Source organism: Falco punctatus, assembly GCF_963210335.1.
Source record: "Falco punctatus genome assembly, chromosome: Z".
NCBI classification, from domain to species: Eukaryota; Metazoa; Chordata; class Aves; order Falconiformes; family Falconidae; genus Falco; species Falco punctatus.
This window is the reverse complement of record NC_137586.1, coordinates 69,572,817-69,644,905: the sequence shown is the minus strand read 5'-3', so window position 1 is coordinate 69,644,905 and position 72,089 is coordinate 69,572,817. Positions and strand designations below refer to the sequence as shown.

The 72,089-nt window shown below is 40.2% G+C and overlaps 1 long non-coding RNA gene across 1 annotated transcript; it reads left to right on the top strand.

Annotated features, from left to right (window-relative positions):
- Positions 1-30,484: 30,484 nt before the first annotated feature.
- On the top strand, positions 30,485-66,442 carry LOC308056990. Its single transcript, XR_013925062.1, has 2 exons — positions 30,485-30,553; positions 30,597-66,442. It is a non-coding gene; the product is annotated as an uncharacterized lncRNA (long non-coding RNA).
- The last annotated feature ends 5,647 nt before the right edge of the window (positions 66,443-72,089 follow it).

Here is a 72,089-nt window from a genome sequence, read left to right as displayed (position 1 = left end):
GTGCACCCTCAGTCAGTTTGCAGATGACACCAGGCTGGGGGGAGTGTTGACCTGCCTGAGGGCAGGAGGCTCTGCAGAGGGACCTGGGCAGGCTGGAGCGATGGGCCCAGGCCAGTGGTGTGAGGGTCAGCAGGGCTCAGTGCCGGGTCCTGCCCTTGGGTCACACCAGCCCCACGCAGCGCTACAGGCTGGGGCAGAGCGGCTGGAAAGGGCCTGGTGGGAAAGGGCCTGGGGGTGCTGGGTGACGGCCGGCTGGGCAGGAGCCAGCAGTGTGCCCAGGGGGCCCAGGCGGCCAGCAGCACCCTGGCTGGTGTCCCCAGCAGGGTGGCCAGCAGGACCAGGGCAGTGACCGTCCCCCTGCACTGGGCACTGCTGAGGCCGCCCCTCGAACCCTGTGTTCAGGTCTGGGCCCCTCTCTGCAAGAGGGACGTAGAGGGGCTGCAGCGTGTCCAGAGACGGGCAGCGGGGCTGGGGAAGGGGCTGGGGCACAGGTCTTGTGGGGAGCCGCTGAGGGGGCTGGGGGTGTTCAGTCTGGAGGCTCAGGGGGGACCTTGCTGCTCTCTACAGCTGCCTGACAGGAGGCTGTGGGCAGGTGGAGGTCAGTCTCTTCTCCCAGATAACCAGTGACAGGACAAGAGCAAACTGCCTCAAGTTGCACCAGGGGAGGTTTAGATTGGATGTTATGAAAACTTTCTTCACTGAACGTGTGGTGAAGCATCTGAACAGGCTGCCCAGGGAGGTGCTGAAATCACCATCCTGGAAGTATTTAAAAAATGGTGCTTAGGGGTGTGGTTTAGTGATGGACTTGGCAGTCCTGGGTTAGTGGTTATACCTGATGACCTCAAAGGCCTTTTCCAACCTAAATGATTCTATGATTGTATGATTCTACTTGAATTGTCACTCACTTTATATTGAAAAAAAAATAATAAAAGGAAAAAAAGGAAATATTCCCTAAGTAACTCTGCAGCATGACAGAGTTATGTCCATAAAAGCTGTCTGTCCAACGAAGGGCATGACAATTTATGTCCAGGTAATACTTACATAAGTTCATTGACAAGATGGAGTAATAACAGAGGGGGTGACTTAACATGACAGCAATGCACGTTTAACAAATTTCAGACAGTGCTTCTATACTCAAAGCTGGTCACTTCAGTGTACTAGTACTTCCATAGTTTCATCACCACACTCTGTACTGTAAATCAATGTTTTGTGCTACAAATCAATGAAAGTTTAAACAAAGAAAATCTGATAGTGAGATGGCAACAGGGAATGTCTCAGGCTTTAGGAATACTGTTCAGAAATATAAAACATATTTTCATTCTTTTCATTCTCTCTCATACTTTTATAAACGTGAAACTGAGGCTGTAACTTAAAAATCCTTCTTACATTTTCTTTCCTTTTTTTTTTCTTCTGGTTTTCAGAGATTTTGGACATTTGAAGAAGGCAGGATCATAAAGATGGAATATGTAATGTTGATGAAACTATATGGAAGAAGTAAGAGTTCTCTTGAATAACAGTTATTTCTGAACAGTAATGTATTTGTTGGATTGGTTTTAGGAGAAAGAAGTGAGATAGCAATTAGAAAGCATCATATTAGCAGCACAAAGAATGATTGTTTCAGGATTCCACCCACCTACCACTCTCAAGCACAATGAGAATGTCAGTCATGTCAAAGTTTTGCTGTGATAGCCTACTGAACTAGCCCACATAGTTCAATTCCTAGTGGAAGTCGTGATCACCTGCTTCTTCATTGAAACCAAACATCAAACAGAACTGCAAAAATCTCATTTTACCATACATCTTGGAACACAAAACCAAGAACAAACCAAAGCATCTCTCTAAAAGTTTATCCTCTGATTTTCCTCCTTGATTCTGTATTTTATCCTTCGGACAACAGTTAGGAAAGGTATTTCTGAAGCCACCTATAGATAACATAGAGAGAATACAACTATCAATCAGCAACAACTTTTGAACTACTCTTTCATGTTTCTGTAGCTCTCCCTCTTCATTAACTTAAAAGTACAGCCATCTTCAAGTGTTGCGTTCTTTCCATGTAATCTTCCATCCTTGCCTTCTCTATCTTCACTGTTGTCCTAAGAATGCTCATATGGCTAAAATGACTGTCAGGGTCATAAATCTGTTTGTTAAGAGTTCAAGGCTGGCTGCTGACTGGTGGAACAGTTTACAAACTACATTAGACTGAGTAAACTGTCTTCTTCAAAGATAATAAATAAGTCTAGGTCATCTGGCAATTTTTAAATTGGCGACATGTGGATTTAATGTGGTGATAGCAATATGTTTCAAAGCACGAATGAGAATAAAAGAACTCCAATACCATCTAGTGTCAGCTGGGTACAATGTCCTTCACTGAGCATGGAGTCATAATGGTGGAAGAAAGGGCAACAACCATAATGTGGAGTCCTGTAAAGACAATGCTGGTGGTGAAAAAAATATGAAGGAGGAAGATGCAAAACATGCATTAAAAATAGCTTTCTAAGTTGAATCAAGCTAAGAGAAATTACTATTGTGAAATGCAGCTTATAGAGATGGCTATTGGGGACCTTTCTGATTAAATATAACTTTTTCTTAACCCTTTGACAACGAGATAATGCCAAAGGGCAAAATCTTCTTGAAGGCTATAGATTAGGTATAAATAAGTCACAGTTTTGGATCAGTTTTTGACTTCCAGTAATGTCTATCTGTGCAATCTTGGACAAACCAATCCATCTAAAAAATGGGCATACTTAAAAAAATTTAATTTTGCTCTCTTTCTTGTTTTTCTGCTGTGAGAGTGAAATCTTGGTAGAAAAATGGATTTACCCTTATTCTTTGAGATTACATGATATTCTGTATAAACAGTCAGGGGTTTAAGAACTTCTGGAGTAAAACAAAATACCTACCTCTTTCTGAAGATATTTGTCTGATACTAGTTACAATAATTTGCCATCTCATCAAGAGGTATATGAGGTTCTTGCCAACCAAACACTTCATATCCAAAACCCTCTTCTATTTTCATGCCTTATGTTGTTCTATATTTACTATTGGCCCTTCTAAACAAATACATTGTGTATTTTTCTATTGCATATCTAATTGGATACTGTAAACATTTCAGACCTGTAAAGAAACACAGCCAGAGAAAGATGTCACGTTCCCCACAGCCTGACTGGACTCAGACAAGATCATCTGTGCTGACTGGTGCTGTTTTGTCAATCAGCCTTCATTTTGGCAGTATCACCACCCTGTCTTTTTCCAGCTTTCTCTTTCTTCTTCTAATTCAGGACCTTAACTCTTGAACTGGGGTCACATCCTTGCTATCCAGATCACTAACTCTCCCCATGTGTTTAAAACTTCCTTTTGACATTTTTCCATGTTCTCTTAACTAGGAAATGACAGTTGATAAGCTGTTCTTTTAAACCACACATTCCTACTGTAAAGGAAACAAACAACATACATAGAAACCAATCCACAACATCTCCTGAAAGTCCAGGAGACAGAAGGTTTCTATGTAGCACCACAAATTTCTAATCCAACATATTTTTCTTTTTCTCAGTAACTGCTAAAGCTTTTTCCTCTGTTCTCTGTTCTTCAACTCCCAAAACATAAATGGCCATGTTGTAGTACTAGCCGGGCTTCCAGACCCTGTGAGAAAGGCTGTCATATGACAGAAACAATTTCAAAGTAAAGAGGAGAAGACAGGCAAGAAAGCAAATGTGATTTCATTGCAGTACTCAAATGCACACAAATCTATGGGGGCGGGGGGGGGGGGTGGGGTGGGTGGGAAACAACCTAAAAAAGAACAATCTGTTTTCCCCATTCATTTCACACAGCATAAAAAGAAACAAATTTAATACCAAAGCAGAAATGTTAGGCATTTGGAAAACTTCCCTGCTCTCAGGATAGGAAGCTCCAAAGTGTGTTCCTTGAGGATATCACAGACTTGCCCATGCTGGATATTTTTCAAAGAAGCACAGACAAAGAATCCTAGTCAAAAAATAACACAGATACAGTCTTTCTTTCAGGCATGTCTCTAGCTATTGTAAAAAAGAGAGATGCTTCTGGAGTTCCCCTATAGCTCGAGTATTCCTTGATTGTATTACTAAATATATAAAGCTGTTTCTACATTAAAGCATATCAGGGTGATGAAAGCAGAATAATTATTAATCTGATAGTACATCAACAACCTGGCAGCCACATAGGGAAGATTAACATCTAGATGATTCAAGCTCCATTAGAAACTAATCAAAATCAAGCCATTTCAAAGTTATTTTAAGGTATATTATCAAGGTTAATGACCTGCATAAAATATTCATATTTTAATATATTAACAGTTCTTTGGATGACATTTTTAAGCAATACATTGTGGCTGTTATTGTATTCCGGACATATAAATTTGTAACTGTAATAACCATTACTGTAACAGAGGAAATGCTCATTCTCTGTTCTTATAATACTGGATACTTATAATATTCAACAATTTATTTTAAACTGCTAATTTAGGGTAACAAAAAATATTATAACCAGCATAGGCTTCTCATTACATCAACAAATACAATCTCTTATTGACAGTAAGATACCTTCATATTCTTTGTAGCAAAGCAAAAACAAAAATTAACATAAAGCTAGCTTAAGTCACTCACATAGCGAACATGAAACAACACCTTCCCTTAGATCTGACAGAACACTTTCTTGTTAGTGGCTGAAAAACTGGATGAGTTTTACCATCGCATTTGCAGGGCAATTAGAGGAAAAGCAAATTCAGGTTGCAGAACTGTTGGACCTCTAAACCCAGTGCCCCTTTGTCACAGTCTTTTGGTCTCCATCCCTGGTGGCTCCAGCTGCAGCAGCATCCCATGAGAAGGCAGGTCCTTTTGGGTGTCTGCCTTTTACCCTCTGAGTTCACAGCCCCCCCTGTGTCAAGTCAGACCAAAATCACTGGCAGCATTGTCTAACACCACCGTCTGTGTATGACTGGAGTTGAAGATGGAGCAGGCAGGCATTAATTTCTGCTGCCCTCCAGATGGCTGATGGGGGTTACTATGTGCTTAAATGCCACTGTGAAAATTGACAGTGTGTTTCTCCCAGAGGCCTCATCTAATCTCAGTGCAGCCTCTTTCAAGGTCAAAATGAAATATGAAACCAAGTATATCTTTTACAGGTGTTTGGCACACTGCTTTTTCAAGTGTGTATCTGTCCAAAATGGTTTCTATGTAAAACACATTTTAGAAAAAGTTGGTTATTGTCCATCTTCCTTGCCAAATAAAGAAAACCAATTACTTGCAAAAACTTTAAGCTTAAAAATGAGAAAGAGGGATTTTTCTTTTTGCATTTGAAGGATAAAAAAAAAGTAAATTCAGGGTGCTATGTTCCCTTGCTTTTAACTTACAGCAGAAACCTGGCCGAAAACAACTTACAGAAGCTTGTCAGCAGAAGTTCTGCAGCCAAGAAAAGACTGGTAAGAGTTAATTTAGCATTAGCAAAATATCTTTTTAATGATATTCCAAGTAGAAAACTTCAGAAATGCCTGTTTCTATAATTTGGTATGATGATTTTGTAAGAATAGCAAACTCTGACTAAATGAGCATTAACTTATGCATATGAACTCCCACTATCCACAGACTTACCAGCTGTTGCACAAGGAAAGCTGAAATTGTAGATTAGGAAGGTGCATACACCAACTTCACAGTTACCCCAGGGGTTAAAAAAAAATAGGAAGAAGAAGCAATGAGCAGAAAAGAGAAGGTGAGGAAAAAGAAAGAAAAAAAAGACTTTCACCCAGTGGCCAGCTGGCTAGTGGGGAGCAATGGGATCCTTCTTTCCAGTACAGGAGGTGGTGAGGATGGGGAAGATGATGAAAATGAACCTTTATTCATTCCTTCCTAGTACAATTACCATTTTCACTGAGACTAACACAATGACCCACCTGGGAATTTCTGTTTATGACACTATTAGTGTTGATATAAATATTATTAAATATCTAATTTTTGGTAGGTAGTTGTCTAGCTATTAGATAATATTTACTGGAAAGTGATACGACTATTACCCATTTCCTATGTCCTAGGTTTTGTATTTTCTAATATGAAAGCTATGAAGCAAAGAGTAAAGGGATTTTAGTGTACAGTTGTGAACTAGAAGCCAGAAAGAAAAAAGGTAAAGAGGCAGGGAAAGAGCAGGATGATTTAAACATCAGTGGCAATCACTATCCACAAGAGACAAGAGCCAGCAAAGGTTCAGAGGAGCAATTCCAAGGGAAGAGAGCAGCTGGGACATCAGGTTAAAAGCACTGCCAGGAATCCTCTGGGTATGTAGATGAAAGACTGTGAAGTAAAAAGGTACACTCCAGAGCTGCAAAGGGAAGTCCCATAGCATTACAAAGGCTAAGGCACCAAAAGCACTGCGCAACAGTGCAACAGCAGTCTCAGCAAAATGAACATTTCACCACAAAGAAAACAAAGCAAAATAAAAAAATCCAAAAAAACCATGCCACTACTTTTTATGCTTCAAGGAACAAGAAAGAAACCACTTGAGAGTACCACTGGAAAAGACATTCCGAGACACAGAAAAAAGGAAAAATAAAGTGATACTAATTTCACAAGACCTTGACTCAAAACCAGCACATGGTGGGAATATCCATGATGTTCAGATGCTGAAGGAAACAAGCCCTTATCCCAGGTGGCAGCATCACAGTGTACCACCTAACAGTAAAGGCAGAGAGTTAGACAAGAAAGTTAATTCAGAGCAAGACTGTGTATCACTGACAGATAGAAATTAACCTGCTGGTTTTGGCCTGATCCATATCACTCCAAATGTCTTTCTCTTACCTGACAGAAGTTTCCCCTTCAACTGCATGGCTGTCAAATGTGATGGCATTTAAATTTGATGTTCTTTGATGTAATAGAAAAGGAAAGTACCAGAAGGAAACATTTCACCAGGAGAGCCTTTTTCTTTGAATGTCGCTCACTTCCAAGGAGAAATAACAAGCTGTCTTTTGTGGCAGTTTGCAAAGCTAACTTGCTACGAATTACAGCAGAGGGAGGGCTTTCATGGAGTTGGTATTTGAGTCAGTTCATTTTCCCTGTTACCACATCCCCTTCCTTTCCTTTTCCCCTTCCCCTTCCCCTTCCCCTTCCCCTTCCCCTTCCCCTTCCCCTTCCCCTTCCCCTTCCCCTTCCCCTTCCCCTTCCCCTTCCCCTTCCCCTTCCTCCTCCCCTTCTTTTTCTTCCCCTTCTACTTTATTTTTACAGGACTGGACATAGTTCCCTTACCTTTTCTTTATTAATTATTTATTTATTCATTCATTCATTTACAGTTTATTTTGGAGTTACCTGCAGAAATGCAAGAGGGGAATCCAAGATCTGGGAATAACACCAACCCCTCACACCAAAAAAAAGGAAAAACCTTACTTTCACCGGCTTTTGGCTTTTCCTTTTTTCATTAAAGTTGACCTTTATTTTAAAGAGCAGATTTGCCAACTTAAACTACTCTTTTAGTTGAACAATTACCAGTTTACTGTCAAAAGGAAGTATGATGCCTTTTTGTCCTCCTAGCCCTATGCAGGGGCTCAGCAGCAATCACTTGTATGTGTTGGAGATCCCTATGTTCAATTTTTGCTCATATGTAGGAGTGGGGAAATAACAGATGAACTATACCAGACCCCTTTCTATGCTCCAAATCTTTGAGGATTAAAATTCAAAACTCCTTTTAAAAGGAAGCATTAAGACACATATTTTACTTCAATAGGCCAGATGTTAAGCCCACAGTTAATAAATTGCCTGCAAAATTACAGAAGATGTAGAACTTCCCAAGTCAGAAATCAGTAGTGCTGTAAGTACCTAAAAGCCTGAATTCACAACAGATATTTTTTTATTAGGTTTAGATGAATTTTCTTTTATTAGTTCTGAAGCCACAATAATTCACAGTCTGTTTGCTTAGGATGAAACTTGTATTCTGCACCATCTTTGCAGCAGGGTTATGTAAACTCAGAAAATAAGCCATTGTATTTTCTTAGAAAAAGATCTAATGCAACCATCAACAGAGCCTTTACCACTGATTTAATCACAGTCCATGAAAAACAGAAATATAAATAAAACCCAGAGTCTGATTCTGCTAGTTATGGACATAGTAATTCTTACACCAAAAGGTTCTGCAAAAACTAAGGAAGTGTTCATAAAACTCTGAGTGACCAAAGGAGGTGAAGGTGCTCTCCTAGTGATTAAACTGCTTAGGAGACTGGCAGAGCTAACCCAGAATTCATGTGGAATCAGATATTAATAAGCTCAGTTCAGCAGAGCATACTGTTGACTTTGCACAAGAAATATTAGCCATGAAATGTACTCAAAATTAAATGTGTCTTTTTTGGATAAGGATACCCATTAAGTCAATCAGCATGCATGTTTTAAAATTCTGAGTAAAGACATAATAGAACAGAAGAACTAAACAGCAGCAAATGAGTGAGTGTATCATGTAATGAACCTGAATTTAAAATTAGATTATGTTCTGAAGACAGAATATGATCACAAAACCCTTAGAAGAATACAGAGAGCCTTAGCATATATATAGCCCTCTGCACCAATGCAATCACCACATTTCAGAAACATCAAATTTATGTGGGAGCTTCTTATCCCACCTTTGCACTCCTCTGCCTGCCTGCAAAGGAGCTGGCACTGTCAGAAGCAAAACCAAGACAGGTGAGGCCTAATCCTGGGTTATGCTCCCTTTGCCTCTATGTCATTAGCATCCCTGTGATACTCAGCAAAACCAGAAAGGCATCAAAACAGACATTATAAATAGCCCTGAAATTTCCCTGGCTCAAGCGGTTCCTCACCCATAGCTGGATCTCATTTTGTTATCACTGATTTATACCTGGGACTGGTGCAGTGCCCATTGCACTGACTTTCCCTAGGTGCATATACAGACTCTAACAGCATGAATTCCACCCTCACAGGCAGAATATGAAAGATGTGCACAGACTTCATTTCACCATCTTGGCCCCAGAACATATAAGTTGTGCAAATTTAGACAAAAGGTCCAATAACTTTTCTCTTTGCATGGGCTCAGTGATAGGACCAGGCATGCCTGGGAACATGGAAGGAGCTCCTCTCAATTCCCATCCTGTCCCTTTACACCTGTCCAGCCAAAGAAGCAGTTGTTATATTGAGTTTGCTGTGTGCAGCATGATGCATTATAAAGGTGATATCCAGTAAAGAGAAGAAAAGGGCTACATATATATTTATTTGTACAGATATGTTGGCAAGTGACTGTTTGCCCTAAAAATGTATATCATCTGTAAAATTAAAGTGCAAAACTATACAGACTATTAAGAGTTGGAGGAAGTTGCCACAGGCTGAGGAGTTATGGATAATTATTTTTATTTTTATTTTTTTTTTTCCACACAACTTCCAAATACAATGGGGAGTGCTCAAGTCTTATAGTAAAGTTTATTAAACAGATGACAGGAGAGCATGTAATAGATGTCTTTCCCTGTACAGATTTTTTTATCATTTTCATAAACAGAATTGTTAAATGAAGTCTGTCCTGATGATTCATAGTCCCATTCAATCACCCATGGCTTGCCTTTGGACTGCTTGCTTTAACTGGATACTAATGTATAGAGCTGTGTTCTTCCAGTCTTGTCTTGAATGCTTACCTCTTGTATTTTAAGACAACACAATACGTGAATTTTCCTCCTCACCTAATAAAGCCACACAAATTGATCAAATCAAATATTTCTTGCTCTCCCAAAGATGTACCAGCAGCTCATTATGTACATGCTGAAATACAGATCATATCACCCTCAACAAATCAGATAGATTGCTTTAAACATTTGTGCTTTTATTGCATCTCCCATCCGAGTCATCCAGAGAGGCTGTGACAAGTTCACCTTTGTAGCACAGAGGATACTAAGTTAATACTCATGCCTTGGCAGGGGTGTGTAGGAAAGGCACCAACTGTTTTGCCATCTCATTTGTAACATAAAAAGGAATTAGATTAGATCTGCACTGAAGATGGCAAAGTCATATGTTTGAATGACAGCTGAAAATACAGTTTTGTATTCAAAATGTCATAACTGGGAATGAGTTGATCCAGAGCCGAATCTCATTGCTGAATCAACTGACAACTGTTACTAACTTGCAAAATCACACACTAATTTTGTTCCATTCCCAACAACTCAGTGAAGTAAAAGATCTTACCAACATAATAAGCTTTGAGGCCAGACTGACATGGGAGTGGGGACTAGGAGCATGCTGCTTATCAGCAGGTGGACCTGTATGTTTGGCTCTTTGAGGTCCTGGTCCCACTTACAATAACAATGTTGATCTTGTCTGGAATTTTTTACAAATATACCTTTTTTGGAGGAAGAGTACCTAACACCTAGAGGAATTCATTTTGTGACCTCTGGAACGTTCACTTGCATACCAGGACATTATTCTTGGAAACAGATTTTTTTCCTGGCAACAAGTATGAGTGTGAGGAAGGTAAGACAAGAGTGAAAACATGAAAGACAAGAGTGAAAAAAAAGAAGTTAACCCACATCTGTATTTCTAAAGCATGTGAGATAACAGTCTATTCCATCCATTGGCGTACTGGAAGTTCATAGACACTGTTGTATATATGCACAAAGCTATGATCTGTGAAATTGTGACACATGCCACCAACTCACACAGCCTGTTTTCAGCCCCGGTGAAATTAACTGGATTTTGTTGATGATGATTTGGGGAAAAAAAAAAAAAAAAAAACCCTGTGAAGCTCACCTGTGTTCCTCTAATGAGGTAGGTTCAACTTGAAAACCCAATGAAATAGGTAACTACTTTCAAAGGCACAAGTGATCTTAAATTCATCATATTTATAGTACACTGAACCAGAAGCCTAGCAGTATCATGTCATGTTTATGGTTTGCCTTTAAGAAAAATTAGTTCAGGTAGAGCTCCAAGTAGTTTGTCTTGCTTCTTGTATAAATAGCTCAGTGAAAAGTTATATAAGGAGGCAGAGATAAAGCATAAATTATACAGATTTTTTGCAAAACAAAAAACTGAATAGATTTAAATCTTGTAAACATATAGTATGTGTGTAGTCAGGGTACAGTAGTATAGAAAATGCACTATGCTTTTCCAAAGAACCAAAAGTAAGGGAGAAGGTGCTCTACATGGAGACACCTATATGCCCATAGAAGATGTTTATAAAACTTTTTTTTAATATAAACAGAATTTTGTCATATGACATTTCTTTTTTGCTTTCTTTTTAAGTATTCAATCACTTAATTTTGTTTCACTGGCTTATATGTTCCTTTAGAAATAGACTGAGATATCCATCCAGATGGTCATACTTGGAAGTTTTCTTCATGAAAAAGGTCAACTCCAAGACGTTCATTTGTTACAGGAACCAAAATGTCAGTGATAAAATTGTGCAAGATGTGATGTATTCATGTCTAAAAGGCCATCCCTCCAGAGAGGTCAAATTGTTCCAGCTCTACTGGAATAAGTAAATTTATATCAATGTGTATCATTTGCCCTATAAGAACTTAGTTATCATGTAAGGTGGTAGAAAACAAAGGTGAAAAGACAGCAGATGTACTGATAACAGAATAGAAGGGACTTACATACAAGAGAACACCCTAATCTTACCACAGACCACAGGCATTTGCCCTAGACTCCAGCTGGGAGCAGTAGATTCCCCCACAGCCCCAGTCCCTGCTGTACTTCTGTCTCTATGTGGGAAAACTCCTCAAATTTTATAGGAAATATATTTTTCTTGACATAAAAGCATCTACCCTCCAGACTCGGTAATGGACAAAAGTAATGGCTCCTATTACAAGGTCAGAGTGTGAAATGAATAAATGAACTGTTTAAGTAAGTTTCTACCTCATGATTACACTTCAATAAGCTAGGTGACAAACCTTTTGTGGTTCAAAGGGAAAAGTGATAATGAACTGTCAACAACTGGAAATGAAACATGGTACAGACCAAAATTTGTCTTCCACTTGCATTACAGGATGTTCCTTCGCTTGGCACAGAACTGAAGTTGTTTAAGCTCCTGACCTTCAAGGACAAACCTCACTGAGCTGCTCCAAACCCGCCAGGTGGTGATCATCTACCAGCATGATTATCCTAGCTCAGATGAGACAGATTTTCTGTAGAATACCAGAAGCAGTAGACAAACTACTCAGGCTTCTGGAATCCTGTAAAATGAATGCTGAAAGCAACATCCAGCTTTAGAGAGAAACTCAGACCCATGAATACCTTGTCTTGCATAGACAATATGTGCCTTTGAAAAAAAATGTTATAAGATGGAGTTTACTGTTGATTTGCAAGAATATTTTCACTAAAGTGTACCTCCTGTGGTTTCTGAGGCAGGGGAAGAGTGAAAAGTAAGGAAAGGCCTGGTGAGAAAATTATATATAGTTTAATCAGCTTTCCAATAAATTCTTTATTCTGCTCAGCCAGAAATTTTGCAAATTTCTTTTTTTAAATTAAGTCTTCTTCTAGTAAACAAAGAAAGTACAACTTCCTAAAACATACTGATACGAGAGAGCCAGACAGGAGAAACAGAGATAGAAACGACGAGCCTTCAGACAGACAACAGTTGAGTGCTGGCTGTGACAGACTGACATGTCATCAAGATCTTGGGTCACTGTATCACATTAGAGACCTCTCTGATCAACAGGTTATTGACCATTGCAGGGTGGGAAATAGGTTATGAACAGGACCTCTATCCCATAATTTATTGTAACAGAGATCTTCCAAACCTTTTTTTTTTTTTTAATGCAGAAATAAACACTTGGCAAAACAGAATCTGTACTGCTGAAATTCCAATTGTTCTAGGTCAGCTGGAGATATATGAACACATTTAATGGTTTCTGATATGGGAGAACAGTCAGATAATGAAAACAAAGACAATTTCAGCTGAGAAACAGTGACCAGGCAGAAGCTGCAAGTACTTAAGCTAGAAAACTGCATCAGATCCCTCATGAGACAAGAGATTTCTTTGTGCTGCTGTAGAACTGCACTGAATCAGTGAGTCTCACCCTGCCAGGAAGCCGACACTTCAAGCATCTTCTTCACTGAGCTACCTCCCTCCAGAGAGCTGCTCTGAGATGGCTGATTTGGTTTGTTTTGTGGTTTTTTTAATACATGTTCAAGTCAGGTGCTTCTCTGGGGCATATTCCTTACCCCTTACAAACCTTCAGAAGTGTTTTCATGGATGCCTTTTGCCACTGAGAAAAAAAAAAGACATTATAAAAAATAAAAAAATTCTCATCAGTCTTGTTATTCTCACAAAGCTGAGAATTCCAAAGCTCACACTCTCAAAAAGTAATACTTGTAAGTAATAAAATCAATACATGCTGTGTGTATGTCTTAAAATCAGGTTACTAAAATGTAGAGCATCTAAAGTACACCTTAAACTAAATTTGCACAAACTGTTTAGCACTGCATTTACTACACATAGACACTAAAATTAGACCAATTTTTTTCACAGTTTTCTGCAACTACTACAATTTTAACAGAAATGAAACCACATAAGGTGAACAGAAAAGCAGTACAGCTTAACAGAAATTATCCTTAAAAAGGTAGAAGCATATCTCCCCTTCTCTACCTAACCTGTATACCTAACAGCATACTATGCCAAAAGCACAAAACTGTCACATTCTATATTTATTTTTTAAAAAAAGTGAGGTGTTAAGATTAACCCTTTCACACTTTCCATTATAGTTGGAAGTATTTAATACGACACAGTCTCAACAGACAAGACAGAAGCTGGAATCTGTACAACTCCTGAATCATTCTTGTGTTGCTTCCCACATCTGCTGCCTAAAAACATCATGCTGTTCTGTGTGTTTCCACTAACATGGAACAGTGTTTGTGCTAAACACAGAAACCCTTGACAGTATTCATATTAAAAAAAGCAGGTGTCTTTCCATTTCTGGGAAACATGAAATACCAGCTTCTGCCCTCTCATCATTTTTCAGCCAATAACTTCAGTATCTTCAGCAGGATTCACCCTTATAAAATAGACTGAAAGCACAGTGACATGTCTAGAATACAAAATGGAGGGATTTTTCATTTAATGCCTACTGGTATTTAACATATACTTTGAGCAATAAGTGCTGATAATTCTTACATTTCATCCTCATCAGAAGCACCACATACGCAACTTATGTAAATGCATGCCTTCCCAACCAGTTTAGGTGCCTGTGAGGGAAAAAGCTAAAAGAGAAAAAGCATGCAGCATCATTTTGTGCTGCAAGATGTCACATTATCTCTAGGAAATAACCAGCATTTTACTAAAAATGTGCTGCAGCCAGCCTACTCTGGTGGCCAAGGTGGTTTGCCAGGATGAGCCATGACTCAGGCCAGGTCTATGTTGTGCAGCAGAGCATGAGATGGAGTATTCAGATGCAGGCTGGAGAGGTCTGGTGTGCTTCTGTCAAGCAGTGCAATACTGTGCTGGCAGCAATGCTGGCCCAGCTCCCCACCCCACCCCCCACAAAGCACAATGCAGTATTAGTGCAGGGCTTTAGCTTATCTTCCAAGCCCTGCCCTTCTCTGAGATTAATTAGCTTCATAGTAGCACCTTTTTTTTTTTTTTCTTTTTTTTTTTAGGTAACAGCAGGTACACTATAACCACTCTCTCATAGTTCCAGTACAGACCCTCATGTAATGGGAAGTAAAAATATCTCTAAAAAGAGGAGAATTGCCTAAGAATCCTGAGCACTAATATGAGTGACCACAGAGTTAATTAAAAATTTTAAAGGCTAAACTGTTTGGCTTATTGTCAGTCGCAAACATAACAAGCCTTCTTCCCACTCCTTCCACCTTCAGTACTTACTCAGTGGTTTGACAGATACGCATTTACACAGCATCCATAATGCACCATGAGCTGAAATTTTTCATGCACACCCAGAAGAGCAGAGTGGCATGGTGAGTGTAATGCATTAAAGATTTTATAGCAGACTCATTATATTACACATTTGTAACTGCTTGCCAGTAATGCTTATTCTGTTCACTATGCACACTGCATGCATCATTATCTTGACATACAATCACTGGCAGGCAAGAAGACAGGACGCTGTCTCTCAGTTGTCACATGCCATGTTTTGCTGGCACTGAATTGCTACAGAAAGAAAGTTCCATTATATACCAACGTACATTCCAGATACAGCTTTAAAACAATCCACAAAAAGGTATATTTCTTCAACAGGTTTAACTTTTGCACAACATACCCCAACAACAGAGTAAGATCTAAAATTTTGGGGCTATGAATCTAGTGACCAGCTGCAATACAATTTGGGACTAATCCATTACTGCTATTGCCATAAGGCTGAGTAGACAGACTTCTTGGGAGAGTCACAGAAGAGTTGAGTACCCTGCAGCCAGGGCACAGAGCAGCCAATCAACTATTCCATAACTGCTATAGGTAGCTTCTGAGCTACTATTAGTCATTACAGCCCACTGCTGGCTAGTTTATCAAAGGAGCATTGCTCCTGCTAGCCCTAGACAAGAATGAATATATTCAACACCTGAGGAGGTCTGAGATCATACTAGTGGATATCATCAGAGTGGAAAAGTATGACAAGAAAATCACAAAACTCATGGCACCAGTTTCCTATGCAGAGAAAGTCAGCGTGCAGTTTGCCAGTCCACTTGTAGTTTATGCTATCCTTCCCTCGTCCTTGCAACAGGGTACTCTATCATATCCTCATATCAGCTCTAAAACACAGGAAAATAAATTTCTTTAATGATGCATTTTTTTTCAGAGAACTGAAAATGTCTTAGGAAGTTTTCCTCAATTTCTTCATAAAAAAATCTCATTAATTTACTATGACACACAAAAACCTTGAGCAAAAGAAAAGCAGTATTCATTCAAAGATAATTGTTTTGAACTAGCTCCTATGAATTTTTCTGATACATTTTCTTCATTGTTCATAGTCTTACTGCATTCTGAAAAGCAGAAGAGTTGCAGAGGTATAAGAAGTATTGTCATTATGGTATCTGAAGCCTGATAAAAAAACCAGAAACATTTCTAGGCTCAGTACTATTTCTAACAGTTTTGCAGAGCTGAAAAAGAGCAGTTTCTTCAGAAAATACTATGAAAAGCTCATGAATGTTAGGTTGCTCATCAGACCCCATAAATCTTACCAGTTACCTTCTAAGAGTGCCTTAAAGTGATTTAGCTGTCAATGAAAACCAAATGTGTTCATACTCAGATTGCCAGTACTAATTATCACCAGTATAGGTCTGTAGTCAAAAGCTCACCAAAGCCTGCTAATGAGTTTCACAGGCTCAAATGATTTAATTCACTGTCCATTAGATACAGATGAAAACATGAGGTTGAAAGAAGACATCATCATACAAACCCTTGCAGGTCCTTGCCCGAATTCTTATCCTGTTCAATTCAGTGCAGAGGCAAGTCACTTTCTTTTCTATGATCACCACATTTGCTGAATGGCAGAATTTCAGAGGAACGGACTGCTTCTGTGAAATGGAGAGTGGTTTCTTAGAATAATTCTGGACAGTAAAAAAAAAAAAAAAAAAAAAAAAAAGAAGAAGGGCAAACAATTTGAAATAAACATTAATGCTTGGATCGTTTCTGTATGAATACGGTGTTTTGTTGCTATTGAGATAAAATATTTTATTTGGGGGGGAAATGGAAAAGACCACCTGATATATTACTAGAGACCCCAGTACTTTTATTTGGGAAGATAAAGAACAACTTCAAAGCCTGCTTTATAGCAGAACCTGAAAGATCCTGAACTCTAGTCCCACAGAAGATACACACTTCACACTGATGCATTTCAGAGCACAAAGTGATTTTTAAAGTAACCTGAAACTACAAAAACACACTTTCTAATTGTCACTGATTTGTGCCCATGTTCTGTGCTTCTGCTTTGTGCTGCTTAAAGAAAACCTTTTTTGCGTATTCCACTTCTCACTTCAGACAAGAGAAACAGTTTAAAGTTACAAAGCCCCTCATTATTTCTAAAAGAATTACTGAGCATTTTATTTATTATTCTGTGGTGTGATGAAATCTGTGTGATGAAAACCATGTGAATGGTAAACAAAACATTGAATATTAATGTAAAACTATTGTAGATTTTCACTTGACAAATTCAACTCTAAATTACTGGGTTTATAATGATCTTTAACTTGATTAGACGATCAACGAAATACAAAAATCTGAAGTAGAAAAAATGTCACTTATTTTGAACAAAAGCCTTCTAGACACAAAAAGACTAGACATTTTCTCATTATCTTAATTACAAGGATTCCTTCATAGGCAACTCTATTTTCCTTTCTAGAATTAGAGTGATCAGGTTCTTATGAGTCTGAAAGGAAATCTGAGACTTCATGATCTTTTTTATAGAGCAATAGATTCTGTGGGTTTGATTGGAAGACTTTCATGTAGACATTTCAGGACATGGTTTTGTCTTCTGTAGCTTCCTACCTGCTGAGTTCTGCATCAGGTTTGTGTGAATTTAAAGAACAGACATGAAGTTTCTAAAGGTATCCCACAACTGTATTAATATTTGAAGCACATTACTTGTATCTTACTGTTGTATGAACCACTATACTGATTTGCACTCAAACCACCAGAGTTAAGCAGATGTACATGCTTATAACTTTCCAGAAAGCAAGTAGTACCCTAATGATACTAGTAGTAGTCAAAAGGCCACCACTGAAGTAACACATCTGTGACTTACACACAGGTATTTTATGAAGCTAAACTACCAGATTTTTATTTGGAAGAAAATTATGGTAAAATGTAGACCCATCAGAAAACTCAGATAAGATGCTGGTGAATTAATTCAGATTTTGACTGGATCACACAGACCCAAATGGACAAAACAACAGGTCCATCAACTAGTCTGGACAACAGCTATAAAGCATACAGCATAATCTATTGCTCCACAGGCTGATTTCATACAGTACATTAAAGATTTTCAGCTTTCCTCCCATAAGCTTTGCTTTTATAGGCATCATGCTGATTGTATCCATCTGCATTTCTTATCCTCAAAAACTTTTTAATTTCTTGTTCAGTTTCAAGAAAATCTGGTATCAAAGGTATGAAATTTCTACAAATTCAACTGTGTTACAGAAAACACTAATGTGTAAAGAAGAAAACAGCATGATTTTAATATCTGTACTTTCTAAGATGTTTGTTGGCCAATCAGCTTGGTTACCCCATCCTTTTTCTTAGCCAGCCACCAATAAAGAGGGTAAAAGAAATTTAGGGAGATATAAGACAGGATTTAGAGACTCCACAAGGAAAGTAGTAGTATTTTGGGGTGAGAGAGGAAGCAGAGGACTACTTCAGTACTGAAAGTGTTGCAGGAAGAAAATGTGAACTGTTGTACCTAGCACACTTAACCCATGAAGGATCAAGATCAGTAAAAGATTGGGCTTCATGAGCTCTGGTATTTATGGAACAATTTAGTCTTATTTTTACTCATAAGGTATGAACCAGTAATATTATCCTCATGTGCATATCACTTCCTTTTTGACAATAGCTATTTGTGGTTTATTTAGGAAGAAATATTTTTGGCAGCCCAAAATATTTGGCAGCCCAGTGAGATGCATTAGAAATGCCCTATCAATCTTCAAAAAGTTTGTATATTCGTAACTAGAAATATGCATTTTATTAATAGCTCAGTAGTAAATATAGTGATTTGTTTATCCAAGGTTCATAGATACATGTAGAATTTTTTTATCTTGGCTACATAAACGATGGATCATCTTTCTTCATAAATACTGTAAAGATGGAAACACCAATGTATGTTTATCATGCAGAAACTGTGTAATCATCTCAAATTATTCTGTAAAAGGTATTTCTCATAATAATAGTAGATACTGTCATGTTTTGGGGTGGGGTTTTTTTGGCCATGATGTTTTTTGAAGAAACAGGCATAAAACAGCAGTGAGTTTCTGTGTCTCTTGTCCTCATATTTATCCTAAACCACTTAGTTATGTCTTCCTGCTCCTTCCCCAAGACAAACCATTTCTGAAAGCCTGTGAGAGAAAGACCATGATGTCAGAATCAGTTAGTTGTACTCCATAAATTCTGGACAGGAATGGATTTAGGTGGTTAATTTGCCTGTTCCTTACTCACACCTCTTAACCGAGTTGTCTGTGTCAGGAAATCAATATTTTATATAGTTCATTGTGCATCACTTACAATGTGCTTTAACCATCCTTGTACATCTAGCACATGCTAGCACAGAAATAGTCTATTGAGAGGTTTGTCTCCCGTCCTCTGGGCGTGAAGCGTTTTATTTAATGAGCTCCAAGACTGCTAGAAATACATGGCAGATTTACCAAAAGCAGTAAGAAGACCAGTTTACACTTGATGTTACTATTGAAATGTGTCCAAAGCAGGGAAAAATATTTTGCTTAATGTAATCAGATGTAGTATACAAAAGGTTAATTCAGAGAACTGCAGAAGCAGTCTGATTTTTCCACCTTTGCTGAAACAGGAAAATTATGAGGAAAGCATATGATAATTTATTCATCATGTGCTCAATTCTTGATTCAGTTTAAAGCTGAAAACACAGATGAAATACACCATTATAGCTACAATGAAGCTCTTACAGTATTTTATATGAAGTAAAAGTACAGATTTATTCCTGAAAGTGGGAGCAGAATAGAAAGTGGTTGTTTGCTAGATAAATACCCTAACAAGTATATGACAGAATGAAGGTCCTTTTCTTCCTCTTTCTGCTGTCATTGTGAAGTTGAACTTCTTTGTTGCATGGGGTACAATCTCCCAATAGATAAGTGGAAACTGCCTCTCCCTAAACAAGTCTGCAGGTTTGTAGTTAAGGACTCTCCTTCTGTATGACAGATACAGCCTCATAGCCCCTTAAGTTGATCAAGCATTAGGCTCAAGTTTTTCACTTCAGGAGTGAGTAGACCAACTTCTACGTTAGTATAGAAACAGCTGCAGAGCAGCACTACTATCTTTGCTATTCTGTAAAAGAGTGCAGTTTTTCACAAAAGGTTGCAGAATCACCTGTCCTCAAAGAAAGTTGCTCAGTTAGGATTTGCAGACTGAGAAAGAACTGAAATTCCTGGTGCAGCTGGAAGTTCAGATGGTTTTCCTCCGTCCTGAGAGCTTCCAGCTGTCTGGGTCTTGGCAAGACCTTGTGCTCTAATTCAGATCACAGTTCTATGGGGACTAAATTTTGCATGTTGTGTTGGCTGGTGGGTGCCAGCTTCACAGCTCCAGACCTGATGTCAGCAGAATGGAAGAAGCACAGCACATCTGTCGTTGACTGGATTCAGTATTCATTTTCTATTCTTTGACATTTGCACAGCTACATGTTAGAAGCACAAAAATTTAATTTTGGTCATCCTCACCTGTTTCTTTTTTTAACACTGTTTCTTTCAAAACACACTTCACAAGTATCCACAGATAAATACGCCATTATAATAACAGGGATAGTCTTTATATTCCTCATTCCTTCCAGTGAAAATACTTCTACACACACAGGCTCACTATCCCAGAAAAAGTTTAACCTTCATTCTGAAAGTTTTAGTGGCCTCCCAAGCTCTACCATTGAACAGATGAACAGAAATAAACACTGCATTTCCTAGTTAGTAGCAGTTGGGGCAGGAAGCTCTCTCCCTGCTTTCTCCATCCAGCACTCAGACAAAGGAGTCGTTTGGTTTTCTCGGTGTAACAGCAGAAGTAGAAAAGGGCAGGGCAGGGCAGGGCGGGGCAGGGCAGGGCGGGGCAGGGCAGGGCGGGGCAGGGAGGGGCAGGGCAGGGCAGGGCAGGGCGGGGCGGGGCAGGGCGGGGCAGGGCAGGGAGGGGCAGGGACGGGCAGGGCAGGGCAGGGAGGGGCAGGGCAGGGCAGGGCAGGGCAGGGAGGGGCAGGGCAGGGCAGGGCGGGGCAGGGCAGGGAGGGGCAGGGCAGGGCAGGGCAGGGAGGGGCAGGGCAGGGCAGGGCGGGGCAGGGCAGGGAGGGGCAGGGCAGGGCAGGGCAGGGAGGGGCAGGGCAGGGCAGGGCAGGGAGGGGCGGGGCGGGGCGGGGCACGGCAGGGAAGGGCAGGGAAGGGCAGGGAAGGGCAGGGAAGGGCAGGGAAGGGAAGGGAAGGGAAGGGAAGGGAAGGGAAGGGAAGGGAAGGGAAGGGAAGGGAAGGGAAGGGAAGGGAAGGGAAGGGAAGGGAAGGGAAGGGAAGGGAAAGGGAAGGAAACCCAGTAATATTTTATCAGCATGAGTCTACAGCCTTCCACTTGCTCCTTTCCCCTCTATTTTGTTATTATTATTATTGTTTTCCATTGGACATTTCCACATTTCACTTGAATCTTTTCCATAAGTTGAACTCCACCATTCTTTCCCCCTGACCAGACATGACCTGCCCACACAAAAGCAGAATATGAAGAACCTCTGAGGTTGTTCGGCTGTGGAAGCTAAGTGAGGGACAACATCCTACTACACTGTGAGTGAAGAATCAGCACAAAATGGGAGGAGGAAGAAAGTCTGTTCATGCTCATCATATTTTTCCTTCCCCAACCTGCAAGCCAGAAGTACCTTCCACCATCAAAACTACTGTGTATGGGGGAATCCACTCAGTAGCAGGTCTCATGTTCCTAAAAATGGTGCTGCTAGTTTCAGGGCCCTGCAACAGTTAGCTTCACAAGCACATAGGTTATGGCAGTGCCCAGGAATCTCAAGCATGCACAGCTATGCTAGTTAGAAACCCTACCCTAAACAAAAAACTCCAAAGAACTCAGGTCAAGTTTTGTTGGATTGGGCTTTTGATGGTAGTGTTTCTGCTTCCTTCCTTATTTTTTGCCCTCCCAGAAAATCTCTCATTTTCCATTCCTGTAACAGATGTTAGCTACCTGATACCAAAAAGCTGTAACTTGCTAAACATCCAGATGTTCTCATAACTGCTTCATCCCATTAATGTGTTTCACATAGCAATATATATCACCTTTATTGTAAGCACTGCTGTATTCTAGAAAATCCAATAAAAATAATCAGCAGAAACAGTCAGCAAGATTAACATCAAGGAGATGCCTGAAAGACAGATCACTTTGGAAAAAAAAAAAAACATACACTGAAAAGGTTTCCTTATTAGCCACTTTGAAATGTTAAATACATCAGTTCTCATATGAACCTGAGAACTGACAAAATGGATAAGTGTATCTAAAATGGAGGGTACAAAGCATGACCTGGCAATACAACAGAAAGGGTTACAGAAATAGTAAAAGCTGCTATAGAAAAGGGTGAAATTTGAAGAATGTCCTGTTGTCTAATATTCTGCAGGATTGAGGAGAATTTGAGACTCCACAGAAGTCACTCAAAAGACTGCTGTCAGATCCTGAAATGGAAGCAATCATTCATTCACAAGTTTTCCTTCTAGACCTACTCTCCATGAAATTCAGATACCTGTTCCCCTGTAGTGATGCTGGGCTGCCATCTGGAGATGCCACCTCCAAAAGCACAGCTAAACCTTATTAGATGAGGCTTTCCCAGCTTTTTTGATTTATCTCCTGCTGCTGCTGCTACTGTTGATCTCACAAAGTTACAGTTAAGACAAGAAGTAGGCATAAAATACAGAGCTTTTCATTCCCTGCAGTAAGAAAAAAATTAGGCCTGCTTCCACATGCACTTATTCTAACAAGCCCTGCTTTACCGTACCACACAGGGCCGCAGCAAAGAGCAGCAGGTGAGTGGTGACCAAATGCTGCTGCAGTCTGTGTATGAAAAGAATCAGAAAGCAACCCTCCCAAGTTATCGGACACTACTGGTATTCCAGCTGTTTTAAAAGCTTTAAATCAAAAACACTCCTCAAAGGTTCGAGGTCCAAGAAAGTTCATTTTGTATACACCCTAAGTTTCTGCACTTGCTAGTCACCACTGGTCTAAAAAATAGCGGGGATACTGCTGGGTTAGCTGAGCTAGCTAGATGTGAGGAGGAAATTCCTTGAAGAAGCAGTGCAAGTGCCATAAGTAATCACTCTGGCTACATCTCTAAGAGAACCCAGATGTATGAATTCATGTATTTATTAAAGGATGAAATAGATGTCTTGGAAAGAGGTAGAAATAAAGGGGGGGAAATGGATTGTCTAATCACTAGGTAATACACAGGTCACATCAGAGCTGACAACAACCTTAGCTGCACTGTTTAAAACAAATAAATATATTAGTCATGCCAGGCTTACAGAAAAAAAAAATACTGTTTTGTTTATAAAACAACTAGGAAATCAGTCAGAGCTCAAGCCACTGCACAGCTTTGACCATCCCTAATTCTCCCTGCCTTCCCTAGTTCTTTTTTAAAAATAATAATATTTGGGTCAGACAAATTTCATCTTCTTTTATCAACGACAGCATGGGAAGGTGTGATGTGTTGACCCTGAATGGATGCCAGGTGCCTACCAAGCTGCTCTATCAGTCCCCTCCTCACCTGGACAGGTGAGAGAAAATATAACAAAAGGCTCGTGGCTGAGATAAGGGCAGGGAGAGATCACTCACCTATTACCATCACAGGCAAAACAGACTCAGCTAGGGGAAATTAATTTATTTCCAAGCAAATCAGAGTATGATAATGAGAAAGTAAAACCTAAATCTTAAAACACCTTCCCTCACTCCTGCTTCCTGGGTTTAACTTTGCTTTACGATTTTCTCTACCTCCTTCTTTCAAGCAGCGCAGGGGGACGGGGAATGGGGGCTGTGGCCAGTTCATCACATACAGTCTCTGCTGATCTTTCCTCCTCACAGTCTTTCCCTTTCCCAGCGTTGGGTTCCTCCCATGGGACACAGTCCTGCACTAACTTCTTCAATGTGAGTCCTTCCCACGGGCTGCAGTTCTTAATGAACTGCTCCAGTGTAGATCCTTTCCATGGGATGCAGTCTTTCAGGAACAGACTGCTCCAGCATGGATTCCCTATGAGGTGACACGTCCTTCCAGGAGCCTACTTTGCCTGGGCTTTGCACAGGGTCACAACCTCCAGGCATCCCTCTGCTCTGGCATGAAGCTCTCCCCAGGCTGCAGGTGGGTATCTGCTCCACCATTGACCTCCATGGGCTGCAGGGGCACAACCTGCCTCACCATGGCTGTGGAGGAAACTCTGCTCCGGCGCCTGGAGCACCTACTGCCCCTCCTTCTGTACTGACGCAGGTTATCTTAAGGGATGTTTCTCCCACTTATTCTCACACTTCAATCCAGCTGCAAGGTGTTGCATAGTTCTTTAATTTTCCCTTCTTAAATACATTATTACAGAGGTGCTATCACCGTCACTGATGGGCTTGGCCTTGGCCAGCAGTGGGACCATCTTGGAGCCAGCTGGCATTGGTTCTGTCAGAGGGCATGTCATGAGGGCAGCTTCTAGCAGCTTCTCATGGAAGCCCCTCCTGTGGTCCCACCATCACTAAAACCTTGCCATGAAAACCCAGCAGAGAAGGGCTACTCTTTCACACAGGAGCCTGGGAACATTCTGGTAGTTCCAGATATTTTCATACTTGCACCCAAAAGAACTATCCTCCTTGTGAAGACATGATTCTGAGCTGCTTCTCCTAACCTGAACAACCTTACCCCCTGTAAGGCTCCACTCTTGCAGGGACAAAACTAGATATTAAGTAGAACTTTTTCCCTACAACATTTTCGGATCTTCAGTACAATCTAATCTGAAGAATTCCTTTCATTTTGGACCATGTCTCCACACTCACAAAGTGTCTTGTATCGGTTTGTCCATACAATGTAACAGGGCAAAAAAAGCAGGAGAAGATTGACCTTTGTCAACATTGTGCTTAGTGCTAGGAAAAAGAAGATAGCAGAGAAAGGGTGCACAAAGGATGTTTTCTCTAGGACTCTCAAAATACTTTAATAGTAGGAAACTGAAATATTTCTTTTACTAAACACCAGCCAATGTGAACCTGCAAAACATTTAGGTATTCAGACAAATTGATCTGAACTCAGGCAAACCAACTCACCCCCTTCAAGATATGATTTATGCCCACTGTTTAACCTGCTCCTTCTTTTCTATTTGGGTAATTGAGAAATTGATTTCAATCAATCTTAGTCCTCTGGCAAAGGTCTACTCAAGAGTTATTCAAGCTAAAGAAAATATAAGGCTAATTATCTGTTTGTGAGCTAAGGTACTGCAATCAGAAAATCTATTTGACATCTGGAAGTATTTCACCTCTTCATATAAATATAGCATTGTCAAGAGCATGTGATAGAGAGGAACACTCTGACACTATTGCCCGTCACTGCATCTACACTTCCACATTCTTATGAATGACCTTGGTTAAGACTGCACAGTCCCTTGCAGGAGTAAACCTATGGGATGAATGAAGAAGTACACACTGGACAACTGGTTAGAGGGAAAGAGACAGGGAGGAATCCAATGAGATATTTCTAGTTATCTGGATTCTTCTCAACTGCATTTTCAGAAGAAGTATGTGTTGGGGATTATTGTTATTTGGGTTTCTTTGATTTGCAGCAAACCTGAGATGTCTCCACATCCAAAACAAAAACGTTTCTGTCATTTCTATCATGAATGCCACAAAAGGTGGTGACCAGGTTGTTGGTGATATAATGGAAGCAACAGCTCAAAGGTGAATGACTACAGGAATAGACCTGAATACGAAAAACAAAATTGGAGATTGGAACCAGAACTAACAATACCCAGGAAAATTTTTGCTGTCGAGGAGCAGCGTGAGACAGAATGACCTGCAGATTTAGCTCCTGAAAATTGCAACCATAAAGGTGCACTCTTTTTCCAGTCTTGACATTGAACACTGTTTCACTTCTGTAAACTGAAATGTTTGTCTGAACAAAGTTCAAAACATAAAACCAGTAACTATACTGAATGCTTGTTAGGGTACAGCCTTTTCAAAGTGTTCAGTCTGAAAGGTCACTCTGAACAGAATTGCTGTCCCAGGAAGAGCAGAACCCAATCCTTCAGCAAAATCAAAACTTCACCCACCATTTGTTACAGACCACACTAAACCAACAGAGAAGAAAAGGTATGTTTGCTAGCACTAACATTGTGTGTAATGGCAGAAAATGGTAGATTTGTTCCTGATTCACATAGAAACTGTCTGAGTCTGCACTCAGAGATGACAGGAAGGACCTAACACTAAGATTTGCTTTTGGTTGTTTTGTTAACCTTCCAAAAACTGAAAGAGCTCCCCTCCCATCCATCACAGGCCTATGGACTTGAAATGGAGAATATGATTTTGTGACAACACACTGTATAATGATTTGAATGAGCAAGGTTCCCTTTTTTACTTATTCTTCCTAAAGGAAGTAAAATAGTCAGGGTCAACAGCTACAGTTGACTGTAGGTTACCTTCACACCAGGTGGGATGAAAAAAAATGGGGATATGTTACCTGCCTACTCCTTACCTTTGCAGAAATGGAGAAGAGGTGGAATTGCAGATTAGGTTCCCCCCAAAAAAGCCATAATGGAGCAGAACTGGAATTGCAGATTAGGTTCCCCCAAAAAAAGCCATAATGGAGCAGGAATTTGAAGCACCAAAGTTGCACAATAATGTGATGCTGGAAAGACACTATTCTAAAATAAATAAGGAATTTGTTATTCTGAGAAATCACAAGAAAAAACATGCAGAATGGCTATGCCAGACTAAATCATTGCATAAGCAATTTCTCAAGAGTCAACAGTTCTGGATTCTTTTCATACAGGTACCTCATTTTTAATTTCAAATCCAGAGGCAAACTCTCAAACCCATTTTGTTCTGGTGTATAAACAGGAGATGCAGTGTCCATGTAGCAGAAAACAAATGAACGTGTAAAGAACACATTTGTAGGTACCTTTTTGTTACCGAATGAAGGAATGAAGAACTTATCGACACCAATGTGATGTAGATAAGCAGACACTTCTTTATTAACGGCCGGGTGCGTGAGTCCTCTCACGATCAACGCACACCAGGTCTCAAAATCAGACACCATATATAGAACTTATTCATACATATTCATTAAGTATTCATGCATAACCATGATATTTCCCGTAAATCATTAACATATTCTCCTCCTATATCCGATTCTGCACAGTAGAGCTTAGAAAGGTCTAGAAATGGGTCTGGGGTACAATTTGGGTAGGTGGTATATGAGTCGGTGGTCGCGATCTCCCCCTGCCGGAATTACCTTTTACTAAAGTTCACGATTTCTTGGCAGGTAACTACAAGCTGTTCCAGTCGACTCTCGCCAGTTTCCATTAATCTCATATTCTGACATTTCAATACACTTCTACATACAAAAGACTGGTCAAATACAAAAAAAACTTTCAAACCCTAAAGTTATTACCTAAGTTTTAACAATGGTTCTAGCCCCTTCTTCTAGCCTTGGTACAAGACGTAGAGAAGATCTCATAGCAGCTTTTACTGTGCAACTATAAGTTTCGTTAAAATATTTCTTACCCTTCTATTTTTCAATTTTATAAAATGATTTTATAAAATCAATTAATCAAATAAAGTCAATCAATCTTAACTTATTAACAAATCGATAACATTTTCATATGTTATAAGTGACGTTATCACTGAAGCTGTCAAAATAGGCTTGCCAGTCATCCCAATTATTTAAGCATCTCCAGCACACTAAAAAAATAAAAGCATTAGCTTGACTCAACTTAATTATACTGAAAAATATTAAAAATGGCTTAAAAAATCCCATTGTTTTAAAAGTCCCATGTTTTAATTAATGTACCTTTTTAAAAAAGCATGCTTAAAGTCACATTTCAAATCATATTAGAATACATTTTTGGATTACCAGCTGCAATACTTCTATGTCATGCTCAGCAGTGAAAGTGTGTTTGTACTTCGTATTAGGAATTGTCAGTTAATTGCTGTATGTTAACTATCTCTTTCTAAAATGTGATTTAGCTTTACCGTAAATACTGCACATTTGCTAACTCAGAGAGAACACACTCCCTTTACCTTCCCCTGCCACCTGGAAAGCTGCCTGGAAAACATGTTTCACAGCTTTTCCCAAAATGTTAAAAAAATCAACAAACTAAAACCAACAACAAAAACCTACAAAGAACTTTTTTTGACTAATGGACCACCTAAAATTCACAGAGCTGTGGAAAAGTTGGAATTGATCACATTAACAAATTACAATAAAGTGACAAACTCCATAGTGGTTATCCCCCATATTGTAGTATTACTGGATTTATTCAGCAGTATTTTCTTGTCATGTAAATATAATTTTTTTAAAGTTACTTCCTAACTGAACCTTACATGGCCATCAAATCCACAGTCCCATTCCCTTACTTAGGAATCAGCTTTCCAATCTGAAAAACAAGCTTTAACATCTGTAAAAACAACTCTGGACACACAAAACCTGTATTTGAAGCATCTGAACTGCTTTTTTTCCTACTGATAGTATAACACTGAACCCAAATGGACTTCCCAAATGTCTTAAGCCAGCTTCCGTTTCTTACAGATAGTTGTTCTCAAACTTGCTGCTTCCGTTCTCTCTGACGCTCAAGTACTGAAAACTGAAGCCCAATTTTTCATTAACATGATACATAAGACACAATGGATTAGGAACTCCAGGCTTTAAGGTAGCTGAAAATAGGGATGCTGTTTGTAAACTGTCAGGTACTTCAAGGGATACAAAACTTGTTCATTGCTGAATCAATAGTTCCTTCCTTTCTCCCCTCATTTAATTAAATACTGTCTCAGTGTTCTCATTGACTCCTTGAGTCCTGATATCCCACTTGCTCAACACTCAGCACAGCCACATGCAACTTGTACAAGGTCTGGATCCGAGAGCTCTTCATTCTCACTTGGCACCAGCGTTTCCAGCTGTATATAAAGAATGAAGAATCAGATGTTCACCTTAAAACTGAGGCAAGACTTACAGGCCTCTCTTCCTATGGAGCTACAAAAGGGTGCCTTAAAAGTGAATAATCACATTGCCATGCCACACTTCATCCTGAAAGCACTTTCTCAGTCCAAATTTTTGTTGAAGCAACTCCCGTGTTCTTGACTACTCTTTTTCACAGTTTAGGCTATTCAACTGAAGCAGGTTGCTGTCATCCTTTATTCTAACAGATCTGCAACTTTTACAGTTCAACACCTTTTCCCACCTGGAAGAAAATGGACCCCAGTCTTTTTGGCTTTGCCTTCATATTTCTTTTTCTCAAAATTCATTCAGCACTCCTGCATTATACAGCTGCTTCCCTGTCAAGATTATACTATCTTGTAATGGTAATGCATACTCTCCTTCTGACTGTGGAAACTGCGTTCTCTTTTTACTATTTATTGAAAATCTTTCATAATATTATGGTAATTTTTGCAGGCATTTTCATTTATCTGACTACTTTAATAATTAATATTCTCTCACTTGCTCTTGTACACCTTTTCATCACCCTAACCAACAACTGAAACATCCACTGCCTTTTTCTTTAATCACATCATGAACCATCTTTTTTGGCCAGTATTATTATCGCATCTGTTTTCTCCTGATTTTACAAGGGATCTTACTTAATACCATTAAAACACTTGGAAACTAGATTTAGATGAGATATTTGAAAATAGTTTTAGATGAGATATTAGGAAGAAATTCTTCCCTGTTGAGGCACTGGAACAGGTTGCCCAGAGAAGTTGTGGATGACCCATCCCTGGCAGTGTTCAAGGCCAGGTTGGAGGGGGCTGAGAAACCTGGTCTAGTGGAAGGTGTCCCTGACCATGGCAGGAGGTTGGACTAGATGATCTTTAAGGTCCCTTCCAACCCAAACCATTCTACGAGTCTCTGATTCTGTGAAGATACTATTGTGCTTAGTGGAGCTGATTAAAGAGATGCACTGTCCAGCACCTTAGCTGATTTATCTCAATGTGATGGTTGCCATGTTCTCTGACATTAATTTAGAGGTTCCTCCTCAGAACTGAAATATGGGTTTACAACATTAATATGATGCAGAAGCAATAATTGAAGAAAAACTGGTGTCCAGAAACCATCTTATCCTTGACTTGCTCCAACCTTTTCCTCTTTCAGGAAGACTCCCAGGAGAAAACCTCGAGTTTCCTCAAAGGCTGTTTACCCTGGCTTTCATCTATGCAAGTCAGGTGGAACCCATTCTGCATTCAGGAAGATAGACCACTGCCAATGTGATGTGAAAAAAAAAAAAAAGAAAAAAGAAAAAAAGTCTCCCTTGCTGAAAATATTTTGAAGACAAATTTAAAAGATGAAATGTGGCATAAACTGCTCATATAAGATAAAGCAAGAGAGTGTTTCACTAGTGAACCTGCTGAACTGAGGCCTCCCTGTGTCACACAGGGAGGGAGGTTACACACAGTTTCTGGTCATGTCCCCACAAGCCCTGGAATAACCATAAAATTCGATGTGCTAATAAAGAGCTATGAGATTAAATAATAAAGAAAATGATATATCACTGCAAATGGATATTACTGCAAGCACTGCATGTGAGTGGACAGCAATTCATCACACAGGGCACGACTGGTTGCATATTGTCACTCTCTTTCTCATACATATTAAAATTAATATCCCTCATGAATTTTGATGGCTCTTTTCCATCACTGGTTTGGAATACACAATGCTTTTCCACCGACCACTTCAGAGCTGCCTGTCGGGGCCCTGAGGCCGCAGCAGTGCCAGGTCTCCAGCCCAGCAGTAGCCCTGCCCGGCCCTGGCCACCCCTGGGCAGCACAGCGTCCGCTCCCCAGACCCGGGCACCTGAAGGGACAGCCGCACCAAAGCCCCGCCCCTCCTGCCCCCATTGGCCCCCAGCCAGCGTGCCCCTCTCCCACTGGCTCTTGGCAGTATCACACAGGGAAGCCCCACCCACACAGTGCCCGCCCCCCAGCCACGGTGACAATAGGCCTCAAGATGTGGCCTTGCAAGTGCTGCCACCTTCAGCCCCTCTTGGGTTCCTGGTGCCCCTGGGCAGGCCCTGCCCCGCTGCTACTATGGTGGGGCTGTGGCCCCAGTTCCACTGACAGAGGCCCAGCCAGGAGCTGAGCTGCCATTGCCGGGGCACAGGGTCAGGACCGGACCCTGTGCCACCTCTGTCCTCTGCCACCACACCCTGGACAGGGTGTCAGAAAGCTGAGAACAGAACAGCACTTAACTGTTGGGGCAGCAGAAATTATGGGACCCTTAGGCGTGCAAGCCCACAATGTGGTCCCCTGCCTGAACTGCCTCTCATCTGACGCATTTCACCCGATTGCCTGAGGCCTTCAGGCCTGCAGTCTGTCTTTACAGGCTGCATATTCTCGGTAAGAGTCAGGGCCTGAAGGTGTTTCTGCACAAATGCTGTACATTCCTCCATCTAAACCATCCAAACACCACAGCACAGCTTTTCCAATTATTAAATCCAGAGGGCTAGCAAACATTTTGGGCAACAGGGGCTTGCCATGAGCAGGGGGCAGGTTGCTCCAATATAAGCCAATGCCCCAGGCTCCTTTTCTCTCTGCAAACACAAGACAAAATGTTCTGACATGAAGTGGTCCACCAGGCTTTACATTCTGGAGCTCAAACTGGTCACTCTTTGTCTTCTCTGGGGTATGGCAGGCTCCATGAGGAGGTGGGTTTTTAAAACATGCCCTCATTATCCTTGGAACTGCCTCTCCCCTCTCTAAAGAACTTGAGCAGTGAGTATGCAGCATGGCATGAATGATGCCAGGTTTACAGGTGGAGGCTCAGCTGAGATGAGTGTGTAGACAGCTGGAATAAGATTGACTAGATGTACAGGGATGTATTTTTGTGTTCTCTGTTCCCTGGTCAAAGGGATAGATTTCAGTCATCAAAAGCTTCAGATATACTTTCAAATAGCAAATCTGACAACCATTTAAGCACCAGTCAGGCCATTCCTGCTGCCAGTTCAGTCATCCTAAATGGCGGGCGAGAACGGTTTTGGAAGAGCTGGGTCATCCATGGAAAACTAGAGAATCATGATCTTCACAGTAATGCTTACCTGTAAATGGGCCTCCCAAAAGGTGTCGAGATCTAAGTTGTACAGTCCGAAGGGAACTGGCAGCTGAAGTTGCTAAGCCACTGTCCATAATATTTCAAAAACTGTGGCAGACTGGTGAAGTTCCAAGTGACTGGAAAAGAGGAAACATAACCCCCATTTTTAAAAAGGTAAAAAAAAAAACAAAGACATGGGGAACTACAGGTCTGTCAGTCTCACATCTGTGCCTGGCAACATCATGCAGCAGATCCTCCTGGAAGCTATGCTAAGGCACAGGGAAAATAAAGAGGTGACTTGTGACAGCCAGCATGACTTCATTAAGGGTGAATAATGCCTGATTAATCTGATGGCCTTCTACAACAGGGTTGCAGCATTGGTGGATAAGGGAAGAGTGACTGACATCATCTGCCTGGACTTGTGTAAAATGTTTCATACTGTCCTGCACAATATTCTTGTCTCTAAAATGGAGACACATGGATTTGACAGGTGGACCAACTTGGTGGATAAGGATGGTTGTACTGGATGGTTATACTCAAAAAGTTGCAGTCAAAGACTCAGTCTCCAGGTAGAGACCCATGATGAGTGCTGTCCCTTAAGGTTCCATATTGGGATCAGTATTATTTAACATCTTTGCCAGGAACCTGGACAGTAGGATTGAGTGCACCCTCAGCAAGTTCACAGGTAACACTAAGATGAGTACTCCAGGTGACACTCTAGAGGGAGGTGTGCCATCCAGTGGGACCTTGACAAGCTAGAGTTGGGCCCATGTGAATGTCTTGAAGTTCAACAAGGCCAAGTGTAAGGTCCTGCACCTGGGTTGGGGCAATCCCAAACATGGATACTGGCTGGGTGATGAGTGGATTGAGGGTAGCCCTGAGGAGAACGATTTGAAGGTGCTCTAGCAGCCCAGAAAACCACCTGTATATACACCTGGGCTGCATCAAAAGAAGTGTGGCCAGCAGGCTGAGTGAGGTAATTCTCCCCCTTTAGACAACTATCATGAGACACTCCTCTGGAGTACTGTGTTCAGTTCCGGTGACCAAACACAAGAAAGATGCTTAAGTGGGTCCAGAGGAGGGGCATGAAGATGATCAGAGGGCTGGAGCACCTCCTATATGAGGGCAGGCTGAGAGGATTGAGGTTATTTAGCACGGAGAAAAGAAGGCTCTGGGGAGACCTTATAGCAGCTTTCCAGTGCCTAAAGGGGGCCCATAGGAAAGATGGGGAGGGACTCTTTTTCAGATAGTATAGTGACAGGACAAGGTGTAACCATCTTAAACTGAAAGATCTAGATGAGATAATAGGAAGAAATTCTTCCCTGTGAGGGTGGTGAGGCACTGGAACAGTTTGCCCAAAGAAACTGTGGATGCCCTGTCCCTAGAAGCGTTCAAGGCCAGGTTGGATGGGGCTTTGATCAACCTGGTCTAATGGAAGGTGTCTGATGGCAGGGGAGTTGGAACTCAAAGATCTTTAAGGTTCTTTCCAACCCAAATCATTCTATGATTCTATGACTCCATGATCATCTGAAGGGATCACTAGGAAGACTCCTGGCATCCCTAAGGATTCGTGCCAGACAGATCCTTGAACATTTTGTGCTTCTCAGCTCTTCATCTGCCACATGAGGGCAGGAATATTTCTTTTTCAAACCTGTTTCTCTTGCCTCTTGCGGTGTGTAACCTCAGGTGATTACCTAGATGGTAATAGCTGCTTCTTGTAAAGAAGTGTCAAGAGCAATGGAAAGCTGGTCTCACAGAACACTTGTAAGTTCCCATCCATTAACCTGTCATAATTGTGTCAAAAGTCTGAGCTCTCAATGTGTCTCTAGTTGGTAGAAAGGGGATTGGTCTCCTCAGTAAAAAAAGGAGTTGTTGGCAAGAGATTTTCATGTGTGGACATCTTACACTGCAGTCCCCTTCACATGTGCCAGTTCATCATGGCGATGATATATGGATTAATTCCCTGTCAGATCTTTCCCATGCATAGCAGTTATAAGGACTTTTGCTTTTTGGTTTTGTTTTTGTGTGGGGTTTTTTTTGTTGTTGTTGTTTGGTTTGGGTTTTTTTTTCCCAAATTAAGGGAAAAAAGGAAAAAAACAGCTCCTCCTAAAGGGAAGAAGGAGCCAGATCTTTGACAACATCTCTGATCTGCCTGTGATGCTTTGTCCTGTATCTGGAACCTTCCTCCTAGGGCAGAACTGTGCAGTTGCCTATGTCTGCCCAAAGGATAAGGAACAGCAGAGTCTAATGCTGTTTCTCCTTTTATTGCAGCTCATAGTCTGTGAAAGGTCTCTAGCTGTATATGCTTCTTTGGTTAACCCTTCCCAGGAATTAAATCTGTGGTTTAAGCAGTCTCTGCTGGACATTCAGCCTAGCTTATGCTATGAGCATTGGGGAGTGCAAGATTTGAATGTGGAGACTTGACCATACTTCATTTCCCACTGGAAAGGAGGAGTACTGCTTTCATGGAAGTGAGCAGAGTTTGCCAGTCCAAAAGGAATGCAAGGCAAAATCAGACTCCTCCCAATGTAATCTACTTAGAGTTACAGCTAGATCCCAGCTCAATGAAAGCACAGTCTGCCTCTTCATCCAAATTTGCTTCTGTCTCTGGGCAAAGTCTTTCTTCAGCGATGTAACTGTTGTTCCACCCCTGCCTACACATCCTACAGGATCTCCTGGCTGTATTGTATGCAGGAGAACCATCATCTGAGGAGGTCTTTGAATTAGCTGCCAGTAAGAAAGTGTGCCAGGACCTGAATGAGGCCCTCAACAAAGGAGGGGATGGTGACCTCCAAAGCCTATATACTTACTGGCAGAGACCTTGAAGACCAGTTCTTATGACTTCCAACTGTGATAGCTCCTTACTAACCTGCAGGCTCACTTCAGGAACTAGATTTGACCTACCTGGGACTCCAAGCTAAAAGCAGAAGGGAGACAAACTGCCTGTTTCAGATGTAGAAATGTTTGGCATTTTTATTGTCTGTCTGTTTCTCTTGTACTGCATCTGATTTGTCATGTGCCTACGGGAAACATTTTATTTTCTTCCTCTGCATCCTCCTCAGTGAGGCTCACTGAGTGTGAGAAGGAGAGCAGAGGGCAGAGAAGAGCTTGATTCTGTTAGGAAATCCATGCTAGTTTACCTGACATGTACCCCAGAAGCTCCTTGTTCTGTCAGTGTTGATGAGTACCTGTGAGAGCAGGTGGAAGACCTGCCTCCTTGTGAGCCAGCGGCACAGGGGTGCTCCCTCTGGACTCAGCAGCAGAGCTTGAAGCCTCATCTGAAGCTCTTGGCAGTACAAGACTTCCTTTGAAACATCCCCTCAAAAATTCTGTGAGTTGACCTCTATGAGAAAGAGATGCTAGCTTTGAAGAAGCCAAGCAAGCAGGGCAAATTAGGAGGATTGAAAGAGTAAGCCTTGCACGCAATCCCACTGTTATGGAGTGACTGGTAAGAGCGCTGGGATTTCCCTGCATGTTGACAGCCTCATTTAAAAGCTCATCATTTCTCTTCGTTAGCTCTTCCTGCTGCACAGTTGGATGTGGAAAGAAGGTAACAGGAAAATATTTCTCTGTTCAGAAGACTTCTTTAAGCCCTTTGAGATTGCTTCATTCTCATACATCTGATGACTCTCACAAGAAGGGGACAGAGGTTGCAGTACCTTGGTGAAGGTAGTCACTCTGCTGTGGATCAGGCATGGAAATGAGAAACACCACCATGCTTCATAATTGAAAAGCAGGAGACTTGAAAGCTGAGTTAGAATACCATGGAAACTACACAACCCAACCACAAGCTTTCATGTGCCTTAGAAAAACCTCCAGTGAAACGTTATAGGATTTATTGAAGTTGTTGATCTAGTCAATGACAGGATTCTGCAATGCTGACCTGTTGGTCCAGAACTTAAAATTAACCTCATGCTGAGCTGCCTTTGGGGATCTTTGAATGGCATTTCTGCTATGTCACTGAAAAAAGTGCACACTTTTTTTTTTTTTTTTTTTTTTTTAGCGGTAGCATAATTCCTGTAAATTTAATGAAATGCATTTCTATACAGAAGCGGCAGCCACTGAATTGATGCACTGGTGTCATACCACATTTATGTTCCCCTAGAGTGGCTGACAATTGCATAGAGCAAATCTGTTCCTCCTCAAGCAGTTGCTTTCTCTGCTCCACCACATCATCCAAAACTCTTCAACCAGCAGGATGAATTCCAGTAATCTTGCCATCTGCACTGGACTAAATATAATGACTCCATCAAGGACAGCTCCCACTGTATGTGCTGATGAAGACGAATGTCAAGGTACACTGAATTTACCAATCAGCTACACCCTTCTGGGTCGATCAGAACATTCCTGTTGAGAGGTACCTTGCTGTGTCTTCTGTTGACCCCTTGTGGAGGAGTTTCGTGCGAAAGCAAATGCATGGCTGCAAGGGTAGGAATGGAAAAGTCTTTTTCATCCCATTGTGGGTTGCTGTGTGCAGGTGAAGGTGCTGGTAGAGTTTGTGATTAACAACTGAACTGAGATATGTGGGAAGGAGATGGCTTGACTTTTTAGTCTATTGGCTGAAGAATTATCAGCACACATGGAGAGCTCCAAAGATGGGAGGATGAATTAAGGATTGCCACAAAGCAAGGCTGCTCGTCTATATTCTTCAATTTGTAACTGTGGTGACTCTGAAAATGCAGACAGTTTCTGAGTGCTCAAAACATTAAAGTGGAGGTCAGAACATGGATGTGAGCAGAAACAGAGCCCAGGTCACTGGTCTGCCTCTCCCTGGTAGCCCCCAGTGCAGCTGTGATGGGACTGTGGTATGAATGAGTCCATTAGACAGGCTACACTTCGCCACACTTGCCCTTTTGCCTCATGCTGCATTAATACTTTCTGTTATATCTGACAAGGGCCAGCAATTTTGTTTCACAGCACAATTGCTTTTTTCATCCTCCTTTCTTCTTGCTAAGCTGTTGAGAGGGACTGTGATCAAGATTCCTTTACCTCTGCTTCCCTGACTCCTAGTCTCAAGTGCTGGACTTTGACATGGAAGTCAAATTCTAGAGCCCTTCTAGAAGTCATGGAAGAGCTTGCCCACCTGCAGGCAAATGAGGAACTGCCTAATGCGGAGTTTGCTGAGGTACATTTCCAAGAAAATCATGGGAGGCAATCCTGATTGGAGAGAGGGCACTAGGTACAAGTACCTAAGAGCAAAATGGGTCTGTCTTATTGCTTGCCAGAAGAGAGACACTCATTTTCAGCACTAGAAGGAAAGACCTGAAGTAGTCTGACTAGCCTTAAAAGGCCCTGCTAAATCTGACACCCTTTAGAGCAGCCTGGATCTTTCCTGCTACATTCTCCATTTGGCCACCATGCCCCATCACAGATCAGGAGTGTTTCTCCAGAGACCCTGTTGGTCAGTCACCTGATCAAGAGAACAAACCTGGCAGCATTTTTGTTTTCTACCTGGTACCATCAAACACCCATTAATAAGGTAACTGAGCCATTTTTCTTGCCACAGCTCTTAAATGAATCCTCACCGTGCTTTAAAGCAAAAAAGGCACTCTCCTGTTTAACACAGAAAGTCTTGAACATACACTTATACATCTCAAGATTTCTGGATATTATGGTACCCACGAACAGTAAGAAGAATAGACAAGTATTACTCCCCATTCATCAGCCTTATACATTTGTTCTTTTAATCTTTTCTTGTATGGAATGGCATAGAAAAATGAGAATGCTGAAACATTTAGATAGTTCTGGACCAACATCATCTCAGCCCAAGGCTAATCATCTGCTTTATCTGTAACCCCAGTAAAGTAATGTGCCACTAGATCAGTACATGCTAAGATAGCAGAGAAGAGCTTATTTTTACCAGTCATGATATGATTGCTTTGTAGACTTACTGAAAAGAAAAAGGGGATTTCCTTTTATTCTCTTGGGGTTTGTTACTGTATGTGACTACTACCATGACTTGAGACAAATCAGTCTCTTTCTGTCTAATTGTATCTAAGTGAAAATAAATAAATAAAAGGAAACTGAGATGTGACTTGTGAGAATTGCAAATGTTTCCAATTCTTTAGTGGAACATGATATGGCAGTTTGAAGCATTGCTTATTGCTGAAAAGGTATTTGGTCAGATGTACTTACAGGAGACTTACCTAAGAACGAGAATGACTGTGGATCATCAACCAAACGCAGACTTGAGGGTTTTTGGTTGTTTTGGCTTTATGTTGGTTTTGTTTTTTAATATTATCCAAAACAGAAGTGGTTGACTACAAGATTTTTTTTTTTTTTTCTACTTCTACTTTGTCATTTATTTCCTGGATAACTTGGTTAGAAACTGTTGAATTACTGTAATCACATAGGCTATATGTTAATTTCTACTCTGATTTTTTTTAAAAAAGATAATGAGTACACACATTTCATCAACTCAGAAATCTTGGATATTAAAAAGTCCAGAAGTCTGTAGAAGAATTCAGAGTAGGTAGGTCACTTACGATTTTCATCTCCTATTAAAGATGCTGTACAGGAAAGCTGCACTGGCATTTATCTGATATTATTACCTAAAAATACATATGTATATACATAACATATCTGTAGAGGAGAAAGCATTTTTAGTAATACTTAGAAAGATGAGCTCCTGATTTCATTATATATTATGTATTACAATAGCAAGTTTAAAAATCAAAACCAGAAGAGTTTATTTGTGGCCCAGCACTGGACCTCAACACTGTAGCCTTTCAGCAGAGAACAAGTGGGAGTAAAGAGGAAAGGTGCAAAAGTGGGAATTCTTTGCCCTGTAGAGAGAATAGTGAAGGGGACCCTCCTCCACAGAGACTTCAGGGCTGTACCACACCCTTGTTCCCCCTTGTCACCACCTTTGCTCTTGGGCACAGAGCCTTGTGGCAGAGTGTTCATTGGAGTCAGTATTGCTAGGGAACTGTCAATTCACTGGGGAGGCCCATGGGCAGCACTGTATGCTGTGGAGTGGGAAGGCTCATGCATGGTTTAGAGCCAAACTGAAGTCCTTGCTCATGGGTATGGACCAATTAATCCCTTTCAATCCATGGCTTTCTTTGGTCTGGGGCCGTGGGTGTGCACTGCTTCTGCATCAGTGGCTTTCTGTCTCCCTGTCAAGGGAACCAGAAAACCAGGTCCAGAAACATCAGCCAAAATCCTTCCAGGCCCCAATACAGTCTGCAGGGAAGGTCTGTGCCTACACATCTTGCAGGTGACAGAGCCAGGCTCTACCTACCCCAGAAAAGGTTCCACCTGTCAATGAGAGGAGCTAGATATTTTTACACTCTCCATTTCAGACCATCCTGCTGCCAATGACACCAGCATAACTTCAGGTCCCAAAAGTACCTGTCAATTAGAAATCACCAGCCTGCAAAACAAAAGGGGGGAAAAGAGGTACCTCCAGGTGGTGGTGGACACCTCTGTCATGGCCCTTTTCCCCATGGGCCATGGACTGAACCTAGTCAGTCAGCTTTTGCATTGGAGTGATCCCATGATGATGATTTGGGGAGGGAATGGGAAGAGTTAGAATGAAGAGTCCTCTGGCCTGCAGTTCATGTAGGAAATGGGCACTGTTCAGAGCACTGCCACAGCCAGAGCCCCAAAAAGCCTCCCCTTTGGCAATGTTTTTCTGTACCTGCTAACCGTGGGCTCTTTGGAGATGATGAGTTAGGAATAACTCTGCAGTGCAGCTCTGTCACACACTTCAGTTCCAGGCATTCAGGTACAATCAAGGACCTAGAGGGAACTGGGAGGCTTGAATACAGGCCAGCATTGCTGCCTTCTTTGTAGCCTTGAACAGTTCCTTCTACCAGGAGAGGACCAGAAACCCTTCCAGCCCCAGCAGACAGATGTCCCAGCTCTGCGAGCTGTGCAGGAAGCTGCTACCCTGGGAACCCCTCTTGGTGTGGCAAGTCTTTCCCAGCTGCTCCAGGAGAGGCCCAATGTCAGGGCAGTGCTTCTGGGGGTGCTTGGGGACAGAATCAGACACAATTGCATCAGGGACATTAGTGAAATCTTCCATGTGGAATCATAGTTGCGTGTGGATTGTGCAGGGAGCTCTGGAGATGCAGAGGCATTGCTTCCTTCAGTAGTATGGGAAGCAGAGGAAGAGGAAGGCATCAGGCTGGATAAGGGATCATCCTGACGTGTGAGCTCAGGACCTGGGCATAGCTCACAGCTCCATTTTTCCCACTGAAAGCCCTGAAGGAGGAACTGCTAAGAGTTGTCTCCAGAATTCTCTGCTTCTGAGGCAGATGCTTTAGCCAGGCACAAGGACCTCTCTCACAGGGGCTGAATGGAGCAAGAGGCATCTGCAGAGGGCAGCCAGAGTCTTTCCCTTCCTCCTCCAATCTGTCTCCACATCCCATTCCTCCTTCAACAACCATCTCCTCCAGTGGACACAAAGGCACTAGGCCTGGGGAAGCAGGGTCTCAGGAAAACACCCTCAGTACTCAGCCTGCCTCTGTTCTGTTCATGCATTGCAGCAGACCTGGGCTTCTCTGCAACCCTCTGGAGCTGGTGATAAGAGTTGTGCCCACAGTCAAAGCATATATTCAGGCTCAGGCTGAATGTGCAGTTTCTGAGGTTCAAGTTTCACATTGACTTTCAGGTTTTCATGTTTGCAATGGAGTTTCATAGGTCTCTTTTTCTTTCCTAGTCAATTTTCTTTTTTTTTTCTTTCTTTCTTTCTTCCTTTCTTCTTTTATTCCTTCCTTTCTTCTTTTATTCCTTCCTTCCTTCCTTCCTTCCTTCCTTCCTTTTTCTTTCTTTCTTCCTTCATTTATTTATTTATTCCTTTCTTTCTTTCTTTCTTTTCTTTCTTCCTTTTTTCTCTTTCTTCTTTCCTTTCTTCCTTCCTGCCTGCCTTCCTTCCTTCCTTCCACCCAACACTCCCATTATTTTATTAGTGATTCCGGTATGTCAGGTCTCTGACCACAGAGGTGTGCCCTCAGCCCTGCACAGGCATTCCAGGGCTGTATCTGACCCTGGGTCCCCTCACCACACCTGATCTTGATCTCACCCACAGGCTGACATGTCAGCCTGGGCTCAGTCTGCCCCTGTCCCCAGGAAGGTGTCGGCTGCTGGGAGCTGGGGCTGCCCCAGCCTGCCCTGCCAGCTGCCCCTCAGCTGCCCTGTTCTCTGGTGGGGCAGTGAGACGGTCCTGGCTGCCAGGTCCTGTCCCCAGCAGCCTTCTGGCCCCTTCAGTGACCTGGTAAAAGGACTAGGAAAAGTATTAAAATACATGCCTGAAAACTGAAAAAAAAAAAAAAAATAGCTTAGGTGTCTGGGTGTGTAACTGCACTTTGTGGTTTTGCACTGGCAAGATTTCAGCAACGTGAGGTGGTGAGGGAGTAAGATGTAAGCCTTTATTTAGCAAATAGTTCCTCCTGAGACTCAACGGTGCTCAAAGGGCATAGGGCATGTTATTTACTGTTAACAAATGTGACTACAGGTCATTTTTAAATAGCCGGCCTGCTGCAAATTATTAAAGAAAGGGAACAAAGACAGTGCTGTCCTTGACTTCACCTACTGGTCAATTTTCTGGCATAGAAACAATAGTCTCAGTCTTGGAAGTCCAGTTATTTTACATCTAAGCAATTAAAAACACTTTAGCCAAAACGCTAAACCACACCAAAGATACTAGTGCCAAGTTTTAAGAAGATGGCATTCTGAGCTGAAGCTGGTGAGCAGTTAACTTGAAGTTTTCAGTGAAATAAGGATTTCATCAAGTATCTGAAGTATGACCTGGGAATGGGAGAAATCCTAGAAGGTCTTGTTTTTTCTGTCTTCCATTTTTCTAGATTCAGTCAAGGCTGTGCAAATAAGGACCCAAATTGAAGTCAGTGTAACAGTGCTGCTCATCAGTGAGCTATTGTCAGGAGAAAGGAGAACTCATCAAAGACGCATTTTGTTCATTGAGGGGATGACTCATTTACCTCAATCTACTAGCACAGATGTTTTAGCATACCTGTCATCCCTTAGGTGATCCATCTACCTGAAGGCCTTAGCTGCCTGAACCTTCATTTCTGTGATTTGTGGGTTTGGGTTTTTTTTAAATACGTTTGGAAGCAAAACCCCATTAAAAAGAAATATATAAAATATCTGCAACCCATCAGAAGTAATTTCTCAAATGTGGTGTTTTCATGGGCACTTATTATGAATGGCCATGATAAAACTACATAGACAGTGGACACTAGAATACTAATAGCAAAGTCTGGGACATGATATTAGATATTAGTTTATTTTTATTAAAATGAAGTTTCATCTCAAGTCAGTAATTATTTTAAAAAGGTTAGTGCTGGCTTAGTTTCATTCCCTCAACATATAAAAGATTTCAAGTGCTTTATTATAGTGTAGCTATAAATCTAACAACAGGTAGTGAAGTGAAAGGTGCTCTGGCTGAGAGTGGCTTTTATACTCAAAGAAAATTGGAGACAAGATAGCTAAAATAGGGGTTTTTTTTCCTGACAGCATGGCTGTGTGTGATATACAGTGATGCCTCATGGAGCCAGTGAACCCGTTATCAGACTGAAGATGAGGGAACCCCATATAATTACAGAATTTACTACAAGCCTCTCTAAACTTGGAAACAAAGGACTCCGATATCCAGTAAAATCCATAGTTCCAAAATTTTTTTGTGTTTTGATGTGTTTTGATGAGTAAAGTTTCAACTTGTATTTATTTGAAACAGTCTGACCTTGACCAAATTCATTTATCTCTCACCCCTCAGTTAAAATGGTGGTAAGGAAACTTATATGCTTGGTGAGATGCTTTGAAACCAAATACAAAACCCCAGTTGTAGTGGGGCATAGTTAGAATTCAACACAAAGCAGAAAAGGCAGGATTCTTCCCTCATAATGCTCCTGGAGGTTCCAGAAGTCCTGTGGGAAATCTCAGTAAAGACTTCAAGATGATTTCTTGCTCACAGGATTTCAAACCCTAGCTTTTTTGAGCTTCATTCCTTCACAGAAGAACAAAGGCTTATCTGCCTCTGAGGCCAAGGCCTGTGGTACACGCAAGCACACATACCAAACCTTTCGTTCAAAAAGCATATCAACATCTGCTTTTGGAAGAAAGGTTCACATGTGTACACTTGCACACAAGTATATCTGTCTTTTGCCATCTACATGAGTGTGAGCACTATGTAGAAATGCAACTGAAATTTTTCAGTCACATATTTTAGTAATCTGTTCAACCATTCTGACTCATTCTTCCATTCAAAACCATCAGAGATTGCTTCACAGACACCCAAACTATTTTTAAAACCATTTAAAGGTCAGGGTTCTCCTTAGCAAAAATGGGGTTTTGAACTTTGGATACCAAGAAGTAATCTGATTTGTCAGAAGATCAGAATACTTTCTTTAGGATGATGAATGAGTTGCTGGATGCAGCCATTGAGCGTTTTTCTCCCAAGTATTACTTAGCTTATGAGGATCCTAATTCTAAGATGTTAGATTTTTCAATACAGTAGGACTTGGAAAAATCAATTAAGATTAGGATGTTTTGCACCAAGATATTCTTTGCTAGAGAAATACACTGACAGATTTTAACAATCCAGCAAAGATATTAAATGAATTTACTTGTTCATAGCTTAGCTTAAGCAAAGATGCAGAAACTTTCACAGAAGTACATAAATGCCAGCTTAAGCAGTCCAAGGTGTAAAAGCTTTGTACTTCACAAAAGTACATAAATGTCAGTTATCCTAAGAAGTGCTAGCATATTGTAAGCCATGACAAATCACAACAAAGTATGATGGAACACCTAGAGACACAGAAAAATCTTGTCAGAAGCCAGTAACAGAGCTAGTAATGGAAATCTGTGTTCATTTACAATAAAAAGCTTTGCTTCGTACACAAAGTAGTTCATACTTTCCTTGAGCTCAAGGTGTGCAAGGAGGTCACAGCTGAGAAAACTTTTTACTATAAAAGAAAAGGTAGGAAGCTAAATACAAGCATCCATCTGAAAACATACCAATCTCTCTAAGAAGGCAACATGGCCTATATTAGCACGACAGACAAATAACTGAGGTCTCCAGAAGGTTTACCAAAAATATAAGCAATTCATGTCAGTCTTCTCGCTTTCAGTGCTTGATTTTAAGTAGGACATGTTTTTTACAACCTTTCACTTCAGTCCAACATAAAAATGTTCTTCACAAGGCACTGTGGGATAAAAGCTCCAATTTTCCCCTCTGTTCATTTTCATTATTTTCTATCTATATGTTCAAATGAGAGATTATTTGCAGGGATGATATATACTATATGTTCATATAGCAATTCTCAGTTGTAAAGCTGTATTTTGCAATAACTAGCTGCTTATGTATAACTTTTTCTTTTATCTATCTTAATTGACATTATATTGACCAAACTGGTTTATACCACAAAAGTGGAAAAATAGATTTGAAACCATTCCCCAATGCAGGGAATAACTTTTATGTTCTTAAGGTTTGTGAAGTTCAAAATCAAAATAGCTAAGATAAAATCTTTCTTCTAACAATCTCAACTGATGAGATTGTTAATTAATACTAATTAACTTCCTACATAGAAACTATGTTTTCTTCTTTCCCTTTCTACAGGTTTAATTACAAACTTGCACAAAAAATCTATCATTGTCCTCATTTTACATGTCTAACAGTGGTTCCAAAGTGTGCCAGTATTTAAAATACACTGGCCTTCAGACAGCACACACACAAATCAGAGATGAATGGCTGAGAGAAATGAGCAGGTAGAAGCAGCAGACAGATGGCAGAGGGGAAGAGGGAAGGAACTGGAAGGAAAAGTGGAAAACTATTTTTCATAGTGCCCAGATATGGGGGTAAACCAAACCCTGCTAGTGAATCAGTTGTTCAGAACACAAACAATAGTAGGTAATCCAAGTGTTATTATACTTACCTAAATAAGGTACAAGAGGACATCTATTCTGCAGAATGCGGAGAAAGAAATAAGTTGAGCCAAAGAGGAAAGCTTGCTCAGTCACTACAAATACTAACAATGAGGTTTTATTTTATTAAGCCAAAATCATCATACATTTTTTAATGACTAGGACCTCTGTAGTGAAGCAGAATTTAGACATACTCATGCTAGATGTAGAAGCAGTAATTTGGATTCTCATGGTCTGGGATTCAGCACAATATAACTTCATTGTTAAAAATCCCTTACAGTCACAACTTCCATAAATCTGAACAAATCAGTTTATTTTCTATCCCCAAGCTGAAAGAAAATGTGTGCTTGGCACTTCCTTAAAAAATAAAATCAAGAAAATAAATCTCACATTATTCTTTTGTATGTTCACAATTAAGTAGCTTGTTCAAAGCCCACTTCGGAACTGCCCCACTACTTTGCAGTACAGGTGCACTGCTGGAACACTGTCATTTTTAGTAAGCTCATTGGCTTTGATGCAATCTTCTCTAGTGCTATAATATAATTTATAATGAGATCTCAGATGATACAAAAAATACTAAACTAAAGCCAGATAGCATAGTGTCTACCTACAGGCAGTGTGTCGTGGTTTAACCCGTCGGCAACCCAGCACCCAGCATCACGCACCCACTTGCTCACTCCCCCTCCCACAGAGGGGTGACGAGGAGAATTGGAGAGGAATGTAAAACTCAAGAGCTGAGATAAGAACAATTTAATAGATGAAGCAAAAGCCACACACCCAAGCAAAGCAGAGCAAGGAATCCATTCACCACTCCCCACGGGCAGGCAGGTGTTCGGCCATCCCCAGGGAAGCCGGGCTCCGTCACGTGTAACGGTTACCCGGGAAGCCAAATGCCACAGTGCTGGATGTCCCCCCCTTCCTTCTTCTTCCCCCAGTTTATATACTCAGCATGACATCATATGGTATGGAATATCCCTTTGGCTAGTTCATGTCACCTGCCCTGGCTGTGTCCCCTCCCCGTTTCCCGTGCCCCCCCAGCCCTCTCGCTAGCAGGGCCCAAGGAACTGAAAAGTCCTTGATTTAGTATAAACATCACCCAGCAACAACCAAAACCATCAGTGTGCTGTCAGCATTGTTGTCACACCAAATCCAAACCACAGCACTGCACCAGCTGCCAAGGACAAAATTAACCCTATCCCAGTTGAAACCATGACACAGTGAAAAATACATAAGCACATGCACACATACATACATACACACGCATGCTGTAGACACCTATAGATTTCAATCCTGATCCACATATCACATGATCACGTGCAGGTTTACACTGGTAGGAATCCATAGTCTTGTGCCTTTGAGTGAAGTAATCTAAGATTTTAAAAGTGCTAGAAGTGTGCAGACATCACTTCATTCTTTTGTGTGGTTTGGTTTTTTGGGGTTTTTTTTGCCTCTCCTGGAAATAAAACAGAACAAAACCACTGAACAGTGTTCCAGTATTGGAAGAACATTAGGACACTTGAAATAACATTAAAGCAGCTATTCAGAATGAGTCTGGGGGAAGCAAACCAATACCCTTGGAAGCTTTGTAGTATATACTTCCAGACCAAATCCTGTAGACATTTTGAGCTGTAAGATAAGATATACATAGTCTACATACAGGAAAGTCAATAACTTGATAGGACGGAATTGATAGGCAGAATGGTCCAGGATAGTTTCATGACACAAAAAGACTGAATGAAAAAGCCCAGGATAATTTAAAAGGTGCCTAATTTAGGCCTGTCTTCATAGCACTATTTAGAAATATTAATACTGTTATCTGTGTTTAGAAAAGAGGGAAAAAAAAAAGGAGAACATATGATGCTGATCAGGAATACTCTCAAGAAGATTCATCAAGAGCAAATTTGGTAGAACAATTTATCTTCAGAGTTTATCATAGCTCTGCAAAAACTGAGGTTTCCTTTTAAAATAATAAGGAAGAAGATGTATCACTTTTTTCTATATATATTTTTGTATATATATGTATTTTTATAGATATGTTTGTGAAGGCCTTTGGATCAATAACTATACACCCACACACCATAGAAACCTCAGGGACAAGAAACTGAATGTTTAAAAGCAATCGTGAAACCAATTTTCAGAGATCTTAAAGACATAAAGCCAAACAGGAGGAGTATCTGCAATATTGTGTGCCTGTAACTGCAGTTAGTGAACATTAATAATAGTTTTGCTGCATTTTTTTCCCATTCTGCATTCCTCTGTCTCAGCCTCTGTGTTGGAAAAACCCCACTATTTTTATCTTCTTTTGACTTAGTCCACAATGGAAGAGGAGAACACAGTTTCCAAGGATCTGGAAAATTGTTTCTTGAAGAAATAAATTGAGATCTGGGGTCCTAATACATAGTATTTTGGAATAAGGCTGGTACAAACAAAAGAAAAGAGAAGAAAAAAAATTTTAAAAAAAATAGTTTCCTGAATGAGATGAAGCTGGGGAGATAAAGGAATATAATTTCTGGTACCTATCCTATGATTATTTTATATCCTGACAGAAAGACAAGATCTGTCCCAGAAAAAAGTGATCTCAAAGTAAGAAACTCCCTTTGCAGAAAGGACTGGTGCTGTCACAGAGTGCTCTGGAGTATTACAGCCTCACAAAGGAGGAGCTGGAAACCAGGCTGCTTTCATTATCTTTTGTAGGTCTTGTTAGTGCTAGAGAAAAATATTTATATTCACACATGTTCACAGAAAGAAGAGTACTTAGCTTATATCTGTCAATGCTATGCAGCATTCTTCAGAGACAGATTAAGGTCTGCTGACTTGAGCTTCATGAATGATTACACCATTTCAAAACACATGAACGCAGACATCAAAGCAGAGTCATCAGGAGAAGAGGATGTACCACCATCTGTAGGGAAGCCTGAAAGGCAATCAGATGGAACAAGATAACTAAAAAGAGATAAAGTTGGGTTGGGAATAACCAACCACTGAGCACTCTGAAAAATGAAATAGAATGAGATAAAATAGAAGCTCAATATGGTGCTTCAACATTAAGAGAGAATTTATTTTTCCTACAGGACAGTATGACATTCCCAGATTACTTATTTCACACACAAACATAAAGTTGTATCATTTCTCCCTTTTTTTCCCCCTGTTGTTCTCCAGTTAGACTTACAGAATCAGAGATTAATTTAGGTAGGAAGGGACCCTTGGGGGTCACCTATTCCAACTGGCTGCTCATGGCACAAGACAGTCAGATCAGATGATTCACGGCCTTGTTGAGTTTTGAGTATCTCTAAGAATGGAGACTCCATAGCCCCTCTAGGCACCTTTTAACTGTTCAGCCATGCTCACACTGAAAAAGATTTTCCTTATATCTTATTGGAAATTCCCATGTCATTACTTGTGTCCATTGCTTCACTATACACAGTGTCACAAGAGAAACAAACACTTGCGTTTTCAGATGAGGAGGTTACACATCAGAACTGAACCTTTGTAGGACCTGAAGTTTGCTGATCCTGTGTTGGCGCAGAAGGAAAAAAAGAGTGATATTTTTAGTCCTGAACAGAGATAATTAAAAGGAGGACATGAAATTTCTAGAAGACTTGTATTTCTCCTTTGAACTCTTACTCCTATGTGGCTGCCTGATGATACCTTCCGCAGTTGCTCTCTACTTCAGCTATGTGTATGGGCTGGTGTAGAAAGAACACCACTTATTCCTAACCTTGGCAATGGCACTGCAAGGATTTCTACTAAAACGGTTGTTGAGTTTCAACTGAACAATGATACATTTCAAAAAGTATTATTTGATTAAAATACAGGAAAATGCCACATGAAAGGAGATATATGTACTTTTTTTTTTGTTACCGTTTATCTACAACATACATGCTGACTGGCAATTTAGCCCTGATAAATATGTTTATACAGCAAACCACTGCAGCTTAAATAGCTCATTTTGCAGACTCTGTGGGTGGAATCACGTTGGATGTGTGTAAGTGGTTTTAATAAAATTACAGAAACATAAACTGCCAACACAAATGCAGTTTCAGAGAAGCAGTTTATCTGCTGGCTTTGTGGTTTTTTGTTTTGTTTTTTTTTTTCCAACATGCAAAGCAAGGAAGATAGAGCTTGCTGATATTGATCTCAATGCCCAGTCATAAAAAATTAAAAGTTATCTGTCAGTAAAAGAGAAAAGAATGTTTTCCATTTTGCTTAGAGAGCTTTTGAGTGCTTTTGTGAATGCAATTTACAGCATTAATAAAATCCTCTTGCAAATATTATTTTATTGTTCTTGTTTCTTTTTCTTCTGTGATTTAATAAAATATTCTGTAGTGCTTACTTGACTTTCCTGCCCTTAGATATGCTGGAATATTTAACTACAAGTTTGCATATGCATGTCACTGAGTCCAGGACACCTGTACCCCAACTGGTTTTGGACTATAGCAAGGTGGACTCCATGGAAGTTTCTCCTTTGCTTCATTGTCCTTGGAAGTGGGATGAAGGGGAAATAACCCTCCACAAGCATGGTCAGTGGGACCTGGACATCTCTCTGAGCAGGCTACTGAGTTGGGTAAAAGAAGGGTTTACTTATTTTTTTCTATTTTTAACAGCTCATTTTAAGAAATGTCTGTTTCAGTGAAAAGACTCCTTTGCACACAATGAAGAAGATGACTGTCTAGAGTGTGATGCTGTTTCCAAAGAAGAGGCAGAAATGCCTTGATCTCAAGAGGTTAATGCCTGTATCTTATGTTGTATTGGAGATCCACGCTAGTTAACTGTGAAACCACTGCCAGTGAAGTTGGAAATTAAAATCATGTCTACTGACTGTAAAATCACCCCTTTCAGGAGAGCAGCAGGCTTCAAACACCTTCTGGGAAGGTCCACAAGAAGCCATCACTTCATACTGTATGCATAAACCCATCACTTCAACAATACATTCAAACAGACCAAGAAGGGGGATAACCACTTTGTGAAAGAAAGCACTGTGATATTGCATTGGCAGATGCGTCAACACAACTTCCATGGGATGGTAGGAACAAAATAAGAGTTCTCATGGAAACCACAACCCCTTAAAGCCTACTTTTGTCCTAAAAGCCTACCGTCCCTTTCAGTGCCACTCAGCAGTAGTACTTTTTATATCCTCTTTGAGGCTAAAATGAAGAGCAAAGCTTTCTAAGTTGTTCTGCTTCTTTACTTCCCATCCCGCCTTTACATGTCCGTTGCCCTCTTGCTTGTGCATTTTGGTATCTCCTCTCTCCCCAGTAAAATACAAACTCCATAGTAGCCTAAGAAGTCAATGTTCTCTCAGATGTTTTCACGAATACTTAACAAGCATCAGCTGTCTCCCTGGCACAGTAGCGCGCTGCCTTCAGAAATGTAACAGTAATGGCAACACTCCCCACCCCCGTGAATCCAGAAGCTGTTCTCCGTCCTCGGTGTTGGTTTCAGGAGAATTTAAAATTTACAGACACCAGAGCACTGCCATCTAGTGCTAATCCTTAGACATGAGAGGGAAGTTCTGCAACTGCAAAGGTTCGCGCTGCTGGAGCGGTGATGGCCACACCGCGTGAAAGTAACTCAGAACCACAATTGCAGCTGGAAGTTGAAAACTGCTGATGTAATTTGGTATACGTAGAGATTGGAATGCTTTGACCAGCAGAGGAAAGCTCCTGCAATACAGACCTGCAGACTGTATGGGTATGAATATCAGAGGACGGTTGGCACGCCACACAGCCATCAGATAATTACAATTGCAGCACAGGGAACAGAACTTGGAGCCAAACATTGGGGAGCCTGTTTGTCTGTGGACACAGTGGTTTGCTTTAATAAGCATTTAAAATTGCCTGAGATTCCATACCCAGCTCTGCATCAGGGATGATGTCACCATGAGTACTAACCAGCAATCAGCTGGCTGTGCTGAGCTGTTTGACCAGTGTGCTTTTTTAGCTTATTGTAGATGTAAAGCAAGCTTATTGCTAAGCACCTAGGCCTGCCCTCACGCAGGCTTTTTGGCTTGGTGATCAAAGTGTAACTCCTCCAGGCAGGGTGATTTTCTTCCCCTAGTTTTACCTTCCCAGACTCTCAAGATTATCTTATTTTTGTCATATTTGATGGATTTGCTAAATACTTCCTTTAGCTGCCAATATGTAGCAGAAGTGGTGTAGAAATCAAGCTGATTACAGCCTTTTGGGGAGGCAGCTTACTAAATGCAGATAACAATGTCATTCTCAACTCCAACACTAATTAAAAGCTGAACTATGGTGTGACAGGGTCAGACAATCGGCTGATGTAAACCAGCTGGGGAGGTCTGGATGTGCAATCTGATGAACTCAGGGGCACACTAGAATAAGCAACCATCATGATGACATACCCTACATATTATTTCATTTAATTTAAGCCATAAGCCTAAGAACCCTTTCCTTACTTTGCGTGTATACAATCACTTGTAGTAGAAAATATTTTTGTCTGTTTTATAGTCTAAATGATGGTGTACCTCTTCATTTTTATTCAATGTTCTATTAAAGCAAAAAGACTAGCATATGAAAAAGTAGATATCTATTAATGCTTTAGAAATTTATCACCAAAGTCTTATTACAGCAGTACCCATATAAAGCACCACACAGTTCAAGATGAAGCTCTGCAAAACCACAGACTGGCATCTCAGTTGGTTGGCAATTCCAGCTAAGCTGATTTGTTTCTGACTGTTGTGACAGCACCATCCATATTCTGCAGCGATGTTATTTGCAGGAAGTCTGGTCTGTTTTTTCAGACATTCACAACTACTTGGGAAAGCTGTGCAAATGGTTTTAGGTCAGCATTCAGACTCACTGACAAGGGGTAGGAGGGAGGATGGTAATTGCCAAAGATATCAGATCATTGTTTTATCCAAAGGACCAAACAGAGGGCAGTGCCCACTATCTAGGGGCAGTGCAGATAACCCGCACTTGTATTTCATGTGCACTAGTGTTGCACAGGCATGGAATAGCCTGTTATGGTAAAATTCCTTTACATACTCAGCATTGCAAGAACTTGACAGGAAACATACCATATTGCTAAAAACTGGTCAAGTACCAGCTTTCTATTGTTTTTAAGACTGTTACCCTGGTCAGCTGTATGATATACGTGAATATAAAGCCAACTTGCTTTGGGGAAGGTAGCATTATTCATTCTTTCCACAGGAATTTAATATTGCTCAGAGCTTTAGTTTGCATGAAGGTCTTGCTTTGATTGCTGTTTCTGACACTCTCATGAGACTGGTATTAGTAGTAGGGGGGAGACCTGTGATCCCCTGGTAGCAACTACAAGCCAGCAGATTATCTCACATATCCCATGATCACTGTGTTTAGCCAGCTGAAAGCCACCACAATGATGCTTCCTACATCTCTGTGACAGTAACCTCCTACAGTAACTTCTGGATCACTGGTAAACTTCTAATGCTGTGGGTCAGCCACAAGTCATTTCACTGGTAAACATAAAGTAAAATTTGGGCCACTAATTTCTGCTTCTGTAATATCATTGTAGTTAGCCAGTTTTCCTTGATACTGTATCTTGTGTCTTCAAAATGCTGTAAAGGCATGGGAACAGTCCTCTAGTATCCAACAGGCACCCATCCAGCCTCAGATGGAGTTCAGATGGATTATTTCTTGAGAGCCACTGCAAATCACTCCTTATTTCACCTTTACACTATGCTTATCCTGAGTCAGCATGACATGATACCCTATTCTGTCTAGGCTTCGTGTATTTTCTCTTGTACCCCATTGCTACCTTGCAAGGACTGTCAGCTCGGACAGTCTTAACGCAGTTCTGCTGGGACCTGTGGATGGATAAGAAAGCCCTGCAGTGCCAAAGTAAGCCACTCTATTCATTGCTCCACCTTCTCACAAACCTTAAGTGCTCAAGTGCACCCATAGTCTACCTGCCTACTGGGGCTTATTTAAGGGCCAGTAAGATCAGAGCTTTTACCCTGCTTGGTTGTCTCACTCACTCACTCACTCACTCAGATATCACACACATACACAATTATCTGCGGCCAGTCAGCATTCACAACTTAAGCTTTTTTTGTTGTTGTTGTAGTTGTTTTGCCTACCACATTTGGGTTTTGCTTACATCAGTGGTTTTTGTTTGCATCACAGCAAGCTCTAGTAATCCCACTCAGAGTAAGGTAGGACAGCTCTTAATTATAAGTCTTGCTCTTTCACTCCAAAAGCTCAGGGTACAAACACATGTATCAGAAAACTGGGAGAAAGGAGCTGAGGCAGAGATTTTTGGAGACATGCTTGAATGCACAGACAAATTCTGGTTTTAACAGGAAATCAAAACCATTTCTCAATTCAACAACTGGTTTACTACAAGCAGGTTATTTGCTGCATTTCCACATGCACGTTGAACCTTACATTAAATACAAATGCAGTTCTGAATGCCACAAAATTTCCTGGGGACCACAAACAAGATCAGACATGTAACTGTTGCTACCATGGTAAACTTTCAGGCATTTGCCTTTCAAATTGCTTCTGCTGTGTTTTTCATTGTCAGTTGAAGAAGCACCATAATTTAAACCCTGATGTTCAGCACACTACATTAGCCTCTTAGAAAAGTAACGTGAGGTGAACAAGTTAGGATATTCCCCAAATTCAGCCGCTTCCCATCAGCAGCAGCAGTCATTCTTGAATTGTGGTAATTTGGAAAAGACTTTGCAGAGTGTGACTGTGGAGCATACAGGTACATAGCACACTCTTACAGATAAAATAGTAAAGAAGTTCCTTCTTCACTGTATTGCTAGTTTCCTAAGTAACTTCAGGCAAGTCATTTATTCTGGATGTTCCTTGGCTTTTCAGTATATACAACCGGAAAAATACAAATACATAAATACCAGCTTCTTTTCTAAAAGCATCAACAGACACAAAAGGGAAAAAAACAATCATCCATATAAAGGGATTTACCACTCAGTAGTACTCTGGTCTGGAGAGAACTGGTCACAGTTTTGGTCTAGTGACTCCTAAGGCTGCTATATTTGAATGGAAATATTTCTTCTGAGAGAAGACCACAGTGTCTAAATGGCATTTGTAAGTCTTACCTGGTCTTTTCAACCCACTCCCAGATGACAGGTCCCTTCTTACATGGTCCAGCAGGACCCAATGTCCCCATATCAGTGCTGAATTCACAACATGTCCTGTAGCACATGAAAAACACTCACTTCCAGAGCCACTCTTGAGGGGTACAATTCACTTTTCTGGCAAGTGGCAGCCAAGTAACACACAAGCTCTGTAGAAAATATCTCCAAAAGGCATTCTAACACTTGACTATAAGGTAAAAATAAGGTAAAGTATGCAGAATGTGTATTTTCCTCTGTGTACCACATTTTCCTGACCTACCTACCCAGTCCTGTTTCTGACAGATGAATCTCTTACACAAAACAAGCACCTTATTTTAGTCCTAGAGACCTCTGCCTTGATCTAAGCATATGCCTGAGGGATATGTGGGGCCAGCATGCCGAACGTGCTGGAGTGACAGCAGCATTGCTCATCTGTCAGACCACAGGGCGTGGAGGAAAATAACATCACTACCTTTTATATGATTAATGTATTTCCATGCATTAATGCTATGGTTACAGTATTTTGGTCAAAGTCTGTCCATTTAGTTGGAAGGGAAAATTACCCGTCCTGATTGCTTAGATCTAACATGCATCCCAGTATCCAAAGCATCCCAGTGCTTCATCACATTTAAATTAATTAAATTATTTCACAGTTCTACTGATGTGGAGAATTAGTATCTTGAATGTAGAGGGCAAACTCAGTTTGAGGAGAGGATTTGAATATTTGATTCCAGTAAGTCTCCGGCTTAAAAGCTGTTCATTGCAGAAGGAGCTGTACTTTCCAAGCTTCTTTCACAGATCATCATATCCATTTTACAGAACAGGCAGCTGATAAAAGAAGACTCATTCAGAGAGGTCTTATGAATTCAGGTTTCTTTCTAACTTCTCTCTCAAAGACATATATTTTTGGTTTTCTTTTCATTATATGGGCAGGAACTATGCCATTCTATTTCAATTACAGGTTCTTGCTCTCAATTTTCCTATCAAAATTTTTAGGATGCTATAGCAACAAAGAATAATTAGGTTTCTAAAAACACCATAAGGTTTCCCATTATATTGTAAATATCAATTACCCTCAAGACCAAATTTGACTGCAGCATTCCTGTAGCATTTGGATGAGAAATCTGGATTTCCAAACCTATTCATCTGAAACTGTTTTTACAGATCACTGCTCACTTATGAACTGTAGAGAAGTACAACTCCCAGTAAAATTGATAGAATTTATATTTGTTGCCTTTCATTCTTCTCTACATGACGTAAGTTAACCTGTTTTATGCCACACAGCATTCCCTGGACAACAAGCCACCAATTGGTAACTTCTGTAGAATTAAAAGATACAGATTACAGAAGAGATGATGAAAATGCCAGGAAAATACTAGTTGCAGCATATTTTCCCAAGTCTTAAATGGGTAACAGTTATGGGAATACACAGGGAAATCTTGTCCCATTTTAACTTCTGTGTTCTACAGCTTTCATGAGTATATCAGTTCCTTAGTATGTGCTCAGGGGGGAGTCCCTCTCTCCATCTCCCCCAGGTTAAATGTTGTCATAGTTACATTCACCTTTCATAAAGAGTAGTTTTCCCCATCTGCATCCCCATTTCTGCAACAGGACTAATATAGAAAACAACATGTGTATCTATCCTACAGACCTGAGCTACAGAAGGAATCACTGAACATCATTAGTAAATCATGGAAAGCTCCAAATTTGCCTACAGCTTCTTTTAGTAAAAGAAAACAATGTTTACATCTAACATATGACTGAATAATAACAAAAAAGGAAGAAAAAGCATGAGCCAAATCAAAATAGAAAATAAATATATTAAAAATTATAGTCTAGTATATCATGTTACATTATGTTATATTATATTACATTGTATTAGATGTAATATTCTGTCAAATCAATATATACAGAAAAGGCTTACATACTTCCTCTTTTTGTCCAGATTTTGAAAGTACTCAAACTAAGCAGAAGCAGCATTTTAAAAACTGCATACTTACATTGAGTCTTGGACCAGTCAGTTAAAGAGTTAAAACTAAACTTACCAAAATGGCATAAACTCTTTATTATACAAGACAACATGAAATACAGTTTCCTTGTGACGAACTATAAAATATATTTTCTGCCTGGATTCAGATGCTTTTATCCTGTCAATATTATTTGAATCACAGTAAGTGCAACAATTGAGGTTTCTATTATGCAACATCATTTTAGCACACCGGCAAAATGGATCTGGGTTTGAAGAAATTATAACCCATTTTAATGTAACAGATGATCCATCAAAACTAAACAAGGAGTGGTGGAGGAGCAGAAGACAATAATAAATGCTTGAAATCTGTGATGCTTCATTGTGTTAAACCAAGCAGTTCATACCTACTTTTAAAAGAGCTAAATACCTGTTGGTTTTTTGTAGCTTTAGATACACATCAGCAGCTGTGTGATTGTGCTCTGCATCTCCGCAGACTCGCTCTAGTAAGACTGCAATTCTTTACAATACAAGAAGGAAAAAATATGAGACATGCCTGTTTAAAACTTCCTACACTAGCCTCATTTGACTAAAAATAGTCTCTTCTAGTGCAACTTAGCTACAAAGGCAAAAAGGAAAGCAGAAGCCCCAGGTCACCTAGTCCCTAAGAAATCCCAGAGGTAGAGAAATGAGAGAGCAGGCTTGGGTGGAGACAATTGTGGTGCAGTGGAACAAAGGGAAAATATGTGGAAAAATGCCATGGGCAGGCCTGAAGCACAGTTTTGCATGAATTGTACTTGAAAAACATTTCTATGAAAAAGACTCTAAAAGCATGAAGTGGAAGTTTTCAGCTGTAGTAATGGCTGTTGAGGCCATTTTACTCCAGTTTGAATGTGCTTCAGGTGAGAAGTTGCTTTAGTGCAAGGTAAAAGGTCCCCTTCAGGACCTGCAGAGCAAAGGTCAGAGTACAGGAAAGAGAAAAGTAGTCAAGGGATCATTGGAACTTGAAATGTTGTTCTCATTCTCCACCTCATCATCCCACCAGCACATCAACATCTTTTTCTCTCAGCAGCTCAGTGTAGAGTTTGGATCAGTCTTTATTAGAAAAAAACCAACTCTTCCTCACTCACTGTTCTTGGAAAGGTCAGTTTGCAACAAGTATAAAGAAGGCAAAAATGGTTTCAGGAACTATATGCAGTTTGAGCTGTCTTTAAAATGCTGGGAAGTTTGATTTGAAAACTGTGATGGAGATAGCACAGGAAAGTTAATAGGTAACTGCTGAGCACTTTTTGATCACATCGGGACTGAAAAATTTGAACACAGAGCAAACTAGGGAGGGAGAAGAGAAGAAAGAATATGTGTCTTTGATCGTAATTGATTTTTTTCAGAAGCTAGAGGGTGTTCTCATTGTGTTAAGGGAAATAGAGCCAGATCCAAGAGCCTGACAGAGGCAAGGCTGATGCAGCTCCATGCCCCCAGGTCTGATCAGCAGCAAGACCAAGCATGCTTTTTGCACACGAATGCACATATATACCACATGTGCCAGCCACCCAGATCAGCACAGACAAACACAAAGAGCAGTCACCCAAATCCAAACAGCTCCAGTGGCTTCATTCTGCTCCCCTCTCTGGCTGAGCAGGATGGACATCGACTAATGGGGAACATGTCTGTGTGTTCATAGATATAAGGTGGACACCCTACCCCTCCCCCAGCATCTGGGCTCAGATACACCTTGATCTCAGTCTTGATGGGTTTCATGGCCAAACCATGGGGCTGAGGCTGGGAGGGGCCTGGACAAGTTGTGCCTTCTTCTGAGTCCATAATTTGGGTTCCTAGTAGCCATTGTGCTCCTCTGCAGGTGTAGAGACCTTTTGTCACATAACCTAACAGGCTTTGCCACATTCATTGCATGACGTAGAGGGTCTCTATGGCAAGGTTTTGGGGGGGGGGGGGGGGGGGGTGTCATAGGGGCAACTTCTGTGAGAAGCTGATAGAAGTTGCCCCCATGTCTGACAGAACCAGTGCCAGCCAGCTCCAAGACAGACCCACCACTGGGCCAGGCCAAGCCCATCAGCGATGGTCATAGTGCCTCTGTGATAACATAGTTAAGAAGGAAAATAAAATCTGCACAACAATTGCAGCAGAAGAGAGCAGTGAGACTATGTGAGCACAGCCGCCCTGCAGGCACCCAGGCCAGTGCAGGAGGAGGGGCAGGGGGGGCTCCAGGCGCCGGAGCAGAGGTTCCCCCCAGCCCGTGGTGAAGCCCGCGGTGAGACGGGCTGTGCCCCTCAGCCCATGGAAGTCCATGGTGGAGCAGATATCCACCTGCAGCCCATGGAGGACCCCACACCAGACCACAGGGATGCCCCAAAGAGGCTGTGACCCTGTGCAAAGCCCAGGATGGAGCAGGATCCCAGCAGAATCTGTGGCCCTGCGGGGGACCCACACTGGAACAGCCTGTGCCTGAAGGACTGCACCCCATGGAAGGGCCCCATGCTAAAGCAGTTTATGAAGAACTGCAGCCAGTGGGAAAGACTCACTTTGGAGAAGGTCATGGAGGACTGTCTCCTGTGGGAAGGACCCCACGATGGAGCAAGGGAAGAGTGTGAGGAGGAAAGAGCAGTAGAGACAACATGTGATGAACTGACCACAGCCCCCATTCCCTGGTGCATGGTGGGAAGAGACAAAGAAATTGGGAGTGAAGTTTAGCACAGGAAGAAGGGAGGAGTGGGGAGAAAGTGTTTTTTTAAGTTTTGGCTTAATTCTTATTATCCTACTTTGATGTGATTGGTAATAATTTAAACTCATGTCCCCAATTCAAGTCTGTTTTGCCCATGATGGTAATTGCTGAGTGACCTCCCTGTCCTTATCTTGACCCACAAGCCTTTCCTTATATTTTCTCTCCCTTGTCTGGTCTAAGAAAGGAGTGATAAAGCAGCTTTGGTCATCCAGCCAGGGTCGAAACATCACACATGAGTAAGAAAAGATATAGCATTTACATCTAAAGTAAGTGATCCTTGTTTCCTCGATGCCCACACACACACACCCCACCCCCTCCACCCTCCCCTAGCAGCAATTTCAGAGTGAAGCAGTAGAAACTGCAAAGTTTATTTTCTGTTGTTGCTGAATTGCTCAGTTTTGTTTAAACCTTTAGGTTTGTTTGCAGAATTAGCTAAGCGCTATCCAGTGACTGGGGATGGGTTTTTAAAGTGAATGAGGTGGGATAGATTGCAAAAGATTAGCTGTCCAGAAGGCTATTATAATCCTTTGTGCATCAGATGCTGCTCGAAAGCTAGCTTAGAATGATAACTGCTGATAGTAAGTCAATCAAGTTCTCTGCGTTAAAAATTTGAAGTTGCAGTCTGTTTCTGGGCAGAAATTTACCTCAGCAGTTGTCCAGCACTTAGCAGCCCTTGCTGGCACCTGCATGGTTCGCAGACGTGTGATCAGCCTCTTGTTCCTGCAGACGGAGGAGTCTCTGTGGGTGTGCACAAGAATTACAAAGAAGGCAGCTTGCAGTAAATGACTGTGGAGCTCTCCTGGCTGTGATTACTGTGCCTCTCTCAAGCACATTCACAGTTGTAAAAGCTGAAAATGCAGCAGAGGAAAAAGCAGCAGTACGAGAGTACTATTTGCTAAGCAATGAAAGTGTAATTATTCCTTGGTAGATGAACTAGTAATGGGAGCTGTCCGTGTTTGTGGAAGAGAACATGGATGAAATTCTAGGAAAATGAAGCATTGGGAAAGAAAAAGAAGAAAGGTCACTGTGCTGAGAAAGGGAATTATGCAAATAATTAATTCCTTGTTTATTCAAATATTTGAATGAGCAGTTGTCAGAAACCTGAATTTCAAAATTAGACTGCAAAAGCCACTTTTCATCACAACACAAAATGTGTAAATATTTTCATGCTTTTTCTAGCTGAGGAAGGTTTGGGTGGGGTTTTTTGTTGGCTTCTTAAGACCATGTTCATCTTATCTTTCACTCTGCTGATATTCTCTGACCTCTCCACTAACTCAAAACAGCAAGTGTGGTAGTCCTGAACATTCAGACTTCTGCTGTTTCTCTTAACCAACAGTGCCTTGCTTGTAGACAGTTACCAAAACAGCTGAGGAAAACCTGCCCAGTGCACATTTGCATGAAAGATCCTTTGGGCATATCTTTTCAGTTTGTCATATTTTACAGTAACTGTAAAACAGATGTCATTGAGCAGTAACTAATTCAAATAGCTGGTAGCTATCAGGGGGAATCATTCTTTGAATTAGTCATTATAATGACTTCAACACAAAGAAAGATAAATTGGGACCTTCTTCATCAGCCACCTGTTCAGGTAAGCTTAGGAAAAAATATTTGTATTACTATGAAAGGTCATGGAGATGGTCATCAACAGTAGTTTAAATCTGTCACCTCATAATACAGATATTTACAAGAAGTAAAACTAGGTGTCTACTTCTTCTTCCGATTTAGTGTATTAGGTAACAGCAGCTTCGAACTGCTTACCACACCTCCTTGTTCAACTGAAGCCACATTATTAAAAAATTATGTGTCCCAAGTACACTGGCATATGCTATACAGTGAAGGGGTTTAAAAGACTTTCTGTGAAGTTATGCAATTTGAAAAAAGAGAGAAATTATCAAGATGCTGTTATGGGGTGTTAGGAGCATGTCCACCTATTCCAGCTGCTTCAGCTCAGGTATCCCCCCTGACCAACCACTGGAGCCAAACCCAGTGCCTCGGGGACCTGGGGCCTCTGCCCAGGCTGCAGGACATGGCTGCTGCTTTCTTGGTTGCGAGTTCAAATGGCAACTTGCCAGCTGGTCCAGCTCAATGCTTGCTGCATAATGCAGCACTCACAGACTCATCCTAGCTGGTCCAGTTTGATGTGTAATAACAAGTACACACACGCAGTCCCCATGCACACAAGGACTGACGAAGACACAGATGGTCACCTCCAGCACAGGCTGTGACATGTGGTCTCATTCCAGCTGCCAGTGCTGAGCCCCTCACTTGCCTCATTCTTGCTGGTCACCCTTCCCCGGCAGCTGATATTTGGGACACACACTTTTCCTGCCCCATGGCTGGATTTAAAGGCCCCCACTCACTGTCATAGCTGACACCATGGGCCAGGGGACCAACATGTGGTCTGACTTCAGGAGCTGGCATCCCATCCCCTCATACATGGAAGTCTCACCAGTAGCTGGCACTTGGCCCATGTAGCACACACACACAGGATAGAGAGTGAGATTACACAGAGGGCTAGTTTAAAAAAAAATATATAAGATAAAGATATAAAATGGGATAGGCTTTGGTGGCCAGGCGCAGGGCTCAGCCAGACACACGTACTGACCAGCCCATTTTACAAACAAGCCACCCCTTTTATTCCTTTCCTGCCTACCCCTGCCTTGTTGCTCCCTGCTCCCCTTCCCCTCCCTGCACATCCACCATGGGTTTGTACAGCTCTGTCAGTTCCCACATCCCTCCCAGTCCTGGTTTACAGTCTTATCTGTTGCAAAGTCCAGGTTGATCTTCTTGGAGGTGGCACCTGTAATTTCTTGATAGCCCATCAACTAGTGTGAGTGGCAGGGTTTGTTACTTGTAATTTTCTCCATGTTTGTTTTGTCAGGTCTGTGTCTCTACATATTTTGTCTCTGGCTTCAGCCTTCTTATCATCCCTTGTTGCATTTAAAAAGATCCTTGCCCAGGTATCCTTAAAGGAGCATGTGCTCTCCTCCCACATGCCCATACAGATTCTTCCTTGAATAGAGGAAAGTTATTGATGTACTTTGCTCTTTAAAGAATTTAATTCATTATGTGAACACACACCAAAAAACAAAAAACAAAAAAAAAAAAAAAACAAAAACAAAAAAAAAAAAAAAGAGAGAGAGAAAAAGGATAAAAGATAAAAGAAATTAATTCCTTTTTCTTTTGTAATTCTTTAGAATGTATAGCAGAGATAAACCCCCCTTTCTCTGCCAAATCTAGCCTCTTGTTATAACTTCTGTTACACTGAATAACTATGAAAAACTCAGTTATTAGTGCTTACAATGTGAATACACAAGAGACATAAGAAGTCTGACTCTTCTTTGGGAATTATGGGGCAGGGTGGCAAGGCAATCTTCCAGTACAATTTGTGCTATGATATAAATGACCATTAGCACATTACAAAGGCAGATAGGTATTTGGTTTTAAGTATTTTCCCTTTTGCCCAAGTAATATGTCCTATTTGCTCTTCTCCTCCTTAGCACAGTGTTGTTTCAGTTTGTTTCCATCGCTTGAAGGTATCATGGCAAATAAAGTCAAGCAAATAAAGGTAAAGGAGGAACTTTACGTTAACCAAGTCTGCTATGTTTTTAACTGGAGTTGCCATCATGCTTCCATACAAGCATAAATTTCTCCCAGACCCAGTGATCCAACATCAGGCAGCAGATTCCTGGTTTCTCTGGTACATTACCTGAAAACTGCATCTGCAGAACTACAGATCAAAGTTAGTCCACATACGAAGTGGAAAAATCCTGTTCAGTAGAGAAAATAATGGAAACAGAAGTGCTCCCTGTTGCACAAAGCGAATATGTTTATTACATAGGAAGTTCAGTATTTCGCATTTTTTACAAGCTTACCCACTGGAGAGGGAAGGAGAGAGATTTTGGGGGTCTGCTTATTTCTACACTGAATTGGTGAGGAGAATAATAAAAATTAATAGTTAACATACTGATGTAACTTCCATAATTTCCTACTACACCTTCATCTCTCAGAAAGTAGCAAATTTACAGTGAAAATACAGAAAGATAACATCAATATCTGCTAAAAAAAATAATGTATGTCCCAGATAAAAGAGCTGAGCACCCTATTGACAATTATGGATGTCACAATTTCCATTAAACTCTGCAGGAGCAGCAGAGGGAACATTCAATCAGTTTGCTCTGTGGTACTTGCTTTACTTCAGGAGTCAGTACTAAGTAGGCAGATATATTCAAGAAATAGAATTTTTAAAAGCTTCAGATTGGAGTAACTAATTTCTTTATCACACTTGGGGAAAATAGATTTTAAATCCTCTTTTTTTAACACACAATATATAAATGCAAAAGCACACAAGTTGTCTCAGAAGTCAAAACTAACTTGGTGTAATACTGCTATAGTATTGTAGTTGCACCTGAAATATTCTAGATAATAATGAGAACAGTTTTCAGGGAGAGATAATAAACCTATTTCAACAGCTCAGAAATAAACTCAAAGAACAGGAACTTTTGAGAAGGAATTGACTACAAAGCTGCAAAATGCAGAAAGAACTGGTTCTTCTGCCAGTAGATGAAACTTAGCTACAGCAAGGCACTTACATCCCAGAGTATCGTCTCTGTGGGAACCACCTATGACACTTAAAAATTCATATCCTAGTTTATTCGTCACAAACATACTCATGTAGATAAGCCCTGAGGTTACTTTCACAAAGCCAGAGTAAATTCTATATTTAGAAAAAGGCCTTAAGCATACAAATGAAAGAAAGATTTTCAAGCATCCAGCTGCTCCTGTTGTAAACAACAAATCCTGTGGTTTTTTCCAAATCCAGTCAATGAGAATTTCAAAGGCTCCCAATAAGTTTGTGTTCTCTCAGCAGCGGCTGGTCTCATCTGTTCTACACTAATCTTAACAAATATGTCCTTGTCACTTGTCTATCCAGTATGAAGTTATTACATTTTTTGCAAAATGTCCCCAAGCCATGGAAGTAAGAAAATTGAATCGTATTAACCTTATTTGAGAAAAATAGTGTTCTTTCTTTAAAATGAAAAAAGTAGGAAATATACATCAATAAAAGTGAGAGATAAAAATCCAATGTTAAACAGAGAATACTTCATTTGTAGTGTAATGTATTTAACCCAGCAGGTTACAGTTATGATAATTTCCATCTGACATCATAGAAGAAAACTATTTAGTGCAGATAGAAATATTGGATAAGAAAATGAGGGATAAGACAAACTGCCTTAGGTGGGGTATTTTTTCTAAGTTTCTTCAAATTTTTGCTATCAGCAGAGCTGCAGAAGAAATTATCAGAAGGCTTGTAGAAAAGATATTGCAACTATTTATGCTTTGATATTAAATAGAAGTATAGTGCAGAAAGCTGAATACAGAAAGCTTGGTGGAAATGTTTTAGGAAAAGTGTCACTAATGAAATGTGCTAGTTTCCAAGTTTATGGAAATGCTTAGTATCCAAGAATATGATCAGTTTCCGAGAATGAAGGGAAAACTTATACAGTCAAAATGGCTCTGATTTCTGCTAGAAGACAGAAAACAGACTGGCAAAGTCAGAACAGATGTCAGCTGTCTTTTATTTTGCGTTTAAAACTGTCTAGCAAGTACCTGATGACAGTAAATATTTTATTCCTCCCAACAAGAAATTTTGGCATAACCTTTTTTGCTTCATATATCAAGCTGCAGCCTATATATAAAGTAGAACATATATTCAAGGCAGTGTGCATGCAGTCTAGGCCACTAAAGCCCTGCTTACCCACAGCTTTACCCCCTTCAGAAGAAGTTAGGTCAGTCAGAGCATCTCTTGCCCTTGGGTGACAACAGAATTTCTGTCTTGCACATTCTTACTGTTTTAGTACAAGTAAAACCAAAGGTCTTACTTTGCATTTCTGAACCATTAGCCTTATTGCATAACTTGACTCATAATTCAATCCGATGCTCTTTGACAGTTTTGCTATATGTATATAACTGGGCATTAATTGTAACAATCTAACTTATGAAGTCTAAAAAAATCTAACTACTAGAGGAACTTAAAGCTCTAATAGAAACATCACCTGGCAAATAAAAAGCAAGCACAGCACATAAATTTAAAAAGTTATTTATTTAAATTGTAAGTCTTGATGTCTAATTATCCACTGCGAAACTGAAGCACAGGACAAGAGAATTCAATTATATCAAAATAAATGTGAATTCTAGTAGAATGCTAATGACCACTCTGTTTCTTGACAGCACACTCTGACAGTACCAAACACTCAAAGCTTCATGCTAATGAAACAGTGTTTATTGCCAGTGTCCTATGGCAGCATTCTTGTCAAGTGCTATGTCTAAACAGGAAATTAAGGTTTCACGGAACAAGACGATTTAGTGGGACTAGTCATTTGTCCTAATCTCAGCATCAGAAAAACAGATCTAATTAACCTAATCTAATCTAGCCTAGTGATAAACTAACCATACTCTAAGTGGTGTGGAGATATTCCAATTAATTCATTTTTTGAGTTTGTTTAGGCAATTAGAAATAATTCTACAAATTAGACTGATGACAAAAAGTATGCTGTTCAGTACTGTATTTCTGAAATGCAAACTGATGACTGTTTGGCTAGCTTCATAAGGATTTTCCTCCTCAAAATGGATTGTCATTAAAGTCAGAAGAGTCCCAGAAGAAAGAATGGCAGAACATCAGATCATCACTATTCCAAATCTTTCCAGTAGTGGTAGCAGGTAAGCAAAACTGGCAATATATTAAGTGTGTTCAAATAATATGTAATATTAGCACATTCCACACGATTTTATCATTGCCTGGTGTATGTTTACAAATCAGCTCCAGAAAGATGCAAAATCCTGCCATAAACTTTAATCCCAGACCAAATGTGTCTGTCTTTCTGAACTACACCGGTCCACCCTAGGCCACTTTTTAGAAAAACTAATTAATTCTGTTGGTGAAAACCCAGAAATAACATTTTTCTCTGTAGTCACATAAACTGATACTGCATAAGGCAGACACTTTGCCTCATTAAAAACATGATCCTCAGTTACGACATTTACTGTCACAGAATAATAAGATTGAAATGGAAATACAAAGATCATCTGGCCAATCTTTTTGCATAAGGCAAATTCAGCAGTATTGATTTAATTTGTGACTGATGTTTGTCCAAGTTACAAACTCCATATCATCCTCAGACCATTTATTTGAGTGCTTGATTATCTATCATTAGGAAAGCTGTCCTAATGCACAATTTAAATCTCTGTCTTTTTTTCTACAGCTGACAATTCTTATCCTATCATTCACATGCATGGAAGACAGATCATTTCTTTTCTGCTTGAGAAAATTCTTCTGTTAGTCAGTGAAGTATCTATGTTTCCACTCTTCTTTGGATGCAAAGCATTCAATTTTTCCTTCTAGGTCACATTTACTGTACATCTGAAAATTATTTGTATCCCCTGAATTCTCTTATTTGGTTCATAAATTTCTTGGAGAGCAACACCTAAAATTGAGTGCTTTTTCTCATAGAGCAGTTTATTAATTCAGCAGCTCCTGCTTAGATGCACCATAATGGCATATGCCAGTTTCCTGTGTGAATGATAAGCATCTTCCATGCCACATTCTTTTACACAGGAGTAGGGATATAAAGTTACTAATAGTTCAGCATGACTAAGACTTGCTAAGGAAAATAGGAAGGAAAAAGAAGCTGATAATGAACATAATTTGAATTTTCCTTTAAGAAGTGAGGACTTTATCATGAGCATAACAACTTGAATGAAAACAGTTATTTTTTCAAGGCAAGGTAGGTATTATGAGGGCATTTTTCTAACATACACCCAAACATGCTTTCATCCATTCTAAAAGGAATCTTGTCTGCTGGAAAAGGGAAGCATTTCACCTTAAGGAAAAAAGACTTTAGAAAAGGAATTACTGGGTGGGAGATTGTGAACAAAAAGTATCATTGCAGATGAAAGTAAATAATTGGATTAATAAGAATGATGTTGCACATCTATACTGCACACTAGTTTTATGGAAAACTAGAGCAAATTTAACATTATTTCAATGCCTTACAGTTTTCTGCCTGCAATTTTACTTAGAGTAACAATGGCTGGGGTAAAGAGAGCGGGAATACGTGGAGGTTTCCACTGTCCCATTATAAATAACAGTTCCAGTTAAAATGCCAAACCCTTTACTAACCTCAATATCAAGCAGTAGCTAATATAAATGTAATTTCTGCAATTACCTTTGCATGCAGCAAAAGTGGTAACCTTAATACATGTATTGCAATTTAGACTCTGCCAAGGCTTTTGTCAAGTTATCTAGATACCTAAAGTAGTTTATAATCAGTTATTTTAAAAATCATTAGTACTACAGAATGGGTATTCATTGATATTTTACTTTGGTCTTTAACTGTTTTATGGAAAAATAGAATGAGCTACAATAAATCAATACAAAGAAGATATAGTTACAATTGTTACTCAGATTTTTTCCACCCAGTATCAGGAAGCCCAACTGAGGTTTGAATAATTAAAGAGATTGCAGTGAGAGACCCTAAATATTATTTTCTTGTCAGTAGTAGAGAGCTCAGATGAAATATATGGACTCTGTTCAAATTACTACTTTGGCTGAAATTGTTTGCTTAGTTCTCATTAGGTATGGAAGAACAATCATCAATATTTTGGTAACTGATCCAAGTGTGATAAAGAGGCACAATTCACATTTTTTGATCCAATCCCTCAAAGTGACAGAAACAAAAAACCAAGTTTCAAGGCTGAAAAGAAGCTTAGCAACGTAATCCATGTATATGAGATATTTAAAAAATTTAGAGGCATACCCATAGAAAGTAAGAGCAACTGCTAAAGGAAATAAAAATATCTATTTATTTCAATTGTTTCAGCATCATGAAGTTCATCCAGGAGTAATAGGACTGCTCTGAGTTAGCATTAGCACAGATCATGCTCAGCTGCTTCTTTTTCTTTTACTCAGATGTGATTTGGGGATAAATTAGAAAATGATCCCTGGCAGAAACTAGTTTCTATACTTACTTATTTATTGTGTATTATTTCTTACTCCGTGAAGACTTTCAAGATCATACTTCAGGGATTTCTTTTTATGTATTTTGTGCTCCTTTTGCATACTGAGCAATTGATACCAGACTTAACAGCACTTCATCTACCAGTAAACATCACTGAATTATTTTTCGCTTGACTGAATGCAAACACACACACAAACACGTTTCAGTAAAAATATAATAATTCTTCACATAGAGACTTTTGAGTCAGCTTTCTAGTAACAGGCCATGTCCATGTAGAGAAGCCTGTGGGAGATGCTTTCTGTGCAACAGAAAGCAACTAGGGATGACTGAACAGTACAATTCTGGTTTTTGGCTACCCAAAGAACATCCCCAAATTAGTCTCTAATCCTTCTGATCATCACTGTAGCAGTTAACACTGCCTAATATTTGTCCATGGCACATGTAGTATCTGCTGTCATGGAATTTGTGCCTTTGCACTCTGATTTGGAAAGTTCAGAGGGAGAAATGAAACCCTTTCAGCAGCAGTCAAGAAGTGATCATCATCTGTTTTCCACAGTAAGCAGCAGAAAGCATTCTTGCATGTGATGATGGAAAAATGCCTATCAAGGAGATAAAAACACACTGTGCTACTAAAAAGTCTAGCATGTTGTTTAAATCAGATGCTCATTAAATTTAGGCATGAAAACCAGCCCAAAGATGTATGAGAAAATGTTCTTTCATGCTTTGATAGGATGTGGGACAGTTTTGCTCCACACACTGTTACAAGCATTCACCTGCCCAAGATGCCAGTATTGTATTTTAATTCTTGCTTTTCCAGTCATTAGCTGCATGTGACAAAGCATCAAAACGGGGGTAATGTTATGCTTTCTGAATGAGAATCACTGTGTATGCTAACTTGATTAATTTTATTACCTGATTGGCTTGCAAGGAGGAAAGAAAAAGACAGAATAACACACTAGCTGATGAGTGCAATGCTTAGCCACCCAAGTAGAAATTCAAGGAGCCAATGGATTTATTTAAGTTTAAATTAATCCGTGCAATGCTCAATTCATTTCCTTAAGCAAACAAAATATGCCTTGTCATCATTGCAAAGGTCTCTCACTACAGAAGTCTTCTGAACTCTTCCCCAATATTAGTTTCAGATAATTCTTTTTTTTTTTTCCTAAAAAAAAAAAAAAAAAAAAAAAAAGAAAAATGAAGTCTATGCAATTATGTCTCAGACAAAATTCAAAGGAAAATTTTTTTCAGGCATAATTTTGGTCAATATGATGTACAAGAGTGAAAATATTAGCTGCACAGGCATGTTTGGAACAAGCACATGAAAGAACTTTCTGTAACTGATGACTTGCTCCTCTCCACTTACACACTTTTCTAGTAAATGCAGTAGCTTCTCTGCAAGACTATAGCACAGTAAGATGTTACCTTTATATGTCAAGTGCATCAGTGAGAAAATATTGAACTCTGCTGTTCACGTACCTCTCAGGAAATATTTCAGTGAGGGGTCAGCAAAACAGTGATTTGGTGAAACAAGTTCTGCCACTGCAACATGTTGTAAATAATTTTGTTCAAATTCTGCCATTCTCTCTCCAAGTTGTAATACAGTTTCATAGCTTTATTACTAAAATCAAATGCATTGCAAGGTCCTAGTAATCATTGTACAATGTTTGGACTGAAAAAATATTAACTTATTTCCTCTAATTTAAAGCTTAAAGAAATCTGAAGTATAAATGTTACAAAACTAAACTGACCTTCTTACAAGCTATAGCCCCACCAACGTCACTGAAAGCCAAATAACATCAAGACATTTTTATGCATGAAACAGAGTACCACAATTAGAATGTATTAGGCATCTGAATTAGAGTGAAAACACTAACAAAAGGAGCAGGACAATAACAGGATAGTGAAGTGAAAGCAAGAGAGAACTGATAGACAAAAACCAAACAGCACTCTCAGTGTCTTGAGAAGAAGAGAAACAGCTGAGCTTTTGCAAGCTCGTATTCAACAACCAGTCTAGAGCATGCCTACAGAGGTAGACTTTACAAGGTAAATAGAATTATAGCTAAGAAAATCTGCAAAGCTTTTAAATGGGTATTTGTTAATCTTAATGGAATACAGACAATTAAACTTTATTGTCTCATAAACCTCCAAGCCTATCTCCCTTTTGTGAGTTCCTTACGCTGCTTTCACAGTTATTGCAAATACACCATTTATAGCTGTCCCTGAGAAGGAAATTTAAACAATGTATTAACTTATGTACATAAATTACCTTATATAACTAAGTAATTACACAATTATTGATTAGTCAGCTAACTCTACTATGAAAAATACTTCCTTTATGTTAATGGATTTAGGCCACCTGTGTCTGGATTCACTGCTCTGAGGAAATATGCAGGTTATATCCACATGCTTTAATTATTTTCTTCCAATCCTGATGCCAACCTGTGAGTAAATATTTAATGTTAGGAGCATTTACCTGTATGGCCAGTTTTGTTTCCATTAATACATAAGAAAAACAATTCTTGTTTATTTACCTTCTTCAGGATTTTTTTTTCTTCTTCTCAGTGGAGTTTTATCTTGAAAAGTCTACTCAACTAATTTACTCTTCATCTTAATTTTACACTGCAACTTGGTGCCAGACTGAGCAGTGTTATCTAAAAGCAAACTCTGACGATCATTTTTTATCTGCTAAAATCTCCCAAAAGTGTCTTATACTTACGTATTTTGAGTTATCTGCATTTATTCAAGATACTTTAAGTACTTATCCAAGAAAGGCTTTCACCTTTCCTGGTGTTCCCCAGGGATGAACTTAACCTATCACCTTTAGAACAAGAGTCTCAGTATCCCCACGGGAAGCTGAGCCACCACTCTCTTCCCTATTCCTTCTTCCCACCACACATCCACATGGCCACAGTCTGAGCTACAGTTTCAGTTATTCCAGCCAACACAAATCTCAGTTGAAGATATGATGCTTCACCTGATCTGTACACGACTCTTTATGTGACCCAGATCCTGTGACTATTAAAGACTTGGCTGCAATGCAAAGGCCGTTAACCATCTAAATGGATGGTGGCAGAGCAAACCTTTTAATGAGTCTGAAATAAGGGTCAAATTTATAGTATGACTTGAAATAACAGCTTCATTTATTTCAAAAAAGTAACTTAGGAGCTGTAATTATTTATTTTCAAAAATCCCATTTTATAGTTCATAAAAATTGGAGTTTGAAAATTGTTTACTTGATAAAGATTAACAGAACTGTAATTTTCATCTACTGTTTATTATTCATGAGGATTAGCTATTTAACAGCTAAGTAAAAAAGCATGACGCAGCGCTTATAGTTCTGAGAAAGTAGCCATGGCAAGTCACAGATGTTGCTATGCAGTGGCACAATCTTTTATAAGTGAGATAACCCCAGTTCAGATCCAGTGTGACATGCTCCTAACTGCTGCTGTTGCTGAGAAAGTGACAAGCTCAAAATCTCAAATGCTATGAATTTCTGGAGCTCTGTGTATAAAGCATGCGTTTCTCCTTTAAAAGTCACAAAGTTCCAGATGATAATTATAGAGAAAGTGTTATGTCAACAAAGAAAGATTTTGAAAATTCTAATAATATATATATTACTGAGACAGTTTTTCCTCTTAAGGAAAACTGAGGGATTTATAAAGCAATGCCCATGTAAATGACAGATATAGATTTTACAAGCCAGTCCTGAAAGGTCATTGTTTTGCTACCAGACAATATAAAAGAATATATAAATACCAGTGGCAAAGATATATGGTGTAGCAAAACAATCATTGCCAATTTTCCTCGGATTTGTATTAGTTTCATATCAATTAATTGCCCACAATACCAAATTCTAAGGAAAAAAATTGCCAAACCAGCTCTTCAGCAGTCTCATCTGAATTAAATCTGGCACTGTGTAGATCTCAGAGCTCAGAAAAAGTCCAGCAATTTAAATATATAGATTGCTTAGTTTACATGCCATTGTTAAAAACACACTAGCCTGAAACAGCCAATACCATTCATATGCTGCCTTTCTATAATGCTACACAAACAATGTGAGTGTTATATTACTACTGGCAAGCAGTCAGGCATTTTTACATAAATAAGCAAAAATTACATTTGAAACACCCCAGCAGAACAATACTCATTTAGATGAAACAAGAAAAAGACTCCTGAAGCTACAACTACCTTTTTTGTCTTATGATTTAAACTTGTTATGTGTCTTAGGAGTATTAACGCTAAAAACCATCAAAGTGTAACTTGGAAAAAATTAGAGCTCATGCTCATATTTTAAGAATAAATGAAGGTTTTGCCTCTGTACCACAGGTGATCAAACTAAAGGCTATAAATATGTATACACAGAAAAATTCTAAATAATATCAATAAAGCATTTCAGTGCTATTTGTGTCTCAAGAAAAGAAACCACAAGTTTTCATTTCAGTTGAAATGCAGCACATTCAGAGCCAATAACAAATTCTTTCCAAACAATCTGTCATTAGAAT